The sequence below is a fragment of the Alnus glutinosa genome, chromosome 5 (genome assembly GCF_958979055.1).
Source record: "Alnus glutinosa chromosome 5, dhAlnGlut1.1, whole genome shotgun sequence".
In the NCBI taxonomy this organism is placed as follows: Eukaryota; Viridiplantae; Streptophyta; class Magnoliopsida; order Fagales; family Betulaceae; genus Alnus; species Alnus glutinosa.
Window position 1 is genome coordinate 8,644,875 of NC_084890.1, and position 55,720 is coordinate 8,700,594.

The 55,720-nt window shown below is 35.6% G+C and overlaps 5 protein-coding genes across 6 annotated transcripts; 3 read left to right on the plus strand and 2 right to left on the minus strand.

Moving 5' to 3' along the window:
- Positions 1–1,255: 1,255 nt before the first annotated feature.
- LOC133867871 (protein RALF-like 19) lies at positions 1,256–1,615 on the minus strand. Its single transcript, XM_062304638.1, has one exon. It carries the CDS (start codon positions 1,613–1,615, stop codon positions 1,256–1,258), a length of 360 nt encoding a protein of 119 aa, XP_062160622.1.
- An 8,014-nt stretch (positions 1,616–9,629) lies between these two features.
- Positions 9,630–15,256, plus strand: LOC133868169 (nonsense-mediated mRNA decay factor SMG7-like). Of its 2 annotated transcripts, none has more exons than XM_062304991.1 (6): positions 9,630–9,914; positions 10,992–11,133; positions 11,236–11,838; positions 11,953–12,075; positions 12,187–12,395; positions 12,938–15,256. In XM_062304991.1, exons 2-6 carry the CDS (start codon positions 11,071–11,073, stop codon positions 14,973–14,975), a joined length of 3,036 nt encoding a protein of 1,011 aa, XP_062160975.1. In that variant the 5' UTR covers positions 9,630–9,914; positions 10,992–11,070; the 3' UTR covers positions 14,976–15,256. The 2 variants fall into 2 exon arrangements, with proteins under 2 accessions (XP_062160975.1, XP_062160976.1); XM_062304992.1 differs by having other exon boundaries at positions 9,630–9,890.
- A 783-nt stretch (positions 15,257–16,039) lies between these two features.
- LOC133868515 (chaperonin 60 subunit beta 2, chloroplastic) lies at positions 16,040–26,595 on the minus strand. The gene is made up of 15 exons (XM_062305428.1): positions 26,435–26,595; positions 20,003–20,257; positions 19,770–19,895; positions 19,349–19,486; positions 19,060–19,155; positions 18,693–18,935; positions 18,349–18,583; positions 18,029–18,198; positions 17,838–17,915; positions 17,681–17,752; positions 17,453–17,557; positions 17,189–17,281; positions 17,004–17,096; positions 16,490–16,613; positions 16,040–16,393 (listed from the first exon to the last, which is right to left on the minus strand). Exons 2-15 carry the CDS (start codon positions 20,240–20,242, stop codon positions 16,380–16,382), a joined length of 1,827 nt encoding a protein of 608 aa, XP_062161412.1. The 5' UTR covers positions 20,243–20,257; positions 26,435–26,595; the 3' UTR covers positions 16,040–16,379.
- Positions 26,596–32,892: 6,297 nt separating this feature from the next.
- LOC133867702 (uncharacterized) lies at positions 32,893–36,876 on the plus strand. The gene is made up of 3 exons (XM_062304468.1): positions 32,893–33,049; positions 33,136–33,293; positions 36,380–36,876. The coding sequence occupies exons 1-3, from the start codon at positions 32,969–32,971 to the stop codon at positions 36,477–36,479; spliced, it is 339 nt and encodes a 112-aa protein (XP_062160452.1). The 5' UTR covers positions 32,893–32,968; the 3' UTR covers positions 36,480–36,876.
- Positions 36,877–41,133: 4,257 nt separating this feature from the next.
- Positions 41,134–54,482, plus strand: LOC133868920 (transcriptional corepressor LEUNIG-like). The gene is made up of 18 exons (XM_062305917.1): positions 41,134–41,154; positions 42,283–42,347; positions 42,471–42,568; positions 43,055–43,167; positions 43,255–43,514; positions 43,802–43,850; positions 43,935–44,037; positions 44,796–44,845; positions 45,043–45,291; positions 46,313–46,387; positions 46,554–46,607; positions 46,793–46,931; positions 47,183–47,295; positions 47,380–47,529; positions 52,391–52,546; positions 53,244–53,360; positions 53,443–53,643; positions 54,086–54,482. Exons 1-18 carry the CDS (start codon positions 41,134–41,136, stop codon positions 54,230–54,232), a joined length of 2,160 nt encoding a protein of 719 aa, XP_062161901.1. The 3' UTR covers positions 54,233–54,482.
- Positions 54,483–55,720: the final 1,238 nt, after the last annotated feature.

The following is a 55,720-nucleotide window of genomic DNA, read 5'->3' on the forward strand; positions in this document are numbered from 1 at the left end:
CAACGAAAATGAAAACAAATAAAGCTAATAATTATATCTTTGGGTGACAAAATATCATTTTTCCTATTTCTAATCACCATAATCATAAGACAAAAACAAAGGGTAGGAAACTGACACCCGTACCTAATTGCGTTAAGCCACAGAAAGCAAGTACAGTTACAAAATCCCACCCTCCATTACCAAAAGAGAAATGATATTTTGTCACCCAAAAATACAACTATTGACTTTCTTTATTTCTTTTTTTTTTTTTTTTTAGAGATGTCTTGTTTGGGGGCTGTTTGTGCAAGGCATAGCTTGTCTATGTGGCAAGGTGGTCCCTCACTACTTTTTGAATTTTTTTATTTTTTAAAAATAAATTAAAGTAAGCGACCACCTTACCACATAGATAAGATGATGAAAAATTATATATTTGAGTGGTGTTAAATCATTACTCTTATGCGAGGCATAACTTTGCCAACTACACGTACACCCGAAATTAGCTGCTTTGACGTGTTCAAATGCGAAGAGTTTTAGAACCCAATAACTGCTTTGACTAGCTAGTTGATTAATTGGAAATAGAAATGTTGAAAGGGAAAAATATGTCAACTTTTATTTCTCTTTTATCCTAAAAGGCAACGTACCTTTTATAATTACTATTTAAATTTGACATCGATCATTATTAAATTTTAATTTAAGATAATTTTAAAAATCATATCACATTTAGAGCAATAAAAAAAATAAGAAATATAAGTCTTGCATATAACGTTATTCTATTCAAAATACGCTACATTGTATTTGCCAAAATTAAAGCATGTTGATTACCCAGTACTCGAAGAAAACAAAAAAAAAAAAAAACAAAACAAAAAAATTGAAAAGAAAAAGAAAAATTAAGGTCATATACTAAAATTTTACTTTTACAATTTCCGTCCAAATAGACATAAAGAAAACAATAAATCTGCATGCATGGCTGGAACCCTAGCTCGTTATATTAAAATCATACCATACTTTCTATTTCCTCCATAAGATACACATAATAAGAGATCAGAGCAAGGACCTTTTGCACCCACCTCAGTTGCATAAGTATAACACGTACATATATATATATATATGAACCAAATTAAACAAAACAAAAGGAATTAAAAAATCACCGTATTTAAATTTTAAGGATTTAAAGGAGGAAATCTTGGAAGCCTGATTATTCAAGAATTAATTAATCCCCATGCATGTTCTATCTTTTCTCTCGATCTCTTCCGGGTACGTAGGTTTCTTTCAGTCTTCAATCAGTGATCCTGGCGCAATGCGTAATGCGGCTGCAGCCGCGCCTGTAAGGGTTAGCCTGCTCCCTCTTTTTGCAGTTGTAGTAGGACTGACCACGGCGGCTACACGGAATCGAGTTGGCCCTGAGGGCTGCATAGCTAATGAACTTATGCCTCGCGGCAAGATGTCGGCTATGATGAGAGTCCATCATCAACAGCTCGGCGTCCTCGCCAATGCAGTCACCCACCGAGCCGCCGCTGCATGAGCCTGCGCCGATTTTGGCCAGACCCCAGCTGGCTGCATCGTGGAGTACTGAAGCCGACTCAGCCGCCACGGCCAAAGCAAGGAGGAGGAATACAAGCCACGGCTTAAATTCCATATTTCAAAGTACGTACGTACGTATATAATAAGCTGGCCTGGGGAGAAAAAGATCGAACTCGTCGATTTCTGCCCTCCCTACGTTAGAGAAGGGGAAGAGAAGGTTATAGATGCAAAGGTGGGAGGGTTGTGAGGCTCATGGGATAAAAGAGGGGGAGTTTTTGGTGATGGAGGCCATGGGTTGGATTTTGTGGCTGTGTTTTCCTCTGCTTTAACGCAATTTCTGGTGCCCGTTTCTTTCTCCTTGTTTTTCTCTCTTTTAGTTTCTGTGTTTATAAATAGATCCAGAGAGAGCCTCTTGTTAATTTGTGCGACTGGCATAGCTTTGCCAAACAATGGAAGGCCAACTCATGTCTATATTACTGCCGATGCCTCTATGCCCTAATTGGAATGTGAAAACTAAAAGCCTCTAGCTCTACAATCTAGCTGTTACAATTCTGATCGATCACTATATATAATTTGGGTTCACACTCATTTATCATATTTATTTCACATCGATCGGCTGATCAAGCAGCGTCTTTTAGCGAAATTTTCATGTTAGCTATTTAGAAAAAATAAATAACAAGTTACATTAGCTAATATCTTAGAATTAAAACTCATTAGTAGTGCTGAATTTACTCCATCCAAATAAACTCATTTGTTGTATATATATATGGTAGTACATTATTTAAAATTTTAAGTGAAATAAAAATATATTTAGCATTTGATAATATATTCATCATTAAATTTGTACGTGGACCATGAAATAGATTATCTTCATTCCATTCTTACACTTATATAGACCTAATTCGAGCCATAATTATGCTCAAATTATGGCTCTAGAATTTTAGTGTCCAAAAAAATTAAAAAAAAAAATTGCATGAGCTCTTAATTAATAAGAGTAATGTTATACACCCCACATTTATCTTACTTTTTAGTAGCCATTGAATTTTCTTTAATTTTTTTTTTTTAAAAAAAAGGTTGATCCAAAAAAAATTTATCTCACCTTCGTCGACTGCCTCCCGTCAATGTCGCCCTGTCTGCTGCCATCAACTCCGGCAAGTTTCCATTTTTCGTCAATGTCTGCCATCTCCAATGAAAAAAAAAAATCAAACTCAAGATTTCATAATCTTCCATCTTAAGTTTGAAAGAAAATGTTAAAATATATGACGAGATTTGATCTAAAAGATTTGTTATAATTGATAGTAATCTCATATAATCAAATTTGATTACCATCAAATTTATTAACATACTTAATTATCTACCCCAACTCTCCTATAAGTAGGAGTCTCATGTAATATAAAATATCAAGTGAATAAGATCGAGCAAAATGTAACCTTAAGATTTTAATTGGTAGACGCATGTCATAAACCGTACCATATATGCACGTAAAATCTTGTCTTCTTTTCTCTTTCTTTTTTTAAGTCTATTATTTATTTATTTCATTATTAATTTATTCACTACATCAACATAATAAGGTAAAAGTAAAATTTTGATGTGATATATAATATTACTTTTACGGCCTACTAAGAATATTTTGGAGGCAAATTAGTCCTTGGGTAGATAATATAAAAATTAAAATAAACTGCTTGACAATGACCCAATGAAGAAGAATTTGTACACTTACTTTAACTATTTACCTTCAAATGTTTTCCCATTACACTAATGTTTGAAGTGACGAGTCATCAAAATTATCTTATTGTAAACTCGGATTTCAACTTGAATGGACCAAGCAAAAAGGACGTGTTGTCTTTGCAATTGGATGATAGATTGCTCCATTGTGGATTTATATATATATATATATATATATATATATATATATATATATATATATATATATATATATATATATATATATATTACAAGCAACATTTACACAATTAGTTAAACCTTTTACCCCAAGTAAATTAAGGAGGTGAAAACAAGGGTCTATTTGGCAAACTCCTCAAAATCAAATTTTCCTTCTCAACAATTAAAAAATATTTTTAAATATTAATTATTTAAATGGATTTTTAGACGCGGTTCCCACCACGTACTAACACTATTTTAAAACAAATCACAAAACTCTTTTTAAAAAATAAAACAACTTTCACAAAAAATTTAACATATATATTAAAAAGTAAAATACAAAACACTTCTCAAAATATTATTAAATATTATACATTTTTATTTTCGGATGTGGCAATTGATCTTTATGGTGGTTCTAAAATAGGTTGCCAAGGGGCCATCTGGCAGCCTCAAGGTGGGCTCCAAGGTTGTACGGTGTCCCCGCGTTAGGCTGGCCGGCAACCCAACAACAATTTTTTTTTTTAATTATGAATTTATTTTGTAGAAATATTTATGAGTTTTTGTTTTTTAGAAACAGTACTATTCAAATTTTTACCAAATAAATTTTCTTTTTTAGACCCCACATAAAAAGTTCACATTCTCCAACGTGACGTTAAAAATTACTATTAAATTTTAAATCTAATGATATTATGAAAGTGGGAGTACTGTGAGTGTAGCATTTCTAAAACTATATTGAACTATCTCAATTACAATGTTTATATATACAAGTATGGCATAAGGAACAAATTATAGGGAATAAAAAATAGGTAGAAACAAAAACAAAAACAAGCTAATAATGAAAAATCTACCGAAGACAGATAACTAGCAGTTTAATTGGCTAGAGATCACGCCTTATGAAGCGGAGGTTACTAGTTTGAATCTTTCCTTCCCCTCTCTTGTGTGGACATAAAAAAAAAAAAAAAAAAAAAAGCTCACTAGCTTAAATAAATTCAAGAAAGTGAAAGTAACGTAAAGTCATTTTGAAATGCAACCAATAAAAACTGCGGCGGACTAAGATAAATAAAAGAGAAATGATCCCTACACTCATTTCTCACAACAGCCCCACAACAAGCTAACGTGGCTGGTAATATTTTATTATTTTTTTACAAAAAGAAAAGAAAAGAAAAGAATAAAATAATAAAATATTACCCGCCACGTCAGCTTGTTGTGAAACTGTTGTGAAAAATAAGTGTATGAATCGTATCTCTAAATAAAATCATCCAGAATAAGAGAATCTTAAATTATTAGAACAGTGGATAACCCGTCAATTACAACGTTGAAACATGCACAAGTAGGTAATAGGGCATTGTCGTCAATTAAGGATTGGACCCCAAATGTGCAAATCAATCAAACACAAAGTAGGACAAAGGAAAAAGTAGTTGTAGAAAATAGGAAAACTAGCTACGTATACTCTCTTCAAAACGCCACTCTATTTTCAATGGGTTAGAAACTATTAATTATATTGACCGCTCTATTTTCAATGTGTTAGAAACTATTAATCATATTAACGTCCCTCTTAAATTATCAAAAAATATCAATATTCACTATAAAATTAACAAAAAGAATAAAATAACCCTAAAAAAATTTCGATAAGACAAATATATTTTTATATATTTAAATAAATAAAAAAATCCAAAAAAAAAAAAAACCCAATGGGGGTGGCGCACGACCACCCCCAAAGCATCTAGAGGAGGACCGCGGCCCCTGGGGGTGGCCACCGCCTGCCCTAGATGCCTTTTAGGAGTGGCCGCGTGCCACCCCAAAAGGGATGGCTGTCCAACAGAATCGTCTAACGAAATATGCCAAAAAATTTAATAGACTTTGAGTCAATGGAAGGATTTGTAAATTAAGCCAATCATAAGAATCTTTGAATTAATTTTGATATCAGATTGAGTATTTTGTAATTTAGGTCAACTACAATGACCAATAATTTTTATTTATTTATTTATTTATTTTATTATTATTATTTAAAATAAAAAAACCCTTACCTGATCCACCAAAATGATACGAGGATCTACTCAAAATTTATCCCAAAAGCCCAATCACTTCAAATTACCCACTATTTCAAATTTATCATCTTTAATTAGTGGCTTTACTATACTTTCATTATTGATTGTAATGGATGATTAAATATTAAGGTACTTTCTCTTAATGCAAGTCAAAACTATATGGACATATTAAAAAAAAAATTCAAAACTATATTGTAAGAGCATTCTCAGTAGCTTCTCAACTATTTTTCTTAAATATAGAGAAGAAAATTACTTTTTACTTCCTTATCAAAAAACACTCAACATCAGTTTTCCTTCATTTTTCCCTATATCATTAAAATATTATTTTTTTACTTTTACTTCAATTAAAAAGTAGGAAAAAGAAGATAAAGTATGTGAGAGATAATATATTCTTTTTACCTGTACTTTAATTAAAAGTAGGAAAAAGAAATAAAGTAGGAGAGAGATAATGTATTTTGTGAATAAACAATTGAATGGGAAGTGAATAGTAATTTCTAATGCATTGGGAAGCACTATTCATTTTCCAATGAAACGAAAATTTTAAGGAAGCTGCTGTAGAGGGGTTTTTATAACTTTCTTGAAATTTTTGCTAAAACTTAGGGAACAGTCCCCCTTTAAGTAAGCTGTTGTGAATGCTCGAAATGGGTCCCTATGAGGCAAAGGTTAAGCTATGATTAAATTCATTTAAAGAAGCACTTGCAGCTTACTTACTGTCTAAGCCCCTTAAAATATTGGTTTTCAGTAACTAGAAGCTACTATAATCACGCTTCGATAATATTTCGACCGGTCTCCTCTCACTATCGTTTTCGCTTAGAAAACAAACAAGTGAAAACTATACGAGAAATGTTATACACATTATCATTCCTATACTTTTAAGTTAACACTTTTTAACGCAACATTAAAAATTACCATTAAATTTTAGATAAATCAGTATTATATTGTGAATCTAATGATAATGTGAAAGGGGGAGTGTGAGTGTAAAATTTCTCAAACTACATTGAATTATCTCAATTACAAATTTACAATGTTTATATATATAACACATCACAACGCTGAAAGAAATTTAGGAAGGTGAAAGTAACATAAAGTCATTTTGAAATGGATATAATGAAAACTACGATTCACTAAAATAAATAAAATCATGGAAAATAAGAAAAATTTACAATGTTGAAACATGCATAAGGAATAGGGCATTATCGTCAATTATGGATTGGACCCCAAATGTGCAAATCAATCGGACACAAAGGACAAAGGGAAAAGTAGTACTAGGAAATAAAGAAAAGTAAATATACTTTTTCAAATTATTATTTTATTGTCAACGTGTTTTAAATTATCAACGGTGTAAATGTCCTTCCTAAACTACTAAAAAAATGCTAATATACACTCTAAAGCCAACAAAAATACAAAAATAACCTTAAAAAAATTGTAGTAAGACAAATACATTCTTATAAATTAAAAATAATTAAAATAAAACTTTTTATTAAAAAATAAAACAAGAAAAATGAAAATTCAAAGGGGTAGCCCAAACTGAAAATTCTATAAATAAAATCTTAAAAAAAAATTAAAACCTTGGTTTTTTTTTGTTTTTTTTAATTTGTTTATTTAGTTTTAATTTTAATAATTTTTTTGATTTTTTTAATTTTATGAATGATATTTTAATCATTGAAATTACATTAATATTGTTTAATAATTTAGGAGATGACGCTAGAAAACATATGATACAATTAATAGTTTGAACTTTGAAGCCATATGTCTCTAAAGGTTAGTTCAATCGGTTAAAAATTATGGATCATGAAGCGGAGGTCATTAATTCGAATTTCTCACCCCTTTTGTATAGACATGAAAGAAAAAAAAAAAAAAAAAAAAAAAAAAAAAAAAAAAAAAAAAAAATTTATAAGCCCCGTTAAGCATTAGAGGTTAGTTTGAGGGTACGTCTACTTTTGGGAAAATATCTCAACGGTTACATTGCCAGCTTAACAAAGTGGAATGGTTCTGGCTTTACCTTTCACTTTCAGCCGTTGTTTTGCATTTTTCACACAGATATAAGGAAAAACTCTCAATCCAGCGGCTGTGGAGTAGGGAACACGCTGTCACGCTGATGGTACTACATTTCCAGCTCACTGGATTGGACAAGGGCACTTAAATGAGCTTTGAACCTGGCTGGAAAAAGGCTCAAATCATCTACACCTAACAACTGCTGCGTAGGTAGACCGTAGACCCACGCCCACCCGCTTTTCTTTGACTTCTTTTGTAATTACTAAACTCCATTATTATTTCACTATTTATTGGTTGTAATTAAAATTTGACGGCCAAGATGGCTCCTGTCACCATCTATGGGATATAAGATAAGAGCAAAGCCCGCCAAATGGGACCCATGCGTCATCAATCATGCCCATGTAGCGTACACGACTTCATCCATGGAAACTTCACTTGTCCACAGGGTGGGACCCACCCCCCTCATTTATTTATTTATTTGTCGTGAGAAACGTTTCAACTTTCCATTTGAACAGTTGCAACAAGGACTTTGAGAGGTCTATGTTCTCTTTCTCTTTCTCTTTCTCTTTCTCTTTCTCTTTCTCTTTCTCTTTTTCTTTTTTATCAAGGAAAATGCTCAAGCTTAAATTTCGATTCTTATAATGGAAAAGAAAATATTTAGGCATCATTTCACACCATTCCTTTTTTTAGTAATGTAATATGAGATATTTTTTTTTAATGATATTTTCCTAAAAATATTGGGGTATTAAAAGATTATATTATAAATGACGGTCTTATAAGAGAAATGTTATAGTATCTACTGTGATTCTTTTTAAGTATTTCTGTGCTGACTTTGCATCTTTTTTTTAATAAACAAAAACTACAAATTGTATCTGATTATCTCTCTATTCCTCTACAACAGTATATGCTCCAACATTTATCGTCTTATAATTACTTTAAGAGTGGTTTTTTTTTTTTTTTGTTGACATGTCTACACAAGAGGGGGAGGAGGGATTCAAACTAGTGACCTCCGCTTCATAAGGCGTGGTCCCCAACCGATTAAATTATCTCTTGGAGACACTACTTTAAGAGTGGTATTTGTAATAAGGTGAACAATTATTAATTCAATACCTAAAATCATGTTCTTCCTCTCATTTTCTCAAAAAGAGTGTTAGAGTGTTTCTCCTCGGTACATATACATTGGATAATTTTTTTTTCCTTTTCAAACGTGGTTTATTAACGGGCGTGTTTAAAATTTATGTGATTCTTATGTGTGTTTTTAATATAATAATTAATTCTTAAAAGATTTGCTCCAACCTAATTTAGAAATAAAAGTTGTCCTTGTACATTTTAAAGGGATTATCTAAAATGTTATTTCAAGTAATGCTTTTGAGTAACGTTTATTACACAATTCTTACATAACTTTTGCACAACTCAAACTCTTTTTTCTTTTTTTAATAATCAACCATTGAATTTATTTTCGTACATGTAAACCATAAATATTCAATGGTTGATCTTAAAAAAAAAATTATTAAAATTGTGTAAAAGTTGTGCAAGAAACATTACTCAATGCTTTTAAAGGCACTGATTCAAATTTATTCTCTTAAACGAGCTTTCCATAGAAGCATCATTTGACTTATGTTTTATACAAAGGGAAATGCTTGGATACCCACCAGCATCCCACCAAAGCTTAGATAAAAAAATTGAAAATGAATTTATTAAATAAAAAATTCCTCACATGATTTTATTTAATTTTAGTTCTTTTAATTAATGTTTTAGAATATATATATATATATATATAAGCCCTCTTATCTTATCTTTTTTTCTATTTTTTTTTTATTTTTTATTTTTTTTTTAATGTGAGCAAGCAATGGATATATAATAGACAGAGACTAGACTCCCAACCACCCACAGCCCACAGGCCACAAGCAAGCCACTTTACTATGCACACGTGTGCAGCTAAGCCCCTTCTACCAACCAAAACAAAACACGTATACCAAGTAGACAAAATCATAATTTGAACGGTGATGAAGCATGTTACATAGATTATAATCTTGTCTCGATAGTACCGTAGCAATCCCAGCACAAAGATGGCGTTTAGCTTGGATTACAAGTTATTCGATCTGTTTATTTAGTCAGAGAAATTGATCATGTTGAGTGACTTTAAATTATTCTCTCTCTTTTTCTTTATTTTTATTTTTATTTTTTTCCCATTTTATTCATTATAATATGATTTATATTATAACAAACAAACAAAGATTTGGAAAATGAGATAGCAGTCTTGGTCTGAGGCTCATCATCAGCCACCTTTTACTTTGTCTGTTTCACAACTGAAGCTGCGCAGGTGGCTTACTCTCGTAGCAGTTTCCTTTCCCCGCCTCTCTCTCTCTCTCTCTCTCTCTCTCTCTATGTCGGTGACCCTTCTCCATTTGGGTGCTTCTTCTTGGCTGCTTTGGTCTCAATTTCTGGTTCAAACATCAGTAACAAGTTACGGATTTTGATGGGACTTTGGTAATTGTGGTTTTTTCTGTTTCTGTTCTTCAGGCACTTAATTCTTCTGGTTTTTTTTTTTTTTTTTCATATTTCTGATGCAATTCTCTCTCCTTTTGATCTTCAAAGATCACAAAAACTTTGTTTGATGCTTAGTTGATGTTAGAGGTAGTGGTGGTGGTGTTATTAATCTTCTCGTTTCTGATTCTGATGGGTAGCTTTGGTTATGGAAGTCCCGACTTCTAATTCATTTGGGTCTTTCTCTATTTATTTCTTTTGATGATTGTATGTATGTATTTGGGCAGCACAAAGTCGAGAATGTGTTATGTGCTTACTGCTTAGTTGACTGATTGCTCTGAAACTTATGGGTATCTGTGTGTGTCTCTCTCTCTCTCTTCTTTTTTTTTTTTTTTAGATGCTCTATTTTCTCGAATTATCATTCAAAATGGGGTCTCTGTAGTAGCTTGGGGCAGCAGGTGCCAAACTCCACATTTTTCAAGGGCGTATTATCTTTTTTAGCAAGATGTTATTTCTCTTTGGCAGTTTCGATGACTCTATTCCTGTTTAGATGGTTAGAACTTAGAAGAAAAAAAGGAAAAAAATTTCATGGCGATACACCACAATATTATTAGCATTCTTTTGCAATAATCCATCTTTTTACAGTTACTGATTTTTCTATATGTAATGATATCATCCTGAAGAATGATGGTTTTGTGATATCTATGCCACGTAAAGATCAATGATTCAATGTTATGTCCAAAACCTCACAAAAAATAGTTTTCTTAGGTTGCTAGAAACTATAAGATTTACTAATATATTTCCACTCATTTTACTCGGGCGAATTTTTGTAGTTTGAACTTGGTAAATAATCATGTAATTTGAATATTTTTAGGAGTTCCATTTGCTCTGTACATACCAAATATTCAAGAGTTTAAATTTCTTGTGCGTGCGTAAATTGGCTTTTAACTGGAGTTTTGAATAGACGTGAAAAATCTTAGGGATTTGATGTCATGCTAATGGTAGTTTTCAGCTTTTTTAGTAGTTGATGTGTTTGTATTATTGCTCTCATTACCTGATGATGGCATCATCAACTATCAGGTCAGCTGTAATGTAAATTTATTTCATTCGCCTCAAGAAGACAACTTACCATAGGAGAGAACCTGTTCTGACTCTAATCATGACTACAAATTCACTTGTTCCTTCTAAAGATCAGAAAGAAAAACAGATTTTTCTCACTGAGGTAATTATTTGAAGCTGTATTTTTATGGTTGTTCAATTTTGACGTAGAAGCTTCCTTACATCATCTTTAAGGTCTGACTTTTGAAAATCGTGGTGCTTTCAGGTTGGTAATTCAGAAAAACAGTTGTGGGTGTTGATTTATTCCAAAAGTCTACTGCACTCTGATGTTCAAGACTTGTACCGCAAAGTCCGTTCTAGCTATGAGAAAATCATTCTAAATGATCATGAACTGGTGGAACTTCAAGATGTTGAATATTCCTTGTGGAAACTTCACTATAAGCATATTGATGAATTTCGTAAGACACTAAAGAAAAGTTCTGCTGATGGAGAGAGCACAAAATTGGTATTGAAACAAAATGCTGGTAATGTGCAGAGAAGTGATGACAAGCATATAGTAGGATTCAAGTCATTTCTCTCTGAAGCAACTGAATTTTACCAAAATTTGATTGTGAAAATCAGAAAATGCTCTAGCCTTTCAGAAGATTCCTTCTTGTATAAAAAAGGTGGCACATCTACTTCCTTTGAACCCAAGATGCAGAAATGCCAATTTTTATGCCATCGGTTTTTAGTTTGTCTTGGGGATCTTGCTAGATACCGAGAACAATATGAAAAACCTGATGTTCAAAAGCATAACTGGTCAGTTGCAGCCTCCCACTACTTGGAAGCAACAATGATTTGGCCAGATAGTGGAAACCCCCAGAATCAGGTATTTCCTATTTTATTCTGTTCTCATCAAATCACTTCAATCATCTGAACTGCGCTCACTCTTTAGGATTAGTTAGAATGTGAAATTTGTGTAACCAACTTTGATCATTTTTAGTTGGCGGTATTGGCTACATATGTTGGTGATGAGTTCCTTGCTTTGTACCACTGTGTAAGGAGTTTAGCTGTTAAAGAACCTTTCCCTGATGCCTGGGATAACCTAATTTTACTCTTTGAGAGGGTAAGACTTGATTTTTTTCCCCATTTGTGGCTTATAATTTTTATCCTCAACACATTCACTCCAACTTCGATTTTCTATCTTGGCATTTCTTATGGCGTTATGATCTTGCAGAACAGGTCATCTCACTTGCGCTCCCTTCATGGTGAGGCCGACTTTGATTTCTTAAAACCATTTGAAAGAAGCAATGTCCAGAGCGAATTACAATCAAGTGATGATTTCTCAAATTGGAACATGTTGAAAGCTGAACACAATTGCTCCGTGGAAACAGACTTATGGTCTCTTTTTATCAGAACTATGAGCTTCTTTTTCTTAAAATCCAGGTACTCCTAGCAGATTAAACTCAAAATAAATAGTGTGGTTCCATTTTGACTTTAATTATAGGGTTATTTATAATTTAGCCACACGTGGTTTGGGTTGAATTCAAGTTATTAACCTTTGGTTTCAAAAGCTGCACTTTCACCACTTGAGGTCACATCCTTTAATAATGTATCAGCCCTAAGTCGTTAAATTCACATGTATAAATCACGTGCCTCAGGGAAAAAGCCAAGAGAACACATTAACAATCTCATTACTGCGAGAACAAAAGGCAATTACAATTAGATTTTAGGTTGGTGAAGTGCAAACTTTTAAAAAACATGTTGGCAATACTAACTTGACTCAAACCGCAACTGATTCAAGTGTTATTTCCCCTATTTCATGATTTTCTGTATATCTTGATCACTGATATGCGTAGAATCAGTCCAGGCGCATCTTGCTTGTATATAGTGGGTTGCTTTATTCAGTTCAGTTTGTACGAGAACTCTTATATTTTCAGCTTCTTCTTTTTTTTTCTTTTTTTCTTTTTTTTTTTTAAATGAGGCAGTTTGGAGGAATTCCCCTGTGCCTTTGCATCTGCTATGAGAGGGTTGGATTCTTTAATGGCACTAGATGATACAAAACTAAGAGCTGCATTGGAATCCTACGAGTGTTTGGATTCAGCTAGAACAGGCCCTTTTCGAGCCATCCAAGTTGCTTCTATTTTTATCTTTATCATAGAGAACCTAGTGCATGGTTCACAAGTAAAAAATTCAAAAGATAAAAATGGTATGGAACAGCTTGCCTGGACACAATTTGCAATGGCTGCCACGTTCATTTTCATGGGACGCCTTGTTGATAGATGTTTGAAGGCTAGTCAATTGGATCTTTGCCCCCTCTTACCAGCTGTGCTTGTATTTGTGGAGTGGTTGGTGGGCATGCTTGATGAAGCAAAAACGTATGGGGTTGATGAAAAAAGTAGAAGTGGCATCTCTTACTTTTTTGGTCTGTTTATTGACCTTCTAAACCAGTTAAATGTTGAGAGCAGTGAAAGCATGTCTCCAGATAGTACTTCTCTGTGGGAAGACTATGAATTGAGGGGCTTTGCACCTGTAGCATGTGCACATGTGTTGTTAGATTTTTCAACTCCTTGGGAACATATAGAGAGTTCTGAAAGTGGGAGTGAATGCCGTGCTCTCCGCATCATTAATGCTGCAATGAAGATTGCAGAAAGATCAAATGATTCTGGAAATTGGATCTTCTATGATAAATTGGTAAGAAAATTCTATATGGGAGAGTCAAATGAATTTCCAGAGAGAAAAAAATCAGAAAAGGCCAATTCTGATCTTAAATTCAAAGAGCTGAACCAGCATATTTATGAAGCCACAGAAGAATGTGAGGAACAGATCCTGAAGAGTCCAAGTAACCCCTCTGTGAATGGTAAATTGGTTGCCGCAGAAGAGGAAGAAGTCATTCTCTTTAAACCTCTTACAAGATATAACTCAGCACCACTTTACACTTCTGTTGCCACGAAAGATCAAATGTCTCTGAAAGATTCAGGGCATGAAAATGTACATTCTGATGAATGCTTGCGCCGAGCTATGTCTCTACTTATTGAACAAAACCAGGCCGAGAGTGATCCTTTAGACTTCCATGCTGATGTCACTAATTTCAGGTGCAACAACTCATTCAAGCATCAGGAGCTTCTTGTGAAGGATCCAGCAGCTCACCCATCTTTAGAAATCCCCATCTCTGCTGGGCCTCCCTCACTCAGTGCTTGGGTGCTCAATAGAGGCAGTTTGAGCTATGATAGAGAGAAAGGGATAGTTAATGGTAGTAAACATAGCTTGGAGCCTATAGAGGAAATGCCTTCTACATCCTTGAGTGGTCTTTCAATCAGCGAAAATAGGGATTCTGTCATTAGTTCTGAGCATGAATATGAAACCACCAATTACTCATCTCGTACTTACTCGCCTCCGGTGCCTTCTGCTCCTCTATTGCCTGATGATGCTGTTTGGTTTGGTGGCATTCAATCTAGTTTTTCCGACCGCACAACCTCCGGGGGCGTGAGCGAAGCTAACAGTTTTTATGGTGCATCACAGGTACTAGGCACTTCAAATTGGAGTGCTACTTGTGTGCCTCCTGATTATGGTCAGAGAGTCCCCAGTTACATGGATAATCACCCACCTTCACGTCAAATGACTTCTTCTGAATGGCTTCGTCAGTACAGAGAAAATCACAATCTTGGGCAGGGAAATAGTTATATATGGCCGGTTCATTCTTATGCTCCTGGTAACCTTGGAAACGTCCAAGACCATGAAGCTTCCAAGTTTGGGGTTTTCGATCGGTGGGGAAATCCTATGGCTTACAACCCAAGTGTATATATGGAGAGCCCTCAGTTGCAATCTGCTTTGCCCCTTGTTTACAGTGCAGATGAACACAGGGAGAAGCTCTTTCATGGTTACCAAAGGCCAAGCCCCTTTGGGTGTGGTGCTGTGACAGACATGAGAATTGAGCCACAGCCACTTTTGCAGTATCTTAAAGAGAAAGAATGGAGACTCCAGCAAGATCCTACCCCGAGAGGCCCTACATATATGGGAAGTTAAAAAAAAAATTCAGTGATAAACATTTCATACTAGCAGTCCACTTGGGGGCATGAATTTCTGTGCGTCTTCATCTTCATGCAGCATGTATATATGTACATATATGTTTTACTTTTCCTTCTGAAAGAGGAGGTTTGAAGAAAGACTGGAAAAGTGTCAAAAATTTGCGGCTGTCCACAATTTTCGGAATTAAATTGACACATTCGCTCACTGATCAAACCTGATTTGAAGCATGTGTTGAAAATTTCAATTGCTATGAAATTCAATGGCCTTGTACCCATGAATTACATTTGCCTGAACTTTATGCACATGCCGTTTTATTTGAAGGGTAAAATTTTCTTAAAATAAAACTAACATGATGCTCTCCCATTCAAATGAATTTGAGAGGACAAGGGCCAATTCAAATGATTTTATTTGAAGGGTAAAGTTGTCTTGAAAATAAAACTGACAGGATGCTCTCCAATTCAAATGAATTTGAGAGAATCCTTGTCCCTAATTGAGGAGAATACGGTAATTGAAGAGAGTGTGTACTTTTTCCTACTATTTTGTATGGATTTCTCGTTTTCTTCTTGCTCTCTGAAGCGTTTTGATCTTTTGGGTATTATGAATGGTACTCAACCATGCCCAACTTGGATATAATTTATCGAAAAATGATAGGTGAGAGACAAACAACCGTCTCCCATCACTCTCTTATAATTTTTTAAATCAAAAAATATATAAATTTGTCCTTTGCTATCACATCCAAAGACAAATTTATTTATTTTTTATTTAAAAATAAAAAAGAAGATGATGGTAGACGGTTTTCCATCCCCCATGTATCACTACTACGTCCGTAAGCTATTCGATGTGAATGCTGATTATTCCCTTTTAAGAGTATTGAGCTCATTTGATAATGCTTTTTTAGAGCAGTTTTTTATTTTTTCAGAGAAAAAAAAAATATATATATATATATATATATCATCAAAACCAAAACCCTCAAAAAAGTTTGGCCAAATGAACCCAATTTCTTTTTATGGTGTATATCCCCATCGCATTCTGCTTGTTAAATGAAAAAAGGAGCAGCATACTTTCCACATGCAATCTGACATATTCTACCACGTAGAGGGTCTGACAATTATAAATGCATGCAATGCAATGCAATGCGTGTCGAATCTTTAGAGGGCGTGTGCGAGCTGATTGGGTTAAAAAGAACGAAAATCACCAAAAGAGCATTCGCATCTATGACCCAACGTTGAACTTGTAATGGCATTGCTCTTTTATGCTTTAAGCCTGGAAAATATGCCGCACTCCAGCGAGCTAGCCTCACCAGAATCTCTTATGCTGGCAGATAAATAATTTTACAAAAAAATAAAAACCCTAGCATCTCTTTGGCTACCACACAGGTTCCACCTTTCTCGTCAATCCACCTTAGTAGCCGTATCCTGATGCAACCAAGAAAGAATCACAAGGCATGAATGAATTTCAAAGGAAGCAGTGGTTGGCAGAGTTACAATTTCAAATCAGCAAAAACTACAGACCTGAATTGTCCATGGGGTTCCCAGCAGGTACTGATTCAGGCTCCTTGATTTCAACAACTACACAGTCTGACATCAAGAATGTTTTTGCCACCGAGGCTGCATGCTCAAGGCAACACCTCACCACCTGAAACAACAAAAATGCACAAGTTTCAAACTTGAAAATGTTTGACAAGTCACCAGATACAAGGTAATTTCACAAGTTCCAAGGCTAGGAACTATTCAACTGTTTAGATTACTCAAAATGTTACAAGAGTTTTCTGAGCAATACAAAGTGTTTTTTTTATCTTTCTTAAGTAGTAATCCATATGCCAGAGAGACGCACTAACACATATTTTCCAAATCAGACAGCAAAACTCTAGTTACACCTCAACACCATTACCAGCATTGCCAGATGGTTGCACTCGCAATAAATTACACTCATATTCTATCATAAATTCACTCAAAATTTCAACATACGAAAGCAGGTCAAAACCATCTTATGTTTTTCTTGTTAAGTTCAATAATGGTCACTCACCTTAGTTGGATCAATTATTCCTGCAGCCATTAAATCTTCATATTTTCCAGTTGCTGCATTATATCCATATTTAGGGTTGTCACTGGAAAGCACCTGAAGAAAAACAAAACTTCTAAAGTCAGCACATTACAGTACAATGTAAAAGCGACTCCACACATACCACAATGACAAGAATGATGATATACCTTCTCGCTAACCACACTTCCATTAACACCAGCATTCTTGGCAATCAATTTCAAAGGGTAACTCAAAGCCCTTTTGACAATATCTGCTCCAACCTGCAATTAATCCAAATAGCCTGAGCCCAAAGCACTCTGTTTGACAGCTCAAACAAAATGATGCATTGATTTAAATTCAACCATATCTACCCAATTCAAGACTTCCATTTCTTCATGAGATTTTCACAATTTTCCAAGTCCCAAGACTTGAAACTTCAGTAAATAGTTTACCTTTTCTTCATCATTGTTAAAGCTGTCCTTGATGGCATCCACCTTTGATGCAAGTCTCAGCAAGGTGCATCCACCACCAACTACAATACCTTCCTCAACAGCAGCCTGAAAATCATTCAAATTGTTAACTTTGATGCTGCTTTGGTTGTAGCAGAAAACCTAACAAGGATTTACCTATGACATTGAGCCTATTTGTACTGGTATATTTTTAATAGTGATATAAATTACCTTAGTTGCATTGAGAGCATCTTCGACTCTCAGTTTCTTTTCTTTGAGCTCTGTCTCAGTTTGTGCACCAACCTTGAGTTCAAAGGAAACTGATTAGGCACAAGATTATTATTTACAATTACAAAATCACCTTTACAACCAGTAATTAGTAATTTACCTGTATCACAGCAACACCACCAGACAATTTCGCAATCCTTTCATTTAATTTTTCCTTCTCATAGTCTTGCTCTGCAACCTGCAAGAGCATACCAGTTTAATTAGATGAAGAATGATCAAAATGAACCGTGCACTCACTAGTTGTGTATGGACGAGTGGGTCAGAGAGAGAGTGAGGATGAGAGATGTATACCTCAATTAGATTTCTAATCTGTGCAACTCTCTTGTTTACTGCTTCCTGTGTGCTTCCATCACCAACAATCGTAGTAGTATCCTTGGTAAGCACCACCTTAGAAGCATGACCGAGTACCTCCTTGCCAACTTTGTCTAAGGTAAGCCCCACCTCATCTCTAATTACAGTTCCTACAAGCCAGATGAAGAAATCCCTCAACAACGTGCAACAATAGTGCAGAAGAGTGCACCAAAACACTTGAAAATTAATACAAAAGCAACTAGCAAAGAAGAGACCAGAGAAAGGTTAAGCCGAAAGAGAACACGATGTGAACAACTGACCTCCAGTAAGAATGGCAATGTCATCAAGGTATTGGCTCTTGCGCTCTCCAAAACCAGGGGCTTTGAGCGCAGCAATCTTCAGAGCTCCTCTAAGCTTGTTCACAACCAGAGTTGCGAGAGCTTCTTGTTCAATGTCTTCTGCAATTATCAAAACTGGGTATCCACCTCTAATAGCTTCCTCCAGAACGTTGATAAGATCCCTTGCATTTGTTATTTTCTTATCAACAAGAAGCAACTGCAATTAAAAAACAATGGCATCAATTAGCAAATTTACATATATTACTCCCATGATAATACTTGCAGGTTAAAAGAAATAACAGGGAAACTCTGAACAGAATGCCCACCTGGCAATTTTCGTATTCAACTGCCATTTTCTCACTATCTGTGACAAAGTAAGGTGAGATGTAACCACGGTCAAATTGCATTCCTTCAACAACATAGAGGCTATTCTCAGCACTTTTCCCTTCTTCTAGAGTCACCACACCCTTACGACCCACCTTACTCATGGCTTCAGCTATCATATTTCCAACTTCATAGTTGTTTCCAGCACTAACTGCTGCCACATCAGCCAGCTCACTGTCTTCAACCTGCAGTCCATTGCCGTTATAAATTATTTAAAAAACCGATTAGACAACAAAAGAAGAAAACTAAGGTGGGATGGGACAATGATACAAACACTTGAAGCCAGAAACAGAGTTAGACAAACATTACCTCTTTTGACATCAACTTAAGCTCAGACACTAGAGCCTTTGAGGTCTTCTCAATACCTCGAGTAATTAAAACAGGGTTCGCACCAGCTGCCACCACCTGAAAATTTAAATCATTCATGAGGTGATGAAAAATAAAAAATAAAAACTTTTGCATTTTTCTCCGTATTTCAACTAACATGTTCCTAAAAAAGCGTATTATGGTTTTCTGTTCATTGTGATCTCTTTCAGGAGTTAAGTAAAGAGAGTTTACATATTTCCAACAATGCAGTGGCATGAATCAAAACACGAACCTTGACACCCTCAGCAATAAGACCTTGTGCAAGAACAACAGACGTTGTGGTTCCATCACCAGCCAAATCATTGGTCTTGGCAGCTGCTTGTCTCACTAACTTAGCACCGACATTCTCAACTGGGTCCTCCAACTCGACCTACAAACCAAAATCCATCAATATCTAACACTAGCTGATATTAGGTGTACAAATGATAGGGAGAACAAGAATTACATAAAAGGGAGAAAATTTAAAAAGATGAATAGCATAACATAAAAAAAATATTCTCAACATAATTTCGTTAGACATATCTACTTCAGTTGATCCTTAGATTCAACAATAATTGAAATCTAACACCTAAATGTTCCAACAGTAAAATAATATGGCTTTTTGAAGTTTAATGAACAACCTTGGTACTATAAACAACGGATAGATGGTATACCTCTTTTGCCACAGTAACGCCATCATTAACTATTTTTGGGGAGCCATACTTGCTTTCCAGAACAACATTCCTGCCCTTTGGACCAAGAGTAACCCCAACCAGATCCGCAAGCTTGTTCACACCAGTCTGAAACAAAACAAGAAATAGATTATAGAAACTAGCGGGAAAAAAAACAAAGTAGAAACTTCTCCCCAATAAATCAACACGCAACAGTGTCTTAGCTAGAAACTCACTTGCAATTTCTTAATAGCCGAGCCGTCCTTGTTGAAGTGCAATTCCTTTGCCATGGCACAAATCTTGGGAGAGTGATTTCCTCGTGACATCACATTATGCCTCCTAACAAATGAGCACGAAGAAATGGAAGCAGAAGATGACAACTTGTCCAAAGGAGGAGCAAGTTTCTTATCCATAACACAGCAGCTAGGAGCAGCCAAGGAGCCAACTGAAGACATGGCTGTAAAAGTTGATGCCATTGACTACTCGAAAAGCTGAAAACAGTGACCACTATTTAGCAATCTCAAACATATAAAACACAGATACTTAATCAAGAGAGCAAAGGGAGCACTGCAACAAATCATTAGAGAGATTCGGACATTTTGGAAGGTTAGCAACAGGATGCGGCTTGGCAGGACGCATACTTAAGTCCATTTTTCTACAACTTTGTAACATCAAATACTTCGAACAAGTGATTTCAGCAGTCATTTAGCTCGAACTTACATAAAAGATTGAGTTTCCCACATCAGAACAAAAATACGGTAGGGCTCTAACAAATTTCACAGGCGAAAAATAGAAAGAACGACTACGATGCTCCTAGAATATAAAACAACAAAAAAAAAAACACCAAAATTTCCAATACAAGTACTTATCAATGGCATAGTTGAACGTTTACACTTAATTAACCATTAAAACTAGTCATACATTTTCATAATATTTATTAAGAAAATGAAGCATTTTCGACAAACACAAATAGCAAGGAGTCATGAAACAAAAGAAGAGATTAAGAAACTAACCATCACGTTCAATTATCTCAAGAATGAAGTGCAGGATACTTACAGGCAAAACCACTCAATCCCCACAATAACTCCAGGCAATTCAATCTCATTTTAGCACACTGTACATAAATGAATGCCACTAGAAACTGAACCATGCCCACATAATTCCTGGACATGATTACCTTATTCCCACTAAAACCTTAATCCAACAAAAACCCACATATTTTTTCTCCTCAAAAACCAAGGGAAAGAGATTTTGAACCAAATTTTATCCATAAGAAGCCAAGTAAAAAACCAAAGCACATACCAAGAGTAGAAACGCAATATCTTTGTATCTCAATAAAAAAGCAACACCAACAAGAACAAGAAGGGTTGGTTGATAGGGTTTAAAGGGAACCTGAAGTGCTTACCGAGAAACGGCAACGACGAGTGTTAGGGTTTAGTGTGGGGGGGTTTGGTAGGGCTAACAATCCGGGTTGGTGTGTCGAGTCTTAAGGATCAACCCTGATACAACCCATTTAGTTAAAACGGGTCAAACCCTTCAACCCTAACACGACCCATTTAAATAAGCGAGTGACACAACACGACCCATTTTACCCGATTAATAAACAAGGCATATTGGGTTAACCCGACAAGACCCGACCCATGTAACACATTTAATAAACAGGTCATGTTGGGTTGACCCAAACAAACTGTTTGACCCATTATTTGATAAACTAATAAAAACAATATATCACAATTAGAAACAAAATGATGTAAAGTAATGTAATAACAATCAGAACACTTTGGATAGCACGTCAACGTTAATGGAATACCGGTCAGAAAAGGAAACCAAAACTGCAATGCTTAAACAAGGTAAGCACCAATGATAAACTCAATAACCAGCAGAATCTGCTTAGTCTGCATCAAGGGCATGTAACGAAATATGAAATAAAAATAATACTCCACTTTGTGTCTCAAAATCTTTCACCAAGAACTACATTCAGATTGCTAATGCCAAAATTAAAAACAAAACATGTGATTTCAACTCTCAGTCTGCTCCCTCAACCAAAATTTAACAGCACTGCAAGTGCTGTTGTTAGGAGTGTTAGCAGAATTGATGCCTCATTATGTGCAGAATTGGCACATATATTCTACATTATTTAGTCTAGCTATTTATGGAAGAATATATTTATATAGGCAGGTAATTGATAAGCTTTATATCCCACCATATGTAGTTTAGGGTTTCTTGCTTACCAATCATTGTCTCTCTATAAATAGAGACCTATGTAATATTGTAAGGAACAAGTTATCGAATACAATGTAGTCCATTACTTGTTTCTGCTCTCTCTATTTCAGATATACTTCTCCAATATTATTCTGACATGGTATAGAGCCACAAATCATCTAAATTAGGTTTTCTTAGTCTTTCAATTTCCTGGGTTAGTGGGTATCAAAGTGTTCCTTTGGTGTTCTGTTTGATTATGTCCCTTTGGGTGTTTCTCGGAAATTCTGTTTCTGGGTGTTTCTCGGAGGTTCTGTTCTAGGGTGATTTCCGGTGGGTTCTAAAACTGCTCTTCGGCAGTTTCTGTGGAGTTGGGACTGAGCTATTGGTCCTGTTCGGCGGTGGGTGTGCTGTCGAACGAGTACTGTGCCTAGCCGATCTGGTTGATCTGGCCTGGGCAATTGTTTTTGAAGGTTCTGGGTGATTCCGTCCAGTTGGTGGTGTATTTGTGCGATTTCCGGTCTGGAGATTTCTGGTGTCCAACGATTTCTGAATGACTGCCGGCAATCTCTGTTGAGGTTGTCTCATGCAATCTATGGTGGACAGAAGCGTTTCCGGCGTTTCTGTGCAGTCTTGGTGTCTTTCCAGCAGCTTTTGGAGAAGACAACTGCGGTTTGGCTACAGGTGCAGCGTGCGTGTTCTTACTGTCGGCGTTGATTTGATGCGTTTTCTGGGTGTGTTCTCCATTCCTTAGGAGAGCGTACGTGTCCTTTGGTGGGCTGTTTCAGAACCAGTTCAACGTGTGGTGGGCTATTATGAAGTGGCCAAAAGTTGTTTGCATCCAGAGAAAGAAGCATGTCCTTAGGCAGCACCTTAGCTATCGGTGTTGTTCTGTGTTGATTCTAGGTGCGATAATTCTGGAGGGTTCTACAGTTGGGTTGCTGTCTTACTGTACTTCTGTGGAGCGGTTGGTTCCTGTGTTATAGTTTTCGGTTGCTGTGCGGTGAAGTTTGGTGTTCTGTGCTGTGCGAATCTGTGTGGGTCGTGGAACCTGGAGGGTTTGGTGTTGTTAGGTGTTGGTGCGGTGAAACAGGGTACGATCCTGTGGACTCGTGGAGTGCGTTCTGTGGGCGGAGGAAAAAAAAAAAAAAAAGGCAGGTTTTGTGTTTCTTTGAAGGAGTTTGTTGTGAACTCCTGTGAGAATTTCTGTTTAGCGTGTTATTCTCGTGGGTGTGGTGAATTTCTGGAGTGGCCTCCCGTGGCCTACTATGAATTTCTGGTGAACGAGGAAGGATGAAATCAGTGTGTTATTCATTCCTTGGTGAGTGTCAGTGTCATGAGTGTGGATTTCTGGTCACGTGGATCTCTTGTAAATTTCTGGTGGGTCTTCTATCTCGGTTCTGATCTCAGTTCTGGAGTGGTAGACTGGTGCGGTTCGGTGCAGTCTTATTTGCGGTTCAGCGTGTTGGTGTTATTCTGGTGCGGCGTGGTGCAGTGTGTTTTGCTGTGGCTACGTGTGGTGCGGTGCTTTCTCCAGGAGGAAGGAGTTTTTTTTTTGGGGGGGGTGAATCAGAGAGTAAGTTTCTAGTGGGTGCTCCTCTCTTCTGTGTGGTCGGCCGATTCTGATGCGGTCCTTTGGTGTGGTGTCATTCCACGGTTGTGGAATCAGTTGGCGTGGACAGGTTCCGAATGAGGAAGTCTACTTTTGGTGTGGCCGATTCTGGGTGAGCGGCCAATTTTGGGTGTAGCCGATTCCTATCGGTGATTCTGGGTATGATCCGATTCTGATCGGTGATTCCAGGTTTTCAGGTTCTGGGTATGATTCGATTCTGATCGGTGATTCCAGGTTTTCCGGTTCTGGGTAGTAGCCGAGTACAATCAGCGATTCTGGGTGTGATCCGGTTTTGATCGGAGATTCCAGGTTTTCAGGGAGATTAATTCTCGTTCCATGTTTTCAGGGGAAGTAGTTCCCGTTCAAGGTTTTCGTTGCTCTTCCAGTTCAAGGTTTTCAGAGAAAGAAGAATAATCAAACTCAAGATTTCAGAATTTTCCATCTTGAATTTGAGGGGGGATATTAGAATATTTTATAGTTATAGTATTATTGTTATTCCTAATTGACAAATTGATGCTTCTAGATCGTCCAGCATCAATTTGAGGGGGGATGTTAGCAGAATTGATGCCTCATTATGTGCAGAATTGACACATATATTCTACCTTATTTAGTCTAGCTATTTATGGAAGAATATATTTATATACGCAGGTAATTGATAAGCTTTATATCCTACCATATGTAGTTTAGGGTTTCTTGCTTACCACTCATTGTCTCTCTATAAATAGAGACCTATGTAATATTGTAAGGAACAAGTTATCAAATACAATGTAGTCCATTACTTGTTTCTACTCTTTCTCTCTTTCGGATATACTTCTCCAATATTATTCTGACAAGGAGTACCGTGACCATTAATTAGAAGAGATTTTTCATATTTAATGCACAAATTAAGATCATGTAAAGTAATGCTTTTAAAAGATTTTCCATATTATGCATCATATCATGTTTCCATGGCCAATAGTATTAGGCTGTTTCTATTTTATTAAAAGGAAAATCCTAACAGCAGCCAAATTGAGCAAGAAAGGACATGCGGTTGCAATGTAAGCTATGAACACCTCGTACATTTCTTGGTTAAGAAAAGCATTAAATGGCTTTGATGAAAACCAACAAACAATAGCCATGTGGCTGTGGCTGATGAACTTGTGCTGGCCTCATTTGTATTCCAATCTACTGCATTTACTGATGCTACTACACACATCCTTTTCAAATAAAACAATATGGGTTTTGAGAAACTCCCACCTTTGGGCTAGGGCCAAAAACTCCGAAACTCTATCACCTTTTAACTGTTCTTAACTAACATTTTACCTTATCCCTCATATTAATTCGTAAATTAACACTATATCCTAAACTACGAAACCAAATAGAACTAATTTAATTTATCTAAAACAACGTATGAGATGTATTCATTCGCCCCCCCCCCAAAAAAAAAAAAGAAAGAAACAAAAAGAGAAATAGAAGATGAGAAAACTTTAGAGCGGTAGGATTTCCCTATTTTTATCTACAATGGGCTCTTCAATTATTAGGCTCGTAAATCATATCATTATACCAAACTTGGAACGATTTAGAACAAAGTGAAACGACTATAAGTTCAAAGTTAATGCTGATTAATCACTCCAAAGAAACCTTAGAAAGAAGTCGTCTTCTCTTGTGGAAAGAAGAAAATTTAAGATAAAACATACAACAAGATGAGACACTTCCAGAGAGTTTATTAAACTCATGAATCACATGATCACCAGTACTATATGAAGATAATTCAAGAGTATATGACCTATGTATGTACGTGGATTTTGATTATGAAAAAGAAAGCAACCAACATTCCATCGCATTATTGAAATTTGAATGATACGTTAAAAGGAAGGAGCCTGCAAAGTCTGCTTTGTAAACTTTGCTTTGCTTCTACGGTTTACCATCTTTGGAGGCAACGAAAAGGTCATGGGAATACTCCTAGAACAGAGGAATGTATTGAAGCTCAGATTAAATGTGATTAGAGCAAGGATTTTGTTCAAGGGAAAGATTAAGAGGAATGCTCAAAATGTCAAGTTAGCTCATATGTGGAATATGCAGTCTCTGCTGCATTAAGTGTAATTCGGTGTAGTTTTCTGTTGTTATAGGTTATACTGTGTTCTCCCAAATTGGGAGTTTTGGATCCAGTGTTTACTGGAGGGATTGTAATTGATTGAGTTTGGTCTTTAAAAGTTTTAATTCATCCAAAAAAAAATCAAATGATACCCCTCACATTTTGATAGACACATTTTAACCGGCGAAAAATAAAAGGTACTACTTTACAGAATCTTGGCCATCATCGGAGATCAGCCAACATTCAATCTCATTATTGATTTTTCCCCTGCCCTCTCATTTTGATGGGCACATTCCAACAGAGCTTCATTGTTCTAACTTTACCAAACAAAATCCATAGGATCGAAGTTATCAACATGCTGTTCCACACACAAACAGCTAAGAGAGAGAGAGAGAGAGAGAGAGAGAGAGAGAGAGGGTGGGGGGGGGGGGGGGGGGTTTCTTTTATTCCAGCATACAAAACTCACAAAAAACCGCGGACTGAACTGAGAAAGGGCTCATTCATCTACCTACCTTTAGCAAACAGCATCCATGCAAGAATAAACGCCATTAACATGCCCACACACACATCGATATAAAGAACAGAAATGACGTAGCCGTGGCAAGAAGTGAGGGAGAATCCCCAAAATATTCCAGCAAATTTTACAGCAACCAGAGCTCAAATGGTTCAGCAACCGGGGCAAAAGATTCTAAATTGTTGTCACACAGCCAAAAGTACGATTCTACCATCTATCATCTTCAAAATCCTATAAAGAAACAGACCACACGAATGACAAAACCGTACCTTTACAGCTTTTCTTCTCGCTCCGTGCAAAACCAAGACGGAGAGTGAACTTCTTCGTGGCGAACTTCTTTGCGGCGAGAGAGAGGGAGAGCTTACCGGCTTGGAAATGAAGAAGAACACACAGAGAGTGAGTGAGTGGGAGAGAAACGGCTGACGGCAGTAATGAATATCGCTTATTAGGGTTTTATTTTTTTTATTTTAAAATAAATAAATAAAAATAAAAGTCTCAAACGATAGTGTACAAGCGGTTGACATTGCGAGTATATACTTTTTAGGGAACTGATTCCTGAATTGTGCAGGGAGCTTTTGCGGTTATTATTTTTAATAACGGTAATTATCAGGTCAGTCAATTGTTAAGATTATTTTTAATAATAATAGTCAAAATATCTATTAAAAAAATATAAGTACTTTTTTTTATATTTTCTTCAACAGATTTTTTATTATACCCTCTACTTGCATTTAAATATTATTTTCAACCGGGTACCAACCGTTTTGGTACCCGGTTGAAAATAACCGGTAACCGGCCCTACCAAAGCTTTTGCCGGTTTATAAAATATTGAAACCAATTATAACCGGTTATCGGGTATATATATTTATTTAAAAAACTAAAATAATAAAACTGAGGATTTTACACTTTTACTTTCATTTCAACTTAGGCCAAAAAGTTTGAATTTTTTTTTTTAAAATGGCTAAAAAAGTCTAAATTAAGCCCAAAAAGTAGGTTCAATACCCAAATTTTAAAAAAAATTTAAAAAAATTTAGTTACCAATTCAAATAATCGGGTACCAACCGGTAACCGCCAATTATTAAAAAATTGGTTAACCGGTTACCCGGTTACCAAAGCCGGTTGGCGATTTTGGCCAACCGGCTACCTCAGTTAATTCAAGGTTTTAAGTTTTGTTTTTTTATATCATATGTAGCTAAATTCTCAACTAAGGTTGAGGATGAAACCTCACCATTGAAGATAAATATTATTTTCATGAGAGTTTATACTATCTGATTTTATGAGTTTTTGATTTCTAATTGTTCTACTTCAAGTCAATTATTGAGTTGATTTCTTGGATATTTATTGTGATTTACGGATACTTGTGATGATTTAAGATAGTTTTATTTAATTGATTGCTTGGGTTTTCATTTATAAAAAACGATGGATATTCATTGTGTTTCGTTCTATAGATACATTTGATGATTTGGTTTAAACTGAATATCTTTTGTGATTTGTGCAAATAACTGATTCATTGTATGATCTAATTAATTTTTGAAGCATAATAGAACATATATAAGATTTGTAATGTGATAACTTCGAATATGTATTAATGAACATGAGAATATGTTGCTATGATTTGGTGGGTGTGGATCTTAAAACCTTAGTATCTTTTCATTTGCTTTATTTTATTATATTTTATTTATGTTCTTTTTTATTCACAAAATCCCAAAAATTCAGAACTATATTGAAATATAATTAGTTTAAATATAAATTAATTTTTCACAACACAATTCCCTGTGGATTCAACCACACATTTGCACATACACTATATTGCAAACAATTCGTGCGCTTGCGAGTAATTTAAAACTCACAATATTCTTAGTGAATTAGTCAAAATTTAAACAAATTTTAGCTAAAAAATCTACATTTTATTATTTTAGCTAGTCATTTTTTAAAAGCATCAAACATCGAACTCTCTAAATATTTATCTACTTTAAGTAAATATTTTTTTATTGGATTTAGAGCAATCACTTCAACTGTCATGAAACCAAAATTGAACATCAAACGTCAACCACTTCAACATAATGAAGGAGTAAATGACCATGATATCGTATATCTGACAATTCATTTGAACAAACCATAATTAAATGCATGTCTTCAATTATAGACCAATATGAATAAAAAATAATTTGAACATCATTCGTATTTGGTGCAACAAACATATTCATGGTAATTTAGACTTGATGCATAATTGAATGATACAGAGGACAAGACATGGCTACATTTGAATTGAACTCAATTGAACTTAATGGTTTCTTTAATTCAATTGAATGTTTTATTTCTGGTGCACAATCATTTGCTATCTCTTCTATGCATTTAATTGAAGCAAATGCACACCTTTATTTATCAAAGAGAGTAGAATCAAACTTTCGAGAGTTTATCATTCACTTTCAATCTGAGTTTTCTCTCTATGGCTTGCTCTCTTTTTCAAAAAATGATTCTTATCGAATTAGACTTTGATAAAGAGTTAGAGATAATTGTGAAACTTGCTATGGAAAAAGAAATATCAACATTACATGGTCCTTCTAAACGGGACATTCATTAGGCGTGATTGCTTGCAAGCTGAGAAATATCTTTTTCACAACTGTTTTGCTAAACGACCAATATATCCTCACAAATATTTTCGAATAAGGTTTCGGATGAGTCGTATTATTTTTTGTCGTATTCAAAATGCGGTTGAAGCGTTGTATACTTATTTTGTCCAACGAAGAGATGGTTATAGAAGACTCGGTTTTTCTTCCCTTCAAAATATTATTGCCGCACTTAGGATGCTTGCATATGGTGTTATCGCTGAACGAATACTTGAAGGTTGGAGAACCTACCGTAATAGAGAGTCTAAAAAAGTTTGTTAAAGCGGTTATTCCAGAATTTTGAGAAGAATACTTAAGGTCACCCAACAATCAAGACATCGCTAGATTGATAGCAGAAGGCGAAAAGCGTGGATTTCCATGCATGTTAGGGAGCATGGATTGCATGCACTGGAAATGGAAGAACTGTCCGGTTGCGTGTCAAGGTATTTATTCTGGTTATATCCAAGAACCAATTGTTGTTTTGGAAGCGGTGGCTTCATATGATATTTGGATATGGCATTTTTTTTTGTTTGGTTATCCGAGTTTCATAATGATATAAACGTACTAGATAGGTCTTTAATATATTCTAACCTTGCTCAAGGGCGTGCTACTCCTGTCAACTACACAATTAACGATCATAACTATACAGTTGGATACTACCTCCTTGATGGCATACATCCGCGGTTGGCAATATTTATAGAAACAATTTCATCTCCACAAGGGAATAGAAGAAAACACTTTGTTGCATCCCAAGAGTCATCAAGGAAGGATGTGGAGCGTGCCTTCGGAGTACTTCAAGCATAATTTGCAATAGTGCATGGACCTGCATGATTTTTTTACCTTAAAACACTCAAAGACATTATAATGACATGCGTATTTTTATATAATATGATCGTTGAAAATGAGTGGGCTAACAATGGAGCAGAATACTTCAAATATGAACAATTCAACGAACCACTTGAACCAGTGACACACGGGCCTACAAATGACTTCAGTGAGTTCATTCGACGCCATCATTGTATTAGATATAAGGAAACTCATTTTTAACTCCAGTTGGACCTCATCGAGCACTTATGAAAACTACATACCGAGACATAGGAACTTGTCATGATTACTAGTATTGGTTATTTAGACATACTTTTGAGCTACCGGTTATTTAGACAAACTTTTGTTATTAAGAAATCGTTGCCTTCTATTAAAGAAGGATGTATGTTTATCTCCACAGAGGCAGTACGTTTGTTGTGGTCATATATGGGGAGCTTCTTGCAACTCCTTCCTCGAATAACCTTGCCATGATCACATTTGGTTTGTATGCATTGAATCAGCAGATGAATCTCATTAATGAATACTTATATTGGATACTATTAATCTGCGTACTAAATGCAAAGGGGGAAGAAAGAAGGTCTCACCATTTGTAAAAAAGGAATGCACTGAATCATCATCAATGCAGAGGGAAGAATGTGGAGTTAATGAAAGACTAACCAAAAACTCACATGCAACAGATTCATTCAACCATAAAGACCTCCACACCGAAATTACAAAACCAACACTTAACCTCTCCCTTACAACCCCACAATCCAAACATGATCTTCATTAGTTAGTCAAGGAAACAAATCATTCTTTTCCATTATCATCACTAGGGAATTATTTAAAAATAATTTTCATTAGGGAAAACTTAAATTCAAGAACCTTCATTATCAATCACAGTGAGTCAACCAAGGAATGGCCCCAAAACAATTCAGTTCAAAATATATTGCAAATGTAATTATAAGGTAGGTCAACATACATATGCTATCCAAAGCAAATCACAAATTCCTAAAAGCAATATATATATAGGTCATGCAATGTCCGGAAGAAAGAAACCCCATTTCTTGACAAAGGGGGTTTATGTTTGCTAATCAATACAAAGGTTGCAATTTTGAGGAAACTTGATAGAATTTGGCGAAAACTCTATTTTGATGAGCTTGTTGCGAATTGATGCAATCAAATAATAAAAAGAACAAAGAAAAAGATATAGGCTACTTCGAGAGAGCCGTGATCTTCAATGGCTACTTCGAGGAAGTCGTAACCTCCAAGATACCAACAAAGGTTATAGGTTTTCATAATATTCAGTATGATATTTTATTGATTAGGGTTACACTTATATAGAAGATAGTTAGGTTATAAGACATACCATTTGGTCTAGCGGTCATTACATCATGCACGAAAATAACTATGAAGGAAATAAACTAATCGAAAATACATTATTTATTAGCTAAAACACTTAGAGAAATAATATATGGAGATTATACTCCTTATTCTCTACCGACTTAGGCTTTAAGATTGCCATGTGTTGTGCCACATAAACCCTAAAAATCTCAACGTATCACGAATGCTCTTAGGTGTTTACTCACGCTATCTACAAGTTTGATTTTTCCAAGGCTCATGGCATAGGTAAATGTGAACTCCTTTTCTAAGCTGGCACGTGGGTTAGGAACATAGTTTTCTACCTTGTTCTTATACACAAATAGTCAGAATTCGAAGGTAACTACTAACTTCCAAGTATATGTAAATGTTGCACATACATGCATGGTATGTTAGAAAACATCTCATTGAACCTCTTGTTTTGATTGTAGTGGTCATCATAAATGTCATAAACAATGATTTGTGTAAATACTTGCATAAATAGAATTAAAAAACTTGTAGAAAGCCTTTGAAACAATTCCATTTTCATCTAAAGATTAAAAAAAAAAAAAAAAAAAAAAAAGATGATAAAGACAGAAGAAGGTTAGAGCACTAGCATCAATTTTTCTTTGATTTTTTTTTTTTTTTTTTTTTAAAAAAAATTTAAGGAACAAGATTATTTTTTGCTTTCCTATTTAAATACATTTCACAATAGTTTCCTTTATTTTTCCTTATACCATTAACACAATATTTATTTACAAAAGACAAATTTCCTACCTACCCTCACATTTTTTACAAAATCCCCAATGACAAGAAAAAAAGATTAGAGATGAGAAATATATTTTATGTTAAAATAATGTATATAGAAGCTAAAGTGCTAGCGCGGTAGCATTCCCAATGTTTAGAAAAGCAATAAAAAATCGGTTGCAGGTGATTTTTTGTGATATTTTTTTAAATTTTGTTTATTTTATATTTTTTTAAAAAATTTATAAAGAAACTGCTGTTAGTGATCATAGAGGCGAAAGTCACCCACTTACTGTTAGATGACACGAGTAGTCTTGGATAAGTAGAGAAGTGTAAGATTAAGAAGTGTAAACTGAACTACTTGTATATAAGACATGTATAAAGTAGTTGTTAAGATAATCTTTATATTAAAATAATACATATTATAAAACTGGTTATATGGTTATTAATTGCCTTTTTTTTTAATCCTTAACCCCACTAACCCCATCCAGCTTACACGATTATCCGGTTGCTGTTATGCGGTTAACAATTATTATATCTAACGGTGTATATAAAATCACATTATTTAAATTTTTTAAAAGACGTATCAATATTGACTTCTTATACATCGTTAGATACACTAACATTAAATTTTGACCATAAAATGAATTCATTTAAAATTGAAAGAATTCCATTCCAATAAAATAAGAGTGTAATATTTAGCATTACTCAATAAAAATTTACGAATTAGTTTCAATAGAATTGATTTCCATAGTTGTTGACCAACAATACATTCTTTTAAAAATTGAAACTCTGTATTTAACCATGTTACTCTATGAACGGGATTCCTAATATTTGCTACCCTAATTGCTACTCGAACAACGAATTCAAGGGGTCTCATCTGTTCCATTGACCTATAATTTTGAAAATTACAAATTATTAGTTTTTTTTTTTTTTTTTTAACACCTTCTAGTTTGTTACAAATAATGGGATTATTTTATTTTATTTTATTTATGGCTTTTTAACACAAATAAATGGGTCTAAAGCCCTACCTTCATTATGCTTTTTTTTTTTTTTGGTAATGGGCCTCCCGTTGGGCCAGAGAGTTGAACCAATTGATCCATTTTTTTTAATAAACCATTTTAATTTTTTTTTTTTTTTTTTTTTTTTTTTTTTTAAAAAAAAAAAAAAACCGTTTTAAAGGTCTGGGTCTAAGACAAACTTTCTTTCTCTAATTCTCTCTCTCTCTCTCCCTCTCAGAGACGCGCACCCAATTTTCAGGAACTGCAACTCCAGATCTCACTTACTCAAATGGAAAATAAGAAATCAGTTGGAGAAGGCATATCATCTGCAAACGCTGTGTTACTCGGAGCTTTAGCTCCCGGTGTCAACGTCCGTACTATATCTCAACCCCTCATCTCTCGCATGTGTATATATATTTCCAGCCAAGTAGTGATGCTTGTTTGATTGGTCTGCAGGGTCCCACATGGAACACGCTAAAATCAACGTTTGTGATGTTGGGTCTTTGCCTTGCTTTGATGCTGGGCTTAGCGTTCTCTGCAAGTGACTCTTCCTTGGTACTTCACGTTGCATTCCTTGTTCTAATCACGGTGACCCTGTTCCTGCTTCTTAGCTGGTACCTCAATTTCTCCGCTGAAAAACCCATGTGCTTTTTGCTTGTTATGGACACTGTGCTCATACTGTAAATGGGTTTTCGTTGGTGGTTTCTAATTATTGGTTTTTGGTTGTGGATCAATTGTGTGATTTAAGGTTTTTTTTTGTGTGTGTGTGTGTTAATTGGTCATGTAATGTCTTAGTACAGTAAAATTTCTTTTAAGAAGTTATTGAGTGTTCTGTCACATATTAAATTGTATGATTGTGTGACTAAAAGCAACTCATATTTTGCAAACTCGATGTTCTTTCATGTTGGATTACTTGTGCTGCTATAACGATTTCAAAAGAAATCAGTTTACTGCTTGTTAAGATCACCCTTATGCCCAAATTGCTTGTTTATAACCTGTGCTACTATAATGCTCTTTTTGCATTGGATAACTTGTTGAAATACTTGAAGTTGGGAGAAATTGACATGATTTTTTCAATTTCTGGGGTGAGTGCTTTGCAGATGGGTGAGAAACTTGGTTCTTCAGCTTCTCGAGTTGCTTTCTAAATCTTCTCATGGCAGCTGATCTGAACATATTTGTGTTTACGTCTGAGTTTGGAGTTTGGACCCTTTTGTTTCTTTTTGTTTTAAATGGAGTATGTAGAAATTATTACAGCATATAAAGATGGTCTCCAACCGAGTTCCACTGATAAGAAGGAAGTCGGTAAACTAGAAGATAAAAGAGCAAATACATAATACAAGATGTAGATAAAAGATAGACGTTGTATTTAAGTGAAAATGAAACTCTGTGTAGTGATAAGTTTTTGTAACAGTTTAATCTATATATACAAACATCAACTCTAGGTTGAGAGTGTGGAAGCCATCAATATTATATCTTCTTGAATAATCTGTGTTTGTTTATGGTATCAAAGCATCCACATACCAACGTCTTTTTCCCATGGCCTCAGAAATTTCTTCTTCCACAACTCACTCTACAACTACTGCTTCTTCCGCCACTGTCGTTAACCTGCAGCATTCTATTTCTTTGAAACTCACCTGCGACAATTACCTCTTATGGAAAAGCTCAACTTATTCCTTACCTTAATGGCCAAAATTTATTCGGCTATCTTTGATGGCACCATTCCACCACCTCCACAATAGGTTCCTTCTTCCACAGATTCTACCCAAACAGTACTCGACCCAGAATTTCTTCTCTGGCGTCAACATGTAACACTCCCAACCCGCTAAGGTTAGGTTTGTTAACCTAGAAGCCCAAGAGGCACAAAGGTCATAAATTGTATCAGAGTCACCTAGTAATGCGTCATGTGGTACTGTCAAAATCACATGATGTGACCTTACAAGGACGTCAGGGGTACAAGGGAGGGAATTTGTAACACCACAGTCCCAAATTGAGAAAACGAGTTGCTTACATAGAGTGAGTAGTTTATAGAAAAATACTAATGCGTGCTAAGTCCACATTGCTTTCCTACTAGATAATATAAGTGATTCTGCTCCAAATTGACTAGTCATTTTGGAGTGATAGCGCAGATGTAGCTAACGCTTTTTCCTGGGTCCTTACACAACATGATCAAGCTATCCTCAGTGTGATTATCTCCTTGTAAGAGACTATTCTCTCCCAAGTTGTAGGATTGTCTTTTTATCGGGTTGTTTGGATTGCCCTTGAGAAAATGTTTTCCTCGCACTCCCGTGCAAGAATTATGCAGTTGCGTTTACAGCAAATACCAAACCATCCTTAGTTATTTCTAAATTTGAATCAACTGAGATTTGTTTATTTTATTGTATTTTTTGACATTATTTTCTTCAAGAAAGTTAAATGATGGCATCTTGATTTTTCTACTCTCTTTGGTCAGACTGTAGAGATTGTTGGTATAAAAGCTGCATTTGTAAGCAGGTTGTTGTTTACCAAATAAATAGTAAATATAACGTAGATCTGATCTATAAAACATTGAAGTTCTACATGACCTCAACTCCTATTGTTATCTTTTGGAAATGTTGTGGGTAAGGAGGGATTATACTAATTTTATACCATGGATAAAACATGCTGGATGTCAAGCTTGGCATAGCTAGAATTTCAATCCCCAATTTTCTCCTGCCCCTACAAATGAAACTGGTACGCTTTGACATGGCTTTGGCGATTATATCTTCTACCTCAATTTGTTATGCTGTTGAAGCATTGTGCTCTGCTTGCTCATATATTTCGTAGGCTTTTAGTTGATCTATTGCTTATTGCTTGCTCATATATTTCATACCTCAATTTGACATAAAATATTTTGGAAAATATTTTCTGCATTTTCCTATGTTTGGTGCTACTGAAAAATACGAATGAGTAGAATGTGTTTTCTTGGTCAATTGAAATTGCACCCAAACCCAAAGTGCCGTTCTGTCATCATTTTCTTCTTCTCTCTCTCAGAGCTCTCCCTACTCACTCCTATGCACAGCTACCATCACCTCCTTCTCCCCTTCCCCCTCCTTACTCCTTTGCACTGTCACCGCCATCCCCCCCACGCAATCTGTGCCTCACTCTTCCGCACTGCCACCACCCTCCCCCTCTTCCCTCCCCTTATTTACTCCTCTGAACCACTAACACCATCTTTCCTCTCCTCCCTCGTCACCCTTTATTCAGATTAATGAGACATATATATAAATTGTGATAGGGTGAAGAAATATTTAAAAAATTATTCTTTTAGGGTATTTGAAGGACATAATGCACTAAAATTCCAGAGGGGTGCTAAGACTTACAAATTAAAACATGTACTTTACCTCTTGATGCATTCATAGCGGAAGACTTTACTACCTATTATGCACATGATTTAGACAGCTAATGAATGTTCAGTTTGTTAGGCTATGTTTCTGAAGTGCCAATGTGTTCGTTAGGCTTTTATGTCTTCTGTTCTTACGAGTTCTGAAAAAAAAAAAGAAAAAAAAAAGCACTGAAAGGCGTGTAGTTCATCTCTTGCCAACCTTTGTTCAAGCCAAATTGAGGTGTGATTAGATTTGTCATTTTATGTATGAAAACCATTTGAATGAAATTAAAATATCGGCATGACTTGTTGGAAATTATTTGGACACTTCTTTTATGAATTGTTGTTGGGTTTTGGCAGGTTTCTTGCACAGACGGGTTTGGTTTCAGTTGAACATCAAATGCGGGAGATGGAATTGGTTCCAAATGATTCTCCAGAGAGAAGCGGAAAGAACAAATAAATTGTTTCTCTTATAGCATTACAAGCAAAAGATATCATCAAGTTTGGGAAGAAAAAAAAATTAAGAGGACACTTAATAACATTTCAAATGGAAAGACAGGTGCTTTTATATGCTTTCCTTCAGCAAGGAATGAGAAGATAAGGATGACAGAACAGTAAGCAAATGACAGCACTTCTTCCATCATTTTGGTTTAGAATTGTCGGGAGTGGTTTCAGCTTTCGAATCTTTCTTTGCTTCCTCCTCCTTATGTTTGCTCCTTTTGGGCTTGAAGAAGCAGAAACATGAGCAGCAGGGCAACTCAATGAAGAACTTCATTTCTTTAAATGTAATGATGAATTGATGATTCAAAATATTTGGAGAACATTATGTATATAAAGTTGCAGCCTTGATTTTATTATTCCTTTGCCTTTATTCTTCTCCACCTTTGTATGTTATTCCTTTTTCTTACAGATAGGAAATTCCTTGGGCTTCTTGAGTGGGTTATTTTCAACTTGTATGGGTATTCCTTAAGAAAGGAGGTTTCTTTTTGTATGTCTTTCCTAATGGAAAAGATTTCTGAGTAAGCACTGTAAAAGCAGAGTATATTATATTCTAAAGAGGCATTGTTGAGGTGACTGGCAAACTGTGTTCACTGTGATCAATTGGATGGCCACCTAAAAGTTAATACTGTGTTAAATTATTATTTAACTTAAAAGAAATTGAGGAAAAACTTTACAAAACTCCTTATGAACTTCCACGCTTTTTTATATTAGTCTTAAAATTTTAAAAACTCTCAATTTAGACTATATTAAACTTTTAATGTTTGCAATGTCCTCCATCTATTAGGTTTTGTATTAAATCATACGGCAAATGAGGTGAAATAACTTTTATACCCTGAAAATTTTATAATATTCTAAATTTGCCCTCAATTACAAATTTAAAAAAATAAAAAAAGAAAAAAAGAAAAAAAGGGATGTCCCAGTGTGGGTCACGTGTTAGGTCACGACCAGACCTAACGTGGGTCAAAACTGGGTCTCCTTGTGACCCACATTGAACCTATGAAATATCCTTGCGACCTAGCTTCTTCTTTCTTTTTTTCTTTCCTTTTTTTTTTTTTTTTTTTTTTTTTTTTTTAAGTTTATTCAAATTTAATAATTTAATTAACATTCTAATAGTTATCAAATTTTTTTTTTGGTGTTGTTGAATGAAATATCATATTTTTGAATCAGTGAACATAATGCTCTGGATAGAGATTTTTAATCATTTTGTTGTTCGGATTTCATTAAATGTGACTCTCCAGTCTTCATAGGCTCATCTATCCATTACCAAATCAATGCCCGCCTCTCAACTCCTACAAAGGGGTTGTTGTTCTTGATATGATGGAAGGCTCTTTCAAGGGTCATGCCTCTGCTCTTCATTGTCTTCATAGACTCATCTATCTAAGCAGATCTCGAACACTCAGCATATTTATTCAGATAATTAAGTTTTATAAGAATTCTCTCATATTCACTTAGCATATTTCACACGCTGGCGAGTTGATCTCTTCTACCGGCACACTTTGCCTTTCTCCGCCTACCTGCCGCTAATGATATGTTATGAGTTTTTGCTTTTCTGTAGAGTTTTTGTTTTGATTTTAGCAGTTTTCAGTTCTCACCCCTTTTCAACCCCTTCAAAGTGGTTGTTGTTTCTATTACTAAATCAATGCCCGCCTTTCAATCCCCACAAAAGGGTTGTTGTTTTTGATATGGTGGAAGACTCTTTCAAGGGTCATGCCTCTGCTCTTCATTGTTTTGGTGCTTTATCCACTTTATGCGAACCAATCATTGGCTTTGTCCAAGGTAAAGAGGACCAGAAATTTTTTGATTCATTTGGAGTTAAAAACACACCCATTTCCTGACTGGTGTTACAAGTTTTGGCACTATTTTTATCAGTTTTAAGTTTATTACTTTATTGTTGGGACACCCATCCCTCTGGATCATCTTTGTAACCCTGCTTTTGTTGAATGAATGTTGTATTTAAAAAAAAAAAAAAAAAACAACAAATTGTTGAGAGTCTTAATACATGCTATAGCAGCCTGCAAAATAACCAAAGTCGTGTTGAAGAAAGAAATTCGTTTACTATCTACGCACCAAGAAAAGTCCCTGCTTAGTTACTATCTACGCATCATTTCAAGAAAGAGCAACATTTATCTCCCATGGTAACACAGCCACGGTTGCCATGAAGCACGGGGACGAAAAGCTTGCCCAAATATGCGGCACAATTGCCGCCGACGGGAAGCGCCACGAAATTGCTTATACCAAAATAGCCGGGAAGCTTTTTGAGCTTGATCCAAATGGAACCGTCGTGGCCTTCGCCGCCATGATGAGGAGGAAAATATTAATGCTGCGATTCTTATGATGCATGAGACTTTGACCCCGTTTTAATAACCCCCTCCCCTCCCCTCCCCCTTTCCCTTATTTTTACATCTTCTAAAAAATATCAACTCAAAATATTTTGTAACTTTTTTTATTTTCTATATTACATCAACAATTTTTTGTTATTATTTAAATAAAAAAACCCACTACAATACAAAGTTTTTCCACTTTTCCATATAAATTATTTCTACTTTATATCACATCAATCACTTTTAACTTTTACTCAACAAAAAAAATTCTCCATGAGGGGAGAGGAGGGGGATTACTAAACAGGGCCTTTATCTCGATCATGATTTTTTATAATTTTTGTTTTTGAAAAAAATTATAGATTTTTAAGTTTTATAAAATTAGGTCGTTTCATGCATCGAATGACATGAAAATGCTATATATTAAAAATGTGCTACGTTAACAATGAAAATTTAGTACATTTTTATCAGGTTCTTACATTTTATGTCATATAAAAGTTTTGAGCCAAAAATTGTTTTTTTGTTTATTAAATAAAAAGTTTCTCTTTAAAAATGAAGAAAAAACATTTTTAAATGAGATATATATATATATATATATATATATATATATATATATATATATATATATATATATATATATATATATATATATATTTTTTTTTTTCGTTCAATGTAAAAAAGATATAAATTCACATAATTTAAATAGAATCTAAAATTGATTTAAAATTATAAATAATCCTAATCCATTATCCCAAGCTCTTTTTTCTTTTTTCAAATTTCTTTGTCTTGTGAATTGTGATTAACTCCACTCAATTGCCTGTAATTTTTGCCTACATGTGTAGAAACCCAGCGTCAAATCTTACATCAATATCCACACCAAACCAACCATTTAGTCAAACATTTGGCAAACATTTGTGATAGAAGAATTTTTGTAGTAAAAAGTTTAAATAGCAGTAAAAAGTGATTGGTTTGCTACAAAATATAAAAAATTTTAGAATTGATTTGTAGAAAAGTGAAAAAATTTTGTTTTGTAGTAAATTTTTTTATTTGAATAATAGTAAAAAACTATTGATATAATATAAAAAGTGAAAAAAGAGAAAGGATGTTTTGGATTTAACTTTTTCTTAAATAAGTGAAAAAAATAGAGTGGAAGTGAGAAATGTTTGCCAAACACCCCCATTATTTCCTTATGGGTGTAAGCGGAGTAGTTATTAACTACTAACAGCTAACCACATAATTGTTAATAACTGCACAACCACTTAACCGATTGCGGTTAACGGTTTCGGTTAATGGCTTTCGAAGTATAAAAAAATGTTAATAACGGCTAACCGTTTATAATTATATATATATATATATATATATATATATATATATATATAATTAAATATCCACATTCTCTTTGTCAAATGGAGATACAAAATAATTATTGGTTCAAGCTATTGAGAAAATGCATTGTTTTCTTGCTAATAAACCAAAAAAGTATCACGCAGAGCGGCAAAAGAACCCTTTTTTTTTTTTTTTGAGCTTGACACTGAACAAGCTGAGTGAGCATCAGAGGCTCAGAACTCTTTGTTTGAGGCTTGAGTGATTTACTTGAATTTAGTGAAATTTTCAGATATTAAATATGAATTTGATATTCTTTGGCTATATAACAAAAAACATGAGCTTATAAGTCATAAAAAGAGGCCCAAAAGACCATTACTTGAAAAACGGTTAACGGTTAATAAACAGCTTTGAATAATCGCATGATTGTTGGTTGTGGTTAACCGATAATCGGTCAAGTAGTTGCGGTTATTTAAAACCGATAGCTGTATAAAGCGGTTGCGATTGTGGTATTGGTTAGGAGAGAATATCTACAACCACTTGTACACCGGCCTCTAAACCATGCTTAATCGGTCGGGATTGGTGCGGATATAAATTATGAAGTAGCTTATTCAAACAGTTCCTTAAATGGCAAATAATTATGCCACTATTAAGTTTATTACGTGACAAATAATTATGTCTCTCATAAAAAAAGTTACCACTCCCAAAATCAGATATTGCCTTCTCTCTAAAACCTCTCTCCATTCAGTTTATTCTAAAATATCCTATTGATTGAGTATCGGATGGCTGGAGACTTTTCAGTCCCTCAAGAACCACTGATTTTTCAATGACTTCTACATTATTTTGCAGGTGACCCATCAGTCAATCTAGTCATCCAAAAATTTGCTTTAATAGGGATAGAGTGGAATAAGGTTGCATTGCAAGGAGATAGTTTCACACGGGAGTTGGGCCTGACTCTATCTATTCAAATAAATGTTTGGACAGTTTGAGCAGGTGAGATCCGAGCTATCCGAATACCTATCGGGTAGAGCCCGCCCCCATCAGCTTTGCCCTATTGCATTTCCCAAAGGACAGCCTATTGCACCCCCATCGGATCCATGCTTAATTCACAAGTCCATAGAATTATAGAATTTACAGGACAAGACGAGTAACCAATGGCCGGTGTCAGTACTTTAAATTAGTTCCCTGAGCAAGTATGGAATAACGTTGAGAGCTAAAGGAGCCCAAATTAATTGTGTCAAGATACAGTTAATATGTCATTATTATTCCTCATTAAATAAATTGGTCATGTTTATATGTCATTACTATTCCTTGTTATTAAATTTGGGCATTTTGAACATATTTTTGGGTGTTGAGCCTTCATTACACCTATTTTTTTACACTTATTCTAAATGTTTAAAAAAAAAAAAAAAACCAAAATGTAATATTATCATTTAAAACCTCATATGAAATAACGTCGTTTTTTTGTATATATAAATAAATGAAATATATGTTGATATATGGTAAGCGGTTTTTTTCAACCGTCTATAAAAGCGGTTAGGCGGTTTAGGATGGTTAGTGGTTAGTATGCGGTTATATATTCTTCTAATGGTGGCTTAAAGAATATTTTTAAAAGTTGTGTTAAAATATTAATTAAATAATGAAACAAATAATTTTGTATCGGTATAAGTTTTTGAGATTTTACCATAATGTTAAAGCAACTATCCTAACTTTAACTATTATCTCTTTTATTTATTTTTTATTTTAATTAAATTTAGTTAATTGGTTGATTTACCATTTGAGCACAAGGAAAAAAAAAAAGAAAAAAGAGGCGCCCTTATGAATGACACGTATCAGGTGGGCCCTATAAAGTCCGTACACCCTCTCTCCTCTCTCTCTCTCTCCCACACCAGCAAACTAACACTGTGTTTGTTTGTCCCTTTTCTTTTGCATGGCACTGTCACTGGCTGCTTAGCTCGCTCAGGTCTCTCTCTCTCTCTCTCTCTCTCACTAAGAAACCCCAAATGGGTCACGCTAGAATTGCGTATACTGCGCAATCTTCGTCTAAGTCCAACCCACTTGGTTTCATGCTCTCATTTCTTTTTCTTTTTTTGTTTGGATGAATCATTTATTTCTTTTCAGAGAAGGATTGCGAAGGTGGTGGAAGAAATTATGGCGTCAGGTGATGACTGGGATGCTGCGAAGATGTGAGTTTCTTTGCTTGAATGGTGTTTTTCTCATTGGTGTATGTATGGGTAATGGGTTTCTTTTAGTTCTTGGGGTGCTTAATTTGTGTTTTGTCGATTTGAATCATTTGATGGGGGTTATAGGTTTGATATGTATCTGCATGATTATTTGGTGAAAAAGAAGATGCATAAGACTGCTGCAATTTTCAAGAAGGAGGCCGATATTTGTGACAATCCTGTTGGTAATGTTCTCTTCCTTGCAGGCTCTTATTTTATGTCTCTGTTATTCTTATTTTAATACGCTTCTAATGGATGAATGTACTTGTTTAGTTAGTACTGAGATGCACTCCTGATGTTGATTGTGTTAATTACTGTTACTATTAATATATATATATTTTTTTTTCTATTAGCTTGAGAGTTTGTTGCTTAATTTTGTTGGTAATATCTTTGACTACGAGTTTTTGTTTTTGTTTTTTTTGTTTTTTTGTCGTTTTCCTTGAGAATGGAAAATTGGAGGGAATTTGTTCAATGTCTGTCCATTATGTTGTTAAATTGTGCTTTCAATATGGGTCATGTTAATTTGTTGTTCCCTTTTGATTATACGAGGCTTCTTGCTCACTGCATTGCACTATGCCGCCCATTATGATATTTTTGGGTGGCTTTGATGTTTACATTGTCACCTTAAGTTGATTGTTTGTTGATTAGAAACGTGAGGTTCTTGTTTCCAGTGATTGATGATTCTCCTGGAGGATTCTTATTCGAATGGTGGTCAATATTTTTTGATGTATATGCCTTTAGGCAACTGGAGCCTCAGTATGCCGAGGCAGAGGGTTTGGTTAAGGTGAGAATTTATCGAATTTGAGGTATCACTGTGCTTAGTTTTTGTTGTAAGATGGTGCATTCTAGGAATTCCTTGTTTAATTTTCAGGCTACCCAAATGACCGAGAATGAGCAACAAAAAATCAATTTAACAATGTCACAGTTAGTGATGAACCAGCACAGGCCCGGACAGTTAACTGTGACTCCTGACCTTGATAATACATATGGGCTACCAGCTGCTTGTCTGTTGACTGCGAAAATGTATGAGGAAGAGCGTCTTAAGCATCCTACTGGAAATTTTGACCCCAATTTATGTTCACTTGATGCTAACAAACTGAGACTCCCAAATTCAGCCGCAATCAGTTTAAGGTACTTCTGAGATAATGTTTGTAACTTTGTATCATATCAAACTGATATGAGCAGGTGGCTTATTTATACATCATATAAATTTCTTTGTTCATTGAAAGGAGAGTAACAGTCCTTAGATTTATGGGTCTCTGATCTAGGAAAATTTAAAAAGGGTACTTTGAGAAATTGTTTTCCTTACATTAAGAGGATTGCCTACATGATAATTGTTACTGTTAATTGGCTTCGTTGATTTACATATAGAGGGTTTTTTAATCTTTTCTTTTTGACATTTCTTATTCACGTGTCAGCCATCCACAGCAACAAATTCCTGAGCAGGCTCAACAGCTGGTTGTGAGAGTATAGTCAAACCCATTCAAACATTCTCATGAAAATTCCTAACTGCTAGAATCTTTTTGAAGATTAATTATACTGGTGTTGCAGGAAAATAGAAATGTCATTGGAATGGAGAGAACTGTACCTATGGATTCCATGCTGTATGGAATACCAAAAATGAAGCTCCCAATTACCGGACCACCTGATGCAGGTTTCGTTATATCATACTTTCTAGATTAGCAATTCTTCTTTGGAAAATCTTGGGGATCAGCTTAGCCAATTCACCTCATTTTTTGTTCAACACAAACCTTAGTGCTATGGTATTGAATAAATAAGATGATGTGTGCTGTTTGCTTCTTGTGATTTATTATATTATGAACTAACTATACATATGATAAGGATATCTTATTTTGCTTCTGTTGTTAGCCTACCATGCTCTTTAAAGACCTTTAGACTTCAACATGAAACTGATGCCTCAATTTATCTGATCCTAAAACAAATCTTCAAAAATTTTAATTGGATTCCTTTTTTTTTTTTTTTTTGTATTCTTTTTCCTAATTTCTTTTGGGAATGGTCAGAGATAAGTAATGTCCAGAAACCCATTGTACAAAGTGATGTGCATATTACTGCATAATGAATTAACGATGAGTGCCTTTTGTTGACCTTAATGCTTTGTATTCCATGGCAGGACATGGTGGCCATGTAGTTTTAGTTGCATCAAGTCTTAGTTCCTTTAATTATCTTGGGGTAATCAAGCGATCCAAGGATTGAACTCAGTTATTGACATTGGGTCAAATGTTTTAATAAGTCACTAAATTTGGAACTTTAGCTCTTTTAAATTGGACATAATTGCACATAAGTGGTTGGAAAAAACATATAATTAGGAAGCAATATTTTTCTCTGATTTATTTCATTTAAAGGAATGGCTATTATCTACTTGATGTTTTAAATAAATTTCAATCTTTGCAGGGATGCATGAGGGAATCAATTCAGCACCACTGGATGGATGGCCTTTAACTGTAAGTTTTTATCACATACTTGGCTCTGGAACTCGAACCCTCTAAGCGACACTTCTACGTTTAATGTTCTTGTTGTTTTCAATAATTGCTGTTGAGCATTAGTTAAATTTTCTATTTCAGTCTGCTTCATATTTCTGTTGGAACTTGACCAAATTCCTCAAGGTTTGGGACACCAGGTACTAAATTCACTTTTGCAGGCACTAAACTCTCAGCAACATTTTCAGATGTTGGCACCAGAACTTAAGAAAGCACTTTTGGCTCAAGTACTGACACGTATGCATAGAAACGAGATATCAACTTTTCCTGGAAGCGCGTCCAATTTTGATAGTCCAAATCTGATGCTTGACAAAATGGAATTATCTGCAAAGGATCGACAGGTTAGCGGAAACAATGACTTTCAAGTTCCAGATGATTGGTTTCCCTATTTATCAAAGAAGCTGGAGTTGTGATATGAATTACTGTGTACATGCAATTTTATGTGAATCAGCAGGTAAAAGTGTGACAGCTACACAACCAATCTACTATTTATATCCCATGTTAACATTTGACGTGCTCTGCATGTTTTAATAAAATTGTGTCAGGTTATTCACATTTGTGATGGATAACACTTTGTTCATCTGATAAGAAAATAGTCCAAAAGCAATGGTAACAGTTCCTAAGAAATTCTTACATGCCAACTCCTGGACATGAAAAAACCATCCTGATTATGTAATTATTACATAGATAATATATATATATATATATATATATATATATATAATCCTTCTATTATCCTTTATTGATTGTTGACCATGTATACATACAAAGAAATTATCCTGTATAGTAATGTGAAATTGCCTTCGATAAGAAAGATCTACAATCATGTACACCTCTGTCAAACTTGTAATGGACCCTGGGTTTTGAGTTTACTTGTGGAAAAGCATTTAGATTTGTGGAGAAGTCAATGAGCTGGACTGAAGAAGATGAGGTAGCAAGAAAATTCTAGAGCTTAGATTTAAAATTGCTTTTGGTGAACTTTTTATCTTGTTACTGATCATCCTAATACCAGCCAGTCTACGTATGAAATATAATTGGAGAAGAGGAAACCAAAAGTAGTTTTGATGCTTCCCAACCAAAAGCAGAAACCGATTACAGAAGAAAGTTGACCACGAGTTTTTGTGACGATGCCTTTTTCAGATGAATTTAGATGGTAATAAGTGTGGAGGCCTATTGATCTATGATAGGACGAGCTCCATATCCCAGTAATGGTTTTCCTAGAGACTCGTTGAGCTTTTGATGTTTTTGTATTCTTGTGTTTTCACTTCCCTCTTCTTTTGATAAATATTATAGATTTGAACTGATGAAAGGATTAATTCCATAAATGAATCAAATGCATGTCTTAATTGTCAAACTTTCATAAATTTTTATTGGACATTACATCCAAAATTTTCATCATCTGTTCCCGATCATAAGTTGATTATGATTCAGATGATGGTCCAAATGAAACAAACTGCAGAGGACCAGTGGAAACATGATCAACTAGAGCAGCAGCTGTTCCTAGAGGTTAGTTGTAACCCTACTTAAGTCATTTTCTTTGTTAGGAAAGGTGATGATTAATGCTTTCCTCTCTTGGTGAAAGGTTATCGTTTCTTATATGAATCATATATGTACATACTTATGTCTGTATATGTTGCTTTTTCTGTTTCTAATGTTACCTGTTTTGAATCAGAATAACAGAAAGAGTCAGACAAGGTCATATTCAAGAGCTGCATACAATATAGTGGTAGGTCATACCCCTTGAAAGGGTTTTTCCTTCATCACTTGACAATCATATTTATAAGATAAAGAAAAATAAATATTAGCAACTCTATCATCATATTTGTTGAACGCGTCTGTTTATTGTATGCTTGCTATCTTTGGCTTTTATGTCTTCTAATTTTTGCTCTATTCATGGATTACCCTTGATAGAATCATATAAATGCCGACAGTCAACCTATCGATGTTGAATCTTATTTGTCCCATAATGATGAAAATGCTGGTTGTACAAGTACTCCTTTCGGCAGTTTAAAACACCATTCTATAGCTTGCACTAAAGATGAACATGAAGGTAATTTTCTACACTTGCAGTATCAAGGTACTTTGTAGTTTGTTGACAAGATTATGGAATTTATGCCTAGAATCTAGTAGATGGTGTATCTCAGAATCTAGTAGATGGTACATATCAGAAATCTACTGGGACACTTTTACTTAAATGTCCGTAATACAAAACAGTGAAAGGGGAATGATGCACTACATTGCAATAATATTATCCAAGCATTCATTGATATTTGTTTTAACATAAGCTTTGTCACCATCTAGTACGCTTCACATTTGAAGAGGTTGTTACTCTCCACTCAAGCAAAAACAAGGTGTTGTGCTGCCATTTTTCATCAGATGGGAAGTTATTAGCTAGTGCGGGGCATGAAAATAAGGTGGTTTGATGTGATCCATCATTTAAATTTAGTTTGCATTTTTCTTTTGCATAAGTTCTGAGGTAATTGCATTTCCACTGCTAGGTTTCCATTTGGAACATGGAAACTTTGGGTTCCATTAATACATCAGAAGGGCATTCTCTTCTCGTTTCAGATGTTCGGTTTAGACCAAGTTCAATTCTTTTTGCAACATCTTCCTTTGACAGAACTGTGAAAATATGGGATGCAGCAAGGGTAAGCTTTTTTCCTTGCCACTTCTGACCTTGATTGTTTGACTGTCTTCTTGTTTAGGACATCAGTTGTTTTATTTTGTTACCGTGTAGTGTTCCTTTTTCTTGTCAGTTTTCCATTTAGAAGCAATGCGAAGGACTTCTGACATTGAAGGTCCTATTTTTAGGGGGTAGACCATAGACACCCCCCCCCCCCCCCCCTTTTTTTTTTTTTTTTTTTAAAAAAAGAATATTAATTCAATGTCTTTTCGATAGCTTCTAACAGATATTAAGTCTTATTTTGATTCATTTATGTCCACACCTATAGTGTGGTATTTTACTTATCAAAAAATTTATGTCCACACCTGCTTGCTCTTCTGATTTATCTTTATTAATATCCAATATGAAGCATACACACATTGTTCATATTTTACATATTTTACTTTAATTTAATTTTTTTGGCACAAGTCTATTCTACTTAAGAGGATTTAAATTCTTCATGTTGCAATTGAAACAGATATAGGCCATTCTTGTACGTTGCTATAACCTAAATATTTACTTAGATTGGAATTCAAATTGAAGTTGGAATTTTCAAATATTATATTCATCCAAAGTTTGCATTTGGAGATTCTACAAAGTTTTTTAATTTTTGCGTCTTGTATTCATAAGGTGATAACCTTTTGAAGGTGAATCTATACCTTGTCTGATGAATTTGGTTCTTTCTACAGGTTCAATTGCATTGTCTAAGTGAAAGATATGAAAGTTAAAAAAATAAAAAACAATTCTGCAACATAATTATTATTATTATTTTTTTCATTTATATATCTCAAGATGGCTAAATCTTGTTATGAAGTTGTTAGAATGATTAGATGTATGACATGTTGCCACTTTATATGAGAATTCTATCAAATTAATTTCGTTGGATCAGTAAGAGGACAAGTTACACAAGTGAAACTAGTTTTAATGTAAATATTTCTGGTATGAAGTATTTTTCTTTTTTGGGCGTTAAGTAGTAGTTCTGGTACCTAAACCAAACTGTGCTATCTGAGAAACCCAAAACCCAAAGAACAGACAAAAGGAAAGGAAAAAGGAAAAAAGAAGAAAAAGATAGTACAAGATGTAACTTTGAGCTGAAATTACAAGCAATATCAAGGACCGGATATAATTCTTTTAATCTTTTTTTTTTTGATAAGTAAGAGACCAATTTTATTAAAAAAGCATAAGGCGCCCCTTAGTACATTAGGAGTATACAAGGAAAACACTTAGCCAGAAAGAGAAAAACGAGTGAGAAAGTTAGGAAAAGAAATAGGTAAAGGGTGGACATAAGCCGTGGTCCAAAAATACAAGGAATGGTAGAACGAGGAAATGATCTCTTCCAAGGTACTTTCCAAGTCCTCAAAACTCCTATTGTTTTTTTCCCTCCATAAGCATCAAAAGAGGCAGATAGGTGCCATTTTCCAAACCGCAGCGCTCCTTGATCTTCCAGAGGACCACTAACACGCAAGGAAGTTAATAACCTGTCTGGGCATAACTCAAGACATTCCGAAACGGCTGAAGAGAGAATTCCACAAAATAGAAGCCACATTGCAGTGGAGAAGGAGATGATCCACGGTCTCCCCAGTCTTCTTACACATGTAGCATCTGTTAATCACGATAACATGCCGTTTCCTAAGGTTGTCCTGGGTGAGGATCTTGCCAAGAGTCGTGGACCACACAAAGAAGGCAGCCCTTGAGGGAGGTTGACTGCGCCGAACACTTTTCAAGGGAAAGCGGCTACTACCAGCGCCAACGCTAGCTAAGGAGTAAAAGAAGGACTTGACTTTGAATACTCATATTTTGGAGGAGACCCACCACAACTTGTCTTTACTGTCTTTACTCATTTTGACTGAGTGCAACATTTAGAAGAAAGAAACAAAGACATCCACCTCCCAATTGTGAGCCTCCCTAGTGAAGCTCACGTTCCACTGGAATGAGTCGCCCAAGAGCTCCAGCTTATCCGCTACTACAACGTCCTATAGTCGAGTAATGCCAAATAAAGCTGGAAAAACTACTTTAAGAGCCGTGTCTCCACACTACAAATCATGCCAAAAGCTAATCTTGGCGCCATCCCCCACTACGAATCTAGTGAAACGAGAGAACGAATCCCAACCTTTCCTGATGTTCTTCTACACCCCCACCCCAAAGGCACTTGTTGGCTCGAGAGAACACCACCCACCCCATAGGCTACCATATTTAGAATCCTCCATGACTCTCCACCACGCATCTCGCTCAAACCCAAACCGCCATAGCCATTTGCCTAGTAGGGCGAGATTGAAAAACCTCAAAATTCTGATCCCCAACCCTCCCTCAGAGATCGGAGAGCACACCTTGTCCCATCTGACCAAGTGTTATTTGAATTCATCGCCTATCCTACCCAAAAGAAAGTCTCTTTGAAGCTTCTCAATACGATAGGCCACACGAATAGGAATGGGGAAGAGAGACAAGAAGTACGTAGGGAGGTTACAAAGGGTACTCTTGATGAGGGTAACCCTGCCACCCTTGGACAAATACATCATTTTTCAACTGGCCAAACGACGCTCTATCTTAACCACGATACCAGATAGACGTAGCCTTGTGACACGCCCCAAGTGGCATACCAAGGTACTTCATGGGCAGAGAGGAAGTCCCGCATCCCAAGATAGTAGCCAACTCAGCAGAATTGTCTACATTGCCAACATGAACTAAGAAGGATTTGGCCAAATTGACCTTTAATCCAGAGATAGCTTCGAAGCAAAATAAGAGGACATGCAGGTAACGAAGATGGCTAGTAGAAGCCTTATAGAAGACCAAGGTGTCATCCGCGAACAACAAGTGGGAGATGTTAATCACGGGAGGCCTAGAACCCACAGAAAAGCTTGAGAGGCGACCACTGTCAACAGTAATAGAGAGCATTTTGCTCAAAGCCTCCATGACAACTATAAACAGGAGGGGAGAAAGAAGATCTCCCTGTCTCAGACCTCTAGAACTTTTGAAGAAGCCAGCTGGCGAACCATTGACCAAAACAGAGTAGCGCACCGAAGAAATGCAGTGAAAAATCCAAGAGACCCATTTATCCCCGAAACCTCATCTTTTCAGTATGTACAGTAAGAACTTCCAGTTGATGTGGTCAAAGGCCTTTGTAATATCCAGTTTGCAAAGAACCCCTAGGATACCAAACTTGATGCGGCTATCCAAGAATTCGTTGGCTATAAGGACTGAGTCCAAAATATGTCTACCTTTGACAAAAGCGTTCTGAGGCTTTGAGATAATCTTCTCCATAACAGGGCTCATTCTATTAGCGAGAGCTTTAGCAATGATCTTATAAACACCACTCACAAGGTTGATAGGTCGGAAGTCTGCGAGATCAGACGCCCCATGAGATTTGAGGATTAAAGCAATGAAGGAGGCGTTGAGGCTTTTCACAAATTTGCTATGAGCATGGAAATTAGTAAAGACCCCCATGAGATCAGATTTGATCATGTTCCAGTAGTCTTGGAAAAAAGCCATGGGGAAGCCATCGGGACCTTGAGCCTTATCTCGGCTCATAGATTTCACCACCTCTAGGACCTCCCTTTCCTCAAAAGGAAGCTCCAATTGAGCGGCCTCCTCTGAGGGTAAGGAGTTGAAAGCGAGGCCATCCAACCTGGGCCTCCAATTGTATTGCTCAGAAAAAAGGGACTCATAAAATTGAACAATGTGGTCTCTGATGGCCGGTTGATCTGAAGTGACTGAGCCATTGACAGACAGAGATTCTGTGGAGTTAGATCTTCTGTGGAGTTAGATCTTCTGTTCGAGTTAGCAATCTGATGAAAAAAATTTGTGCATTTGTCACCCTCTTTTAGCCAAATGGCCCTGGATTTTTGTCTCCAGCTAATTTCTTCTTGGAGAATAATTCTTTCCAGATCACTAGCAATCGAGCTTTTCCTCAAAAGTTCTTCAGAGTCTAAGCTTCTCTCTCTTCCTCAAGCCTATCAAGCGTGCACAAGTCTTCAAGGTGAGCTAATTTAAGGGATTCCACATTTCCAAACAACTGTTCATTCCAAGATTTGAGGGCGACCTTTAAAGCTTTTAGTTTTTGAGCAAGGACAAAGCTAGGGGAGCCTTGAAAGGAATAAGACGCCCACCAAAGCCTCACCCTATCCACGAAACCCTCTTCCTATAGCCACATATTCTCGAACTTAAAAGGTCTTTTCCCCCTTTGGATGCCACCACATATGAGGAGGATGGGGAAGTGGTCAGAGCACAAGCGAGGAACCCTCTTCTGGAGAAGACCAGGATATCTAGCTTCCCAATCCGGAGAGACAAGAAACTTGTCGAGCCTAGACCGAGAGGAATTATTCTTTTAATATCTAAAAGTTGGGGCTCTAGTTATGGGTGACGCAATCTCAGCTATTTACATGCCAGCTTCAATTATGGGGGTTGTACCTAGGTTTTTTTTCAAAGTTTGTGGATTAGTTGTGAAGGAAGTGTGTGGCCTTCCGGATTTGGAGTCAAGATGGGCTTGATGTCCTCTCCGCTAGTTCTATTTTCCTATCAATATATAGTATTTGTACACTAAGTTTTAAGATTAGGACTTTCTGAATGTGCAGTTCAGTAATGCTTGGGTTTGACTAGGCGGCATCTTTGGGCCAGAATATGAGCTTTATATGGGATTGATGCTCAATCTATACCCAATGAATCCTGTCCTCATTATCTAATTATGTCTTAGGTGTAATATATTATTTGCCTTCTATGCTTTTTATTCTTGTTAAAGTTACTCATCAAAAAAAATTATTTGCCTTCTATGCTTTTGTTTTGTATCAAGCGAAGGAGTAACCAAATCCATTAATATAAATAAATTATTTTTTGTGCTTCATGGTTGTTTGTAGCCAAGTGAATCATTGTGCACGCTTCTTGGGCATGCCGAACAAGTAATGTCAGTGGATTTCCACCCAAGAAACTTGGACCTCTTCTGCTCCTGCGATAGAAGTAATGAGATCCGACTATGGAGTGTCTCTGGAAATGTTTGCAAACGCATCTCTAAGGTCTGATCTTGAGCTTTCCATTAGTCAGAATAGAATATTAGAGTCATAATATGCTAATACTCGAAACAGCAAGTTTGCTTGTTACACTTATTTCTTGTAGACACTGATATCAGGTTAGACCCACAAAAAGTACTATGTTGCATGACTAATTTCTTAGTAGTGTTAAATTCAGTGGCTTTAATTATGTATATATTTTTATTGATGGACATCATCCTGGGCCTTTGGGCCTTGTACTTGATTAAGGCCCTTCTATGCTGATGTTTTCAGCATTTCTTATGATAATTATATATATATTTTTTTTAAAAAAATTGCAAATGTTATGAAGGTTCAACTAGAATGATGTCTCATGATTTTTAGAAAGTAGTTACACGAATAGTGACTTTCACAGCCTTAAATTTGGATTTTTCTCCTCATGATTTGTGTAAAAAGTCATGAAAACGCACCATTGAAGAGTAAGTTAACATCATAATACTAAGTTGTCTTCATGCCATGGCTTTGTTTACATATTGAAGAAACCTTACGAAACAATTTTGAGTTTATGTTCTGAAACTTTATCACTCTTTGAGCCATTTTCCTGCAAAACAGTTGTTATGATAGAAATTACATTGTATCCTATTGCATTGAAGATGTTTGGTAGTCAAACATTTCTTGCAATTCTACTTACCGACGCCTTCATCTCCATACTGAGTAACTGCAGGGAGCTACTAAACAAGTCAGATTCCAGCCACAATTGGGAAAGCTTTTGGCCACTGCTGCAGGAAACAGTATCCATGTAATTGATGTAGAGACTGACTGCCTCCAATTCTACTTTAAGGTAAGTCATACAATCTTGTAATGTATTAGATTTTCTGTTTCTATTCTCTCTACATTATTTACCTGATTTGCTTTCTTTTTAGGGACATGTCGAAGATATACTTTCAATTTGCTGGGACATAAGTGGGAAGTATATTGCATCTGTTAGTGGAGATAGTGCACGAGTTTGGTCAGCTGTGTCGGGTGGAAAATGCATACATGAACTTCGTTCAAATGGCAACAAATTCCAGTCATGCACCTTTCATCCTGGATATTCACAGCTCTTGATCATTGGTGGTTACCAGGTATACCGTTATATAATGTCAGGTTCTATTTGTTCATCCAAGAGTCATGAAAATAGTAAGAACGTAATGATGTGATAGCTACAAAATTAACTGCAAAGAGAAGAAAGCTTGGCGCACGTCTTTTCACATTGGAGGTAGATGGAAGAATAAATTTTGCCAAAAAACTTAATATTACATCAAGGCCCTATTTGTTTCTACTGAAATTGTTGCCCAACTTAGAAATGATCTTAAATGTTTTAGTTGCAAGAGAGTGACTTTAGAAGAAGAGATTTCATTTTTCCCCCTTTCATTAGCATGCAAGGGATTTTTTTTTTTAGTATACTAAATTTTTCTGGATCGGTAAGCAATCGAGTCATTTTGCAATGTCTCTTAGCTCTATCTTTATGACCCTGTACACAATATCCTCCTCTGGTGAGATTTAATAGTTCATCTTTTATTGCAGTTTCTCGAGATATGGAATCCAACTGTGAACAACAATACATTGTCCATTCCAGCTCACAATGGAATAATTGCTGCACTAGCAGACTCACCACAGACTGAAATGGTTGCCTCAGCAAGTCATGACCACTGTGTGAAGTTATGGAAATGATGCTTCTCTGTATGCACTTTCCCTGCACCCACATGTGAAAATGTGCTGGTTTTGTAAAACATTTCGTCGATCCAGATAGAGGCAAAATCTGCATAACAGCTCGGACTTCAATCGCCAGGAGCTAAGTGCCGTGGCCAGAGATAAAGCTTTTCTTATAGTCTCATACATGAAACCCCTTAAAAGATGGGTATACTCGTTTTCAAATCTGTAGAGCTATAGAGGTACAGCTTACTGTTTCAGACTCACTGAATTACGACTCAATATAAATGAAACAATATTGCAGCTTTATTTGCTTTGATATCCCCTATGAGATGTGTTATAGTAGCTGTGATGCTTGTGTGCCCTAACACCCAAGTATCACATTATGGCAGTCTAAAATGGCATGAGCAGAGAGCCTCCCCCCCTTTTCTGCAGAAAAACCTGGCAGGCAAAAAATGGAAGCCTCGTAACTTACACTATGGAGAATTTCAATTACATAGTTGTTGATAATCAAGATTATCAAGTATTATCTTTGTTATGCAGATAGTGGTTTCTTTTCTTTTTCATTTTTACCATTTTTCCTCCTTGGGGTCGATGGAGTTTGCAGTCTCGTTGGAAACGTGGATGCATGCTCTTAAAAACTGTCCCTTACTCCACTGTCGGCGATGATCTTGGAGAAGTTGATGATGACATGTAAATCTGCCTCAAAAGTAGAAGTCAAGTTATGATGAGCATGTTTACATCTGCTCTGTTCATATGCATTGAATGCGGCTACATCTATATTAGCTTTGTTCAAGGTTTTGACGGACTCTTGCGAATAAGTTCTTATTGATATTGGGCGAAAGGAGGGATTGATATCCCTGAAATTAAGGTTGTCTGACTTTCAAAGAGGGGGTTGTGGGACTTACTTGCCTCGAAGCGGGCCTTATACTTTAGGCTGCATATGGCAGGTGGGTCCTGCAATCCCTTTCTTAAGTTACCAAATTTTTGTGAAATTCGGACGGTCTAATTTTAGGATAGAAATTTTTTACAGACTCGTTTGTAGGAAATAGTGACATGGTTTGTAGGGAATTTTTGTCCCCAATTTTATGGAATCCTCATCTGAGAGAGTATTTGTTGATATTCTAGGCACCCGAAGAACTTCAATGATCCGTTACATCTCGATTACCTGCTTTGAATTGCTTGCATTTTTTTTTTTTATGGGTTTGCATTGTTTGCATGTCTACGAAAATTTATGCCACTCGATGATCTTTTAACCATGCACAGGACGGAACTAGAATTTTAGGTGGAGGAAAAAACTATAAAGAAGACTTTTTGGGGTGTTAAAAATTAATTTTAAAGGATTCCGCCCCTGCATGTGCAACCTCCCTTCATAGCTGCAAAATTATCTTTATTAACTACAATGTGATGGTTTTTAAACTGCATGAGTGCACTCTTGAAATGAGGCATTTTTTTAATTTTAAAAAATGAAATAGCTCCTTGAATCTTTGAAGCCCTAACTAGATAAGC

What these genes read in the sequence shown, in the direction of transcription:
- LOC133867871 (XM_062304638.1), bottom strand. Translation starts at nt 1,615, where the DNA reads ATGGAATTTAAGCCGTGGCTTGTATTCCTCCTCCTTGCTTTGGCCGTG.
- LOC133868169 (XM_062304991.1), top strand. Translation starts at nt 11,071, where the DNA reads ATGACTACAAATTCACTTGTTCCTTCTAAAGATCAGAAAGAAAAACAG. An exon ending in AACAGATTTTTCTCACTGAG is followed by an intron (nt 11,134 to 11,235) that starts GTAATTATTTGA and finishes TGGTGCTTTCAG; the next exon opens with GTTGGTAATTCAGAAAAACA. An exon ending in TTCTTTTTCTTAAAATCCAG is followed by an intron (nt 12,396 to 12,937) that starts GTACTCCTAGCA and finishes TAAATGAGGCAG; the next exon opens with TTTGGAGGAATTCCCCTGTG.
- LOC133868515 (XM_062305428.1), bottom strand. Translation starts at nt 20,242, where the DNA reads ATGGCATCAACTTTTACAGCCATGTCTTCAGTTGGCTCCTTGGCTGCT. An exon ending in TTATTGCTGAGGGTGTCAAG is followed by an intron (nt 19,156 to 19,348) that starts GTTCGTGTTTTG and finishes TTAAATTTTCAG; the next exon opens with GTGGTGGCAGCTGGTGCGAA. An exon ending in TTAAGTTGATGTCAAAAGAG is followed by an intron (nt 18,936 to 19,059) that starts GTAATGTTTGTC and finishes AATGGACTGCAG; the next exon opens with GTTGAAGACAGTGAGCTGGC.
- LOC133867702 (XM_062304468.1), top strand. Translation starts at nt 32,969, where the DNA reads ATGGAAAATAAGAAATCAGTTGGAGAAGGCATATCATCTGCAAACGCT. An exon ending in CTTTAGCTCCCGGTGTCAAC is followed by an intron (nt 33,050 to 33,135) that starts GTCCGTACTATA and finishes ATTGGTCTGCAG; the next exon opens with GGTCCCACATGGAACACGCT. An exon ending in CTGTTCCTGCTTCTTAGCTG is followed by an intron (nt 33,294 to 36,379) that starts GTACCTCAATTT and finishes GGGTTTTGGCAG; the next exon opens with GTTTCTTGCACAGACGGGTT.
- LOC133868920 (XM_062305917.1), top strand. Translation starts at nt 41,134, where the DNA reads ATGTTTGGACAGTTTGAGCAG. An exon ending in TGTTTGGACAGTTTGAGCAG is followed by an intron (nt 41,155 to 42,282) that starts GTGAGATCCGAG and finishes ATTTCTTTTCAG; the next exon opens with AGAAGGATTGCGAAGGTGGT. An exon ending in AAATATGGGATGCAGCAAGG is followed by an intron (nt 47,530 to 52,390) that starts GTAAGCTTTTTT and finishes GGTTGTTTGTAG; the next exon opens with CCAAGTGAATCATTGTGCAC.